This window comes from Protopterus annectens, chromosome 6.part1, assembly GCF_019279795.1.
Source record: "Protopterus annectens isolate FY-2018-M chromosome 6.part1, PAN1.0, whole genome shotgun sequence".
Classification (NCBI taxonomy): domain Eukaryota; kingdom Metazoa; phylum Chordata; order Ceratodontiformes; family Protopteridae; genus Protopterus; species Protopterus annectens.
In genome coordinates this window covers 239,164,554-239,236,642 of record NC_056738.1, presented here as the reverse complement: position 1 = coordinate 239,236,642, position 72,089 = coordinate 239,164,554, and positions in this window count along the sequence as shown.

Genomic DNA, 72,089 nt, shown 5'->3' with positions numbered 1-72,089 from the left:
GCACATTACCCTTTCCAAACACTGATGATGTCAGCACCCTATAAGTACAGCCGGAGAAGAGAAACCTCCCAGTAATTTGAATAACATGCTCTACTAATGCGTCTCTCTCAAGTGTCATAACATAGTTAGATAGGGGTTTGAATCTTGCAAATGTGTGTGTTTGGATGAGGGGAGTTTGTGTGTGTGCAATTCTGTGTAAAAGAAATGTGCTTTTTGGCAATTAGGAGAACACACTACATGATGCACATTACCCTTTCCAAACACTGATGATGTCAGCACCCTATAAGTACAGCCGGAGAAGGGAAGCCTCCCAGTAGTTCGAATAGTGCGCTCTGCTAATGCGTTTCTCTCAAGTGTCATAACATAGTTAGGTAGGAGTTTGAATCCTGCAAATGGCAAGTGTGTGGGGGAGTAGTAGGGTGTGTGTAATTGCAAGTGTAAGAAAACAGTTCCTTTTGGCAACTACTACAATACACCAGATGCTGCATATTCCCCCAGTAAACACAGGTGATGTCACCACACTATAAGTACAGCCAAACAGGGCAAATCGCCCAGTAATGCAAATAGTGCGCTCCGCTACTGGGTCTCTTACTACTGTTAGAGCACAGTTAGGTATGTTTTGGAAACCCACAACTGCCACGTGTGTTTGTGTCACACAAAATGCCCATGTGTGGGTTGTTGTTCATAACAATGCATGACATTGCTTAAACCAGTAATGGCAATGCACACATGATGTATGTGTGTGCCACATACACATATATACCTGTGACCTTTAATAGTCCCCATGTCTGACACGTGCCTCAAGTGAATAAATGTTATTTGCACTGCATAACATTATGACTGTGTCTTACTGTGCAGCGGCTGCATGCGGTATGTGTATATACAGTGTGAGTTGTATATGGTATCATCCTAACAGCGGGGGATACACATCTGGTCTGGGCCATATAGTCTACATGTACTCGATGAACAGGTGCTGCATGTTCCCACCTGTTGTGGGAGTGGTAACATGTTGTTCCCTGCAATTCAGTGACTACATGCTAGGAACCTTTCAACTAGTGTGTTGTAACTACAGTAATGCTCACACACAATGTTCGGCTGGATGCAGTCCAGCCATAAAAAGACATATGTAGAGACCGTCATATTCCCTGTGTTGTCAGGGAGGACAGGTGGGTTTCCTGTGTATGGGAGGGTTGTGTGTGCCAGGCTATGAACCAGAAGGCAGTCCAACACACTATTAGCTGCACATGGATAGGCCCTGATGTGTTGTGCTGTGCCAACAACCTGGAGGTGTGTGTATCTCTGGTGCCTTGAGATACCTCCCCCCTGTTCATGTGTGGTGCATGTGTAGGGGACGACAGGCATGGTATTTGGTACAACTGGCAGTGATGGGTTGCACCTGTGAGCCGTGAATCAGGAATCTGTTACTGCACGGATATTGCAGTTCATCGTGCTGAGGACAGTGTCCAGTGCATGCATCTTGCAGTGTACACTGATGGTGTTGTGCAGCATTACTGCTAGTGTCCTATCCCATGTGATACCCATGGAGGTGGCTATGTAATCTGAGCCCTGCATCAAAAGGCACTATGTGTGTATCAAGAAGCTTTGCCAATATACAATGGCCCATAGGTGACACGTGCAAGCTGCCCCTCGCAAATCATTGTGGCTTCCCTAGCATGTAAGCACATGCTGACAGGCATTGGATACCCTATGAATGACATTGGAGATTGAGCAAAATGTAGACATAGAACACCCTTCCTACATATTGTGGTAGCATACCTGGTGAGGGTATGATGGCAACCAAGGTCAGGCTCATACCAGCCCGTGTCACATGCTGAGAGAGCCCTTCTATGTTCCCTATCATGTAGTCCAGGGAAGTACATCACAGGTCATCCATAGTGGCATGGACAATGACTAAGTCATATGTGTCCATGCCTCTGATTGACCTGTATGCATGTGTTATGTGGTGGACCATAGTGCCCCACGGGCATATCACAGTGACCTTCACCATGTACAGCCTGTTGAGCGGGACTCCACTGCACCAGCCAAGAGAGGTACCTGACACATCTGTAGCAGGTGTGTTGTGTAGCCCTGCAGGCTGTGAGTGTTTGGCACACAGGATGTGTGTGCCATGTGTGGCATGTGCTCTGTTCCGACTTAATGTATGCCTGTGTGCCAGCTGTGGAGGTGTGTGATGCTCAGGCAGGATGCTATTCTGAGGCTCCAAGTATGCCCCAGTGTGTTCATGTGTTTGGATTGCTGTCAGTGCAGGTCTATGTCAGACTGGTATTGTAGTCACTGTAGTATGTCATGCCACCTGACAGGGTATGCCAGTACTGGGTTCAGAGTGCTCAGTCCCCAGATTGGCTATGTGGTTGCATCTCACACATGTGTTGTACGTTCCTGGCCAGGGGAGAGGGTTGACTCCATACATGTGGCAGCTGTGACATTGCCGCATGACTCACATATTCCACAACTGGACCATAGAGGTGATTCACAAGTTACCTTTGCACATGCTACCATAGTAGTGTGATTGCCACGGTGATTACCAACACATAGAGCCAATGTGGAACAAAATACTGAAGGTGAGTATGTGTGGGTGTACTGCTTCTGATTTCATAGTGCTGGCATTTATGTCTGCACATGTGGGCAAATGCCAGGTAAGTTATATGCAATGTGTCACAGGCAACGTACATGCAAACAGGACAGACAGTGACGTTCTGTCAAGTGAGACATTGACATACGTATAGTAAGCTATGCAGATGTCACTAGGAATCCACAGAAGCTCTGTAAATCTGCATTGCAGGTGGAATCAGTGTTCCAGGGAACCTCAAGCAAACATGCATGCAAACAAAGCTACAGTAAGCAGGGCTGGAAGTAGTCCATTGTACACCAAAGAAGGGGTACCACTTCCAGTAGGTAACAGTGCAAATATGCAGGCACTATAAACATGTACCCAGGAATGCACAGCTCAGATGTTCATGGTAAAACTGAAAATATTTAAAATTTAATTTAATTTAAATTAAATTGGTACCGCATACATATCAACATGCGCAAACATCCACATTGCATAGTCGTTGTGGGCAACATGCCACCATTAGTGTACATGTCCATCATTGTTTATCACTACTTGCATTACCTTCTCCCCTGTGCTACCTATGTATGTGGTTATCTGTTGACATCCTTACCACCAGTATGCAAAAATGGGCAGCTGTTACACTATGGTACTTACTATGGGTGTAGATAACAATTCAGGACAGTCATACAGTTACTGCATCAGGCATGCTGGGATATACACACAATCATATCAGCACACTGTACTGTTACCAACATGATACTATTAATACACTTCTATGTAGTCACCCTGTGCATCAGCAACATGTTAACCTGTTCCTGCACTGATGTTAGAGATTGCAGGAGGTGGCACAGTTTCATCATATGCACAGGGTGTGAACTAGGTATGCCTGAGTCTGCCACTGATACCACCAATTGACATGTATGTGTATGTGTGTTGGTGAGGGACAGCAGTACAGGGTGGGGCACTGTTGATGCAGTGTGTGCGTGTATGTGGTAGCCCCAGGTGTTAACATTTCGCATGTGTGTATGCATGCACACAGTTCCACCTCATGGCTGCCATATACTGGAGTTTGTGGACAGCCACAGACTGCACCTGCCAGGTCATACAGATCAGTGTCTGTGGCCACGGACACGGTACCTGTGCCTGGCAGGGGTGCTACGGACCGTATCCGGTACTAAGCCAGACTGGGTACTGTCATCAGAAGTGGGTGTTCGTTGACTGGATACAGGTCCCTGTTGGGACTGTCCAGAGCCACGTGCACATGGTCTCCTGGGGCAGTCTGATGACAGCACAGACCCAGCATTGCTTGGGCTGCTGCTGGCACTATGGGGGTGGCCGCGGGCCTGTTGTCATCTGTGTCGACTGCCAGCTGCTGCTGTTGCTGGCATATGACCACGTCGATGCCGCAACCATCCACCATTGCCCTGGCTCATGGACATATAGTTGTGGAACTGCTGTAATATGTCCCCACAATGTCTGTCTATGACATCGGTGAAATTACGGATAGCATCCGCAATGTCACGCATACTGTCAGTCATTAATGTGCGACATGCTCTCAGCTCCCTCAGACCCTGTCTGGTGTACCTTTCCATACGTGACTGTGCCTGCATGACAGCCCGAAACATAGCTGAGGTTGACAGACCTCTTTGGGCACATCTGCCAGAGGCAGTATGCCCACGGATGCTCCCACGAGAACCCATGGGCAACTGTCTGTGTGGTACCATCTCAGGACCCTGCCCATGGCTGCTGTGTGGGGAAGCATGTGCCACAGACACCACATTACCCTGGTCAATGCCCACTGTATCCTGTCCATCACCTAGGGACATTGGTGACATAGGATGTACTGGCAGGATGACTGTGCGCAATGATGGGATCGACAGCTGTGTACTGTCAATTGGCTGACCAATGATGAACCCTGACACACCTTCCTGTGCCATTACACAGATATCATCATTATCAGTACCTGTGGCACCAGATTCAGGTTCACTGCTGCAGGACACCAGAGCAGCACCAGAACCTGTGGGAGGAAGACAGGAAACACAGTTTACAATGTCTACACAATGTTACCAGTGATGCACACATGCACACATGCACACATGCACACGTGGACACATGCACACATGCACACATGCACACGTGCACATATGCACACATGCACACATGCATACAAGAACACATGCACACGTGCACACATGCACACGTGCACACATGCACACATGCACACATGCACACGTGGACACATGCACACATGCACACATGCACACCCTGCAGTACACACACAGAGCACTACTGAGTTAGACTATTATTACTAGCACTATTAAGACTATTACAGGTATTGTTAATACACACTCACCAGCATGGATGGGCTGCCTTGCTGTAACACCGGAGGGACCTGCAGAAATGAGTGGATTAATATCAGTGGGCACAACTGTGCCAGTGATACTACGTATGATACAGTTCAGTAGTACAACAGTTGCCTTTCACATGTCAGCTGCTGATATTGGCAATATCACACCTGCACAATTACATACTATGTTGACAGCTACGTACCAAGGACACACCTTATACATGCATAAACTAACAGTGTACAGAACAGTCAAGTGTACATATGGCATATTACCTGCATGCTCCATGTCGTGTTGCTGTGTGGCTCCAGCCTCCATCATAATGCAGGTGTGTTGCTGTTGATGTTCCTGGGCTGGAGCCACAACACTTAGGAGTAGCCCCTCCAGTATGGTGAGGGGGGTGTGTGGCCACCCCACCTCCTGTGGTGACCTGTTGCCTGTGGATATCCGACACACGCTGATGGACATTTCTGATTAAATCACTGCAGTGATGTCGTACCTGCTCATATGTCCTATTATGCGTGCCAATGTCATTTACCCTACGGACAAGGTCTTTCCACAGTGCAGCCCTCTCCTGCTGATTCTGGCTGGTGCGGGAAAACAGTATGTCATAATCCCACACCAGGCTCTGGTGTATCTCTTCATCTTCTGCAGCAGAGTAGGCAGGATTTCGCTGACGTGCCATGTCCCTGAAAGAGAACACAAACAGGATATCAGCAAACTATGACAGAAAAATATGGCACACATACTATACATGATACTCAACTGTAGTGATATACTACTACTCCCATATGTAGCACGTGTGTGTCTCTTGGTGGATACACATGTACATGGCCAGATATCAGTGCTCAGCTGACACCTGTGCAACAATACCTGCTACATTCCATATAACATAGTACCAAGCCCCATCAGTCAGCACACTGAGACAGGTCCAATGCACCACCTCACTCTGGGGGTTCGTAACAAGGTACTGTATGTGGAACGTCATCCACTAGAGTGATCTGGACACAAACTAATTGGCCTGGATATACATATCCCACCACCACCACCACCAGCACAGTAGACTACTTTGAAATATATGTGAATAGACGGATTTTCACTTGTTAGGACTGAGATGGTATCCATGCAGCCCACTGGGCCAGTGGAAGCCACAACCCACAATGCTGACCCCTTTGCAAATGCTTCCCATGGACTTCCCCAAGAATACATGGAACATGCATAAACAATTCTAACCCAGACCCTATGCACAAAGGTTAAACATCCTGTCTGGTGGACCCCAGCCATAGACAAATTGTATAACGATAGAAGGAGGCTACTGCAAGACAGAGCAAAATCACATAAAGGGAAGGCATCTGTGGTCAGCACTAGTAAAAACCTAAGTTCTCTCATGACAACATCCAAGGCCAACTCTGAGAGAAAAATGGCCAAGGACATTAAAGATAACTACAAGGCCTTCTTCAGTTTTGTTAGAAACATGGACCAAAAGCCTCAGATATGGTCAGAGTTAGTACACAACTACATTAAATTCACTGAACCCACAGATATTGGCAACATTCTGGCAGACAGGTTCAGTGCAAATATCCCCCTCCCTCTCCCCCAAAAGAAGGCATACTTATCCCAGCTGAATGTAACCCCCCTGTCATCTCAGATGTCCAGGTGAGAGCCGCCCTCAGCAAAGCAGAACACAGAGCATCAATGGGACCTGATGGTATCCCCGGATGTGTGCTACGTGAACTCCAAGAGGAGCTACAACCGCATATAAAAATTATATTTAACCTTAGCCTTACTACGGGATATGTACCTGAACACTGGCGTACAGCAACAGCGGTCCCACTCCACAAAAGAGGCACCTCTACAGACCCTGGGAACTACCGCCCCATAAGCTTAACCAGCCTGGTCTGCAAAGCTATGGAAAGATTCATTATGGAACTCATATACAGTGACATTGGGGACCTACAGACACTTGATCCCACCCAGTTTGGCTTTGTGAAGGGCTGATCCTGCCTTTTGAACCTGGTTGACTTTTTCAAAACAGTTGCTACAGCCATTGATGAGAGCAAAGCAGTCCATACAGCCTACCTGGACTTGCCTAAGGCCTTCAACACAATACCCCACTCAGGCATCATAGACAAGCTCATCAGCTTAAATGTTAATACATATGTCACATGATGGGTTGCAAACTGGTTAAACAACAGAATCCATAAAGTCAAACTTGCGGGAGCCATGTCAGACTCAAAGCCAGTCACAAGTGGTATCCCACACGGCTCTGTCCTAGGACCCCTCTTGTTTGGCCTTTACTTCTCAGATGTGAAAGCAAACATGGGCGGGTTGTGGATGACAAAGTTCCCAGATGACTGCAAACTAGGCGCCATAGTCGATACACCAGCTGACACACACATCCTACAGACAGGCCTCACTGAAACGGACAACTGGTGCCAGAATCATGGCCTAACACTGAATGGCATGAAATGTATAGTTATCCCCTTTGGGAAAAACAACGTACACACAACTTATCACATAGACATACATATAGATGCAGACCAATAACACATATGGAGGGTTCACAGTATGTAGACTATTAAATTGATACTTTACATTACCTGTGTTTGTCACAGCTGATTGCGTTACCATTTGTATAGGCTCCTGCTGCTGCTAGTCCAGCTTGATACTGTCACTGATGACAGCTTCAACTTAGTTTTTCTTAAGTGTAGTTTTTGTTTGTGTTTTTTTTTTCTTTTTTTCTTTCTCTCTCTCTCTCTCTCTCTCTCTCCCTCTCTCTGCCTCCAGATGGTGCAATGAAAGTATTGCATGCATGGACTGGGAGTACAGGATGCTTTTGTAGGTATCTGCATATGTCCATGTGATGGCCTCTGCACCAATTGTTAGCCAGTATTTGCTGATTGCATGCAGCCAGTTGTGTACTGATTGCAGTTCTCACTGTGATTTCAGGACAGTGCTATAAAAAGGTATGTGAGATAGGCATTGCCCTTTTAGATTGTAAGGGCGGGGACAATGCTGGTATGCTGTGGACACTGTTCTGTGAGTTTAAAGGTTAGTATCTCTCTCATATTTCAGGCTGTGCTGTAGATTAACATTTCTCCATTCATCTCTCCTGTTTCCTGTACTAAGTGTGTATGTAAACTGACACCTACAACTACTACTATTACTGTTAATATGGGTGTGTGTACTTTCCTGTGGGACTTGTGGTGTAACTGGTATATAGCAGTGGCTCATGCAATTTGTTGCTCTGGCTTCAATATCTGTCCTTTACATTCACTCCTTGTATGCCTGCTAGGTGTCTTGACTGTAGTGTGCTGCTGTGGCTTTCCTATTTTCCATGTACATTCACACCTTGGAATGCTTGCTATATCTGATAGGGTGTTACTGCATGCAGTGTGGTCTGGCCATGGTGTGGGCCTTGAAATCTATTAGGGTATTTGATTATGCTGCTGAGCAGGCCTCGGAGACTCTCAGGTGCATCTTTTATCTGCCTCATGGAATGGTACATATCAGTGGCCTCGGAGACTCTCAGGTGTATCTTTTATCTGCCTCATGGAATGGTACATATCAGTGGGGTGCACCCATTCAATTGTCTGGTATTCTGCAGTTGTGACTGTGGGTTATCTTGAGTGTATGTATCACTACACTATTTCTGGTGTGCAAGTGGTGCATACTTTCAGTACTTCATAGTCACCATTGCATGTGTTGTAGCACCTTTCTGCCTACTGTTTGTACATTTCACAAGGGGTCTGTGGGGCATCCTTGTAACTCAGTCACTGTTGCTATGTCTAGGCTATTAACTATTCAAATATGGCAGTGTCGTACCTGTCAAGTGTACAGATATTTGCAGGATGTCCACATTTTTGCATCATATTTTAGTCCATATCTCATAAAACAGCTTTTTCTGGCAATTAACTCAGGGCTCAAGTCAGACTATGGTGACACACATTTCAGTTACAGACTTTGTACCCTTCCAAAACTCCAAACTAATGCAAAACCTGTTACTCTCTCAACTGTCTAGGTTTGTATGGGCAGTATTTGAAATGTGTCCCTGTTTGTGGGCCTTGGCTCCACATTTCTTATTACTTAGTCCAGATGTCTTGCTGTATGAGGTTGTGAGGTAGTGGCAGTGATTATCCTGCTGTATATGTGTGGCTTGCAAGGTGCTACAGTGACATTATTACCTAGTAGCTACCAACTAGCTTGGCTGTTTCTGTTCACACACTACTATTGTAGAAACCCACTACATTTGACAGTAAATATTCATGACATGCTTTGTGTACTACACATCCTATATTTCCTTTACATTAATTCCTACTATTGCATGATATATTTATTGTAGCTCAATGTTCTTGTATAGCAGTCATGGCTTAGTGGTAAGTCATGCAGCCTACTGTTTCCTGGGTTCGGGACTGACAGTGGGATTTTATTTTGCTTTTGAGCAGTCTACAGGCCTTGTCAGAGTGACTAAGGCACTTTTAAGCAATTGTAAGCAGGTTAGCGCTGGTTTGCGCAGAGCTCATGCATGCGCACTGGCGTTTAGCTTCGCGCACACACGCGTAACTAAGCGCACACCAGCACACGCCCGCTTACAACTGCTTAAAAGTGCTTACTCTTGCGCAGACCCGCGCTATTTTCTTTGAAAGAAATGAAAATAGGGAGACAGGAAAGTGGTGAAAAAGGGGTCACTAAGAGGGTAGGACAGTAGGAAAACAAGCTCGGGATTTGCAGGAAGGGTGTAGGAAAGGCCCATAGCTGTCCATTTCTTTATCAGCAACAGCTGTGCATACACGTGTAATTTCATGTGAAATTTGGAACCTTCCACCCCTGAGAGAGGGGTGAGGACAACAAAATGTGTTGTATAGCCAATTGCAATTACCAGTTAACATGTCCAGCGGACATGTCTGCGAAATGGGCAGCTATGTATGGGGCGTAATTGTTTTGCGGGAACAGAATGCCCTTTTTTTTTTTTCAGGTGAGGACACCACGGAATTTTTACAAATTGTTTCGGAATCTCAATTAGAACCACATTGGTTAATGTGCACCCTTGATGTTAAAACATTATACACAAGTATTCCACACTGGGCTGGATTAACTGCAATAGAATTTTGGTTGAAGAAAACTAATATCTATAGCCCTGGTTTTAACACCTTATTAATATGTATGGCAGAACACATTCTTACAAAAAATGTTTTTTATTTTCAACATGAATGCTACTGGCAAATATAAGGCACAGCAATGGGGGCTTCATTTGCCCCCATTTATGCTGACCTTTATATGGGATATGTGGAGGAGCATATCATCTATAATGAACTTCATAATTTGTATTTGCCTGAAATTGACATTTGGAGAAGGTACCTGGATGACTGTTGGTTAGTTTGGAAAGGAGGTAGCCAATATTTGGATGGGTTTATAGAACATCTTAATGGAAATATATGGGGTGCTGAATTCACAGTCAGCTATCACCAAAATGAAATTCATTTTCTTGATGTGCTCTTACAGTGTCAGTCCGATAACACACTATGGACCACTATATATCGTAAATTTCCACAATATAACACCTTGCTACATGCCAACAGTCTCCATCCTAAACATACTATCAATAACATTCCCAAATCTCAGTTTTTACGCCTAAAGAGGATTTGCTGTTCTCATCAGGACCTGACACAATATCATCAGGATTTAGCTAATAGATTCCTATCTAGGGGATATGCTAAACAAAACGTTAGTTCTGCCATGCAGTGGTCTAGAAATCAATCCAGGGACACATTATTACAATATCAACCACATCATAAGCAGAATAATAATGACATTTTGAGGTTTGTTACAACATATGGCAGGAATACAGTGCACCTTATTGATATTGTGGACAAACACTGGAACATTTTGAAAACTAATACACAATTGGAGGACTACCTTGGGGACAGGTGTTCATTCTCATATAGAAAAGGTAAGACTTTGGGGTCTCACTTTTCTTACTACAAAAAAACTACATTTCAGGATGTCATTTACCAACAAAAAACTCTTATGGGGGAAAAATTGGTTGGATCATACCCTTGTGGACACTGCACATTTTGCAAGTACATTTTTAAAACCAAAACCTTCACCAGTAGGAATACTGGACAACTCTATAATACACACTGTTTTGGTAATTGCAGTACAGACTGGGTTGTTTACCTTGCGACTTGTACTTGTCAAGCCTTTTATGTAGGCCAAACATCTAGACAATTTAGAGTTAGAATGTCTGAGCATCTGGGAGACATTAGGAATGCCCGAGCCACCAATGCACTAAATAGACATACACTGACTCACCTAAATGCTAAATTTTCGTTTACAGTTATTGACAATATCACAGGTAACAGATCTTTTAAAACTATATACTCAATATGAAGGAAAGGAAATGGATCGTAAAACTTGGGGGTCTTTTTCCCCCTGGACTTAATGATAAATTGTAACCTTTCTTCCTTTTTTTTTATTTTTGTCTAATGCACTTGCGTGTCATATCATTTACTAATGGATGTGTATATTTCATGCTTCATATTATAGCAATTATTCAGGTGTTGGCATGTTTATAATATTATTTTGTTTTCATTCTTAAACAGGAAATGATGTCAAAGTTTATTGATTGGAACAGGTATTTATTGCAAGGTCTTTTCCTGCTACCTGAGATTATACTACTGATGAAAGCTACTTGCTGAAACTGGTCTAGTTCCAATAAATGTTATGCTTCATTCATCCTAGGTGCAGGCTCCTTTTTTGATTCCTACATGTTTGTCTGCCTTGTACCTGCCATACTTGCTAGCTGTTCCTTCTTTGATTATGCAAAACCCCCAAGATTTGTAATAATTTAAAAAACTTGTTTCTTCTTTTCTTTTTGGACTTTGAGAGTTTGCTAGATATATAAAAGTGATGGGATGTTACAGATGAATGCAGGTGTACATCTGCAACATTCCATCATAGTATATGAAACCTGTTTTGAAGTTGATGGCATGTTAGCTATTAATGTATGTTAGATTTTTTTTAAGTCCTTTAGCTAATGGCAAATTTTTAATAGACAACAATGCAGTGATATTCATTGGCTGTCTCTGAAATGTGACTTTTGATGACTAACATAGAAGGGTTAATGCAGGCAACTTTAAATGCCATAATGAAGAATATCAATTTTGTGAGACAGAAGTGATAAACTTTAAACAAGAGAATCATATTTCAAATGAATCCTTTTGGTGTCTTTTGGAAATAAGTATGTAGATTTAAACACCAGTACTGTCCACCTGCTTAGTTTTGGATATCATAAGTAATATCAACATTTATACTAATGCCATAGTTAATTTAATTGAAAATACATTTCATCTCTTTACTCACTGTTACAAGAATAACTAGTGTACATTGTTTGAATTCAGATAGTTGCAAAAACAAATTATTCCATCATCTAATGCTTAACACTTGCTAGGGTACTACAAGTTTTTCTACACTTTGCCTGTTGCGTGGCTTAGTTACTCTCCCTCTAATATATACTGTATATATATATATAACCAGTATATATATATATATGTATATATATATATATATATATATATATATATATATATATATATATATATATAAATAAATATATATATATATATATATATATATATATATATATATATATATACATATATATATATATATATATATATATATATATATATATATATATATACATACACACACACATATATATAAACACACATATGTGAAGTCAATTAATACTAGTTAAACATTAGCAGTGAGGAACAAACATACTAATTTGTAAAGTGGTTTACCAAGACAAGATTCCATTTTCTTGTCTTTTGTTAGTTTTGTACCAGTACTAGGAAATTTTGGATTTTCTTGTAATTTTTACTAATTATTTGTTTCTGTGACCTTTTTACTTCTTGGTTTTGGATGCTAGTTGGGATATTTTGCAGACCCTTAATGGTAATAGACATCAGCTGGGTGTAAAGACCCTGTGTTTCTGAAGTATAGTCAAACAATCTACTTATACTGTGCTGATGAGGCCATAAGAAGGCCAAAATGTGCATGTCAACAGCTAGTGGGGTTTGACTTTATTATCCTGAATGTATCCACAAAGATGGAGAAAGTAAACATTCATGGACTAAACAAGGCAGAAGAATAAACTGTTGAAGCAAGAAACAGGATGGACAGGAATATAACTCCACAGAAAATCATTTATTCTTAAATGCTTTCATTCATGTAAATAGAATGAACTTCTTCAGACAATATAAAACTCAATACACACAATTTAAATACCATTCATTTGCACATATTACTAAAAGGTATCAAACTTACAAATAAATTATTTTCTGTGGAGTTATTTTCCTGTCCATCCTGTTTCTTGCTTCAACAGTTTGTTCTTCTGCCTTGTTTAGTTGTGTGCTTTTTTGGGGATGGATAATAAATACAGCTTTGAATCAGTCTTTATTTATCCAAACTTTCCTTGTTAATTCAACTAGAGAGAATCATTTGGGAAATTTAATACTCCTAATTCAGCAGTTAACCATTCATAAGGATGATTTGGCCAGAAGGCTGGACACCATGAACATAAGAGAAGGTAGCAACATCGTGAATAATGGGGTATGTAACAATTCAAGTGACCAAGGTGCAGGTTCTGGACTTGGCTATACATTTATATCCTCAGCACCTATTTTGTCTAACAACAATGAATGCTTAAATAGTTTCTCTCCTCAAAATAGTGCCACCATGCTTGGAGACAACATGAGCAACATGAGTGAATCAAGAGGGCTGAATGCAAATGGTCCAGACAGTTGTACTATTCCACTACGTAGAGACTGTCTAGCTGAACCAGTTTCATTTGGCACCCACAATTTTCGCACTACTCAAACATTGTCCCATTATCTCACACTGCTAACAATTATGTAGAACACAAAAACATCTTAAACAACTTAAAAAACTTTGATGGAAAGCTCATAAAATATAAGAAATTGCAAATGGAGATGAGCTACTTTAAAGACTGTATTAGGACACAATACATCCCAAAGGGGCTGCAAATATGGAAGTATCTGAATGAGCTTGAGGAGAATTCCGGCTTTCATCGTGAACTCCTGCAGCTATTTATCATATAAGGATGTGAGTGTCTAGAATTATTAATCAAACACTACAACCAGCAAGTGGACATGTTAAGCCAGAGTAAGAAAGACTAGAAAGTGAAATTACTTTTGACTGTGATTTTTTGCGGTATAAGTTTGAATATTGATGCATATTTTCCAGCATAGATCAAACTATTGTTAAATTGAAGAACACAAAAATAAAGAAAATGGAAAGGGATAGATGCGACTACAAAAGTGGTTGTGCCTACCCTGCTTCTCCACCTATAAAAAGGAGAAGTAACACAACTATGGACATCATTAATGATGAGATTAATAATTCTACCTCTCAAATACATGAGACTAACATACATATCGAGGAGTGAACATTTGCAATAGTGAAAAGAGAACAATGTGCAACAAACATGCAGCAACGACCAACTGAATAATTAGGGTTTTCATCAGGAACAGAGGAATGGCCAATCGAACTTTCAGGGTGGGCCCCGGTGGAACCAATTTACCAGGAAACAGAATCATCACCGCAGGTAACATAGGCAACTGATACACCAAGAGGCTCTAATCAAAATTTTAAGTGTAATATTTTAACCAACACAGACCGAGATTTCAAAATTTATAATTATTCTACACTGAACATAGAAATTGGACTTATTGATGTTTTGGCAAAGGGTCTACAATTTGTTCTGACAACCAGAGCAGATGTATCAAGAACTTTACTGGATCTCAAACTTTTTACATGTAAGTTGAACTTGAACATGCTTTTTGGGCAGAATAGTCAAGTGAATAGCGACTTTAGAATTGCTAGTTTGTTTAATCCTCCACAAGACATGACCCTAATTTTGTTCGAAAGGATGTGTGAACTTGGGTCTATATTAGAACACCGAAGTCTTAAAACTTTGAATGTTCTAATGTCGACCCCTAGTCAGCAAATGCTTACAATATTGCACATGCAGAACAGCAAATTTTTTCTCAGGGAAAAGAATTTGCTGTTCTGAAACACACACACACAACACACGCACACCAAAAAACCAGCAATCCACACACATGCACTTAAAACCCAACATCTATCCCTACACTAAACTGTACATACACTACTATCTATCCACTTACCTTAACCCAAACCCTAACCCTAAGGTTCATCACTATCGCACACTCACCTCACCCGTGCCCTAACTCAATTACCCCCCCAACCCTAACTTCTGTCACAATCGCTCACTTACCCGACCCGCACCCTAACCCTAACTCACCTAACCTGCGCCTTAACCCTCACATCCACACAATCGCACACTTAGCTGAACCCGACCTGTAACTTTCCATCACAGTGCTGAAAATAGTTAAGTAACAGAAACGGCCAACCAAATTCTTTCCCTAGGAAAAAATAAGAACTTATGGGATCCCCCCCCCCCCATAGTTGATGGCAGAAAATCTATTACCTATGCATGTGCTAAGGTCATTGACACTAAATTAAAGACATTTTTGCAGTCCTAACCCCAAATCTGTCATGACTCTTGGGGTGTTTTAGAAGATCTTAATAAATTACAGTTTCAGCTGGACTTTAATTTCCTGACTATAGATGACAAAGACCTATACACAACTATACCCCAGGATATTGGGGTAACTTGGGCCATCAACATTCTTATGTTAAAAGGTGCTGATGCTAATGACATCAATTTGATTGAAAGGTAGTTGGACATTGTGCTAACTAATAATTAAATTTGTTTTGATAATGAATATTATTTGCAAAAAAGTGGTGTTGCCATGGGGTCACCTTGTGGAGGCAGTTTAGCCAACACAGTTATGGCCTTTTGGGAAAGGGAACTTTTATTTAAAAAAAAAACAGCCATTTAGGTACCTGGATGATATTTTTGTGATTTTTATAGGAGACATAGAAGCAGCCAAACTGTTTATAGATAGTTTGAATAATACCACAGACTTTCTGCAATTTACATATCAGTTTGGCATGTAGTCCATCTCTTTTCTCGACGTCTCATTAACCAAAAGTAGAGAGGAAAACAGGCATTTGGCTAAAAGTTATAAAAGCCAACATACTTGAATGCCTTCCTTCATTATAGTAGCTCTCACCCATTTCACCAAAAGAAGCTGTGGGAACATGACAACTAGTAAGGGTGGCTAGAATCATCTCACTAAATAACAAATTTAGCACTGAACGTTCTACCCTTAAAAATATGTTTTTGAGACATGGTTATCCCCTTTGGCTTATTAATGAACTAGTGGTTGAAGTAACAAACAAAAGGATATCAGGGTATTTTAAACCCATTTTAAATGGGGAACCTTCTGGTAATATTCCAACACTATTTTTAAGTGATGTACCTGCAGAGAGTGGTAACAACAGATTTTAGGGTGAGTTTTATTATCCTCCTCTCTTGTGATGCTGGGAACGTAAAGGAAATTTTAATGAAAAATTGGACATTGTTAAGACAGGACAATTTTTATTAGGTACAAAATTGATGATGAATGTCCTAGGATCATTTTTAGAAAAAGCAGTAATATAAAATGTCTACTTGAAAAGAAACCTGTGACCTTAAACATTACCAGAGGAATGTATAAATGCAGCTGCTGTCCTTATTGTAAACACACAGATGTAACAACTGTTTTTGAAATTTTAGGTGAAAAGTTTAAAATGAAGGGGAAATTCAACTGCAATTCTAGAGGTGTGATATATATGACTAGATGTCAACTTTGCCCTAGATTTGACATAGGAAAAACTTAAAGAATGTTTAAATAACGTGTATAAACACTGATATGATATTACTAAGGCTAATATAAATAATGCACTAGCTAAGTATATATTGGAAAACAAAGAACACTTCTTTAAATACCTTGTAATAGAACAGGTTACAAAAATATTAGAGGTGGCCCTTGGGAATTAAGGATAGAAGAGAGGAAGCTTTTTTGACAGTTAAAATGAAATGTTTGTGTCTGGGCTAAAAGAACATGTCTCTCTGGGCTGTGTTTTAAAATTAAAATCTTTAGAGAGATAGCCAAGCAAAATGCTTGGGGTTTAATTTAATGGTAATTTTACATATTAATAATTCAATTTGACATTTTTGATAAAATATTTATGATATTTTTATAGATTTTTTAGAAGCACATATATAATTGTAATGAGAAGTGTACCTTTAAAAATTTTGCAGGGTTTTTAAGTGTTTGCTACCTTTTAGTGACATGAGCAAATTAATGGTATTTAAATTGTGTGTATTGAATTTTATATTGTCTGAAGACATTCATTCCATTTACATGAATGACAACGCTTACAAATACATTATTTTCTGTGGAGTTATTTTCCTGTCCATCCTGTTTCTTGCTTCAAAAATTCATGGACATTCAGAAGTCATATAGCTGAAATGCTTGAAGTCCTTAAGGGTCATTTGCATATATCCCATGAGCCTCTATTACAGGAGGTTTAAGGTATCACAGACTGAAAACACTAGCTTGGCCAGGTTTTTTTGTAATTTTTACTAAATGATTCTCAAAACAGGAAATCACTGATAAATATCTGTACAGAAGGGTCTAAATCACAAAAGACTGCTTAGGTGCTTATATACCTTTGAAAATCTAAACGAATTAAACAGGAGTGATACTCCAAAATGTTGGTAGAAATCACAAAGTTGAAATCCCTGCAACCATACCTCTCAACCTCTTACAGCAAGAAATCTGGAGAAAGCCATAAATAATGGGGGACAAAGGCCCAAAAATAGGGACAGTTTTTAAATATTGCTGTTACAAACTTAGAAAGTTGGTAGAATAACAGGTTTTGCATTAGCATGAATTTTCTGAAGGGTAGAAACTCAAATGTTTGTCATTATTTTCTGACTTCAACACTCAATGATTTGCCAGAAAACCACAATTTTATAAGAGACTGATCAAAAATACAAGACAAAAATCTGGACATTCTGTGAAAATCATAACAGAAACACAAAGCTGACGCCCAGGAGAGGAAAGTCCAAAGAAAGAAGAAATACGTTGCTCAGCAAAAAAGCAGTTTAGTTGGTAAATAACCATATGATGAATAAACAGTCCCAAGTAGCCACAGTTTAATCCAGAAGAAAACTGAAACGCAAAATCCCTTTAACGCAAGATTTATTAGATTACACAAAACTAGCGTTTTCACTGGAGCCACAGCTACAGCTTCTTCAGAAGTACAATGTGTAAAAAATGCAGTAACCTCTTTATAAAAATACGTAATGTGCGCGGGCTTTACGCTACAGAGTCTTGCGTTAAAGGGATTTTGCGTTTCAGTTTTCTTCTGGATTAAACTGTGGCTACTTGGGACTGTTTATTCATCATATGGTTATTTACCAACTAAACTGCTTTTTTGCTGAGCAACGTATTTCTTCTTTCTTTGGACTTTCCTCTCCTGGGCGTCAGCTTTGTGTTTCTGTTACGAGTTTATTTTGTCTGTTATTCTGTGAAAATCAGTACAGTTGAGAGGTACACTTATGACATGGATTTTTACTGGAATAACCAAACAGATAATGCCATTGTTTCTCCAAATAGAACTGATGAAATACTGGTAAGCACAGTGCATTTACATGAGATTCTCTACCATATCCCGAAGATCCTTAAGGTAAGGATCACAATGTCTGATTCTTTAGGTGACCTGCATTAACTTAAGCTTCTTGAGACCACCATGGCTGTATTCACAGAACCTCTTTATATTTGTAGGCTGGAAGTTTAAGGCATTTCATTTCAAAGAGCCATGAATTACATACCACTTTAGCTGAATAAAATCTTGTGATCAGACTTGAATATCTAAACCTTGCTGCTTTTTACTTTATTTATTTAATTTTTGTGAACATGGTAAATGACCTGGTCCTTGGACACTTTGCAGCCACAACCCAGATTATAAAGGCAGAGACAATGATAACAGTGATATATAACAATCATTACAGTTATGCAAATATCATGAAATCAGAGACAACAGCAACATTTTAATTATTTAAAGCATTTAGGAATCTAACTATCCAGTCAGTGTAAATATAACTACATTGTTTAGTAAAGGAAAAAAGGAAGTTAACAACTTAGAAAACAGCATTTACAATTTACAAGACAGAAATTACAATACAGTAAGGCATGAGATCTAATTAATGCTGAATAGAATAGATCAAATAGTAATTGTAATACTGAGCTTTCTGCACAGTGTCTGAAGAATAGTATAAGACACAATTGGATGTCAATTGAGACCAAATGGTGTATGCAGAGGGAAAGAATGTTAGCATTACTTGAATAGACGCGTAACCTGTATCACAGAAACATTTGCAATTATTTTCTTTTCAGTGGTGCTCTTTGAAAGACATCTTGAATAAATAAGATGGATAGTATTTTTTATCTCTTCTGGAAGACTGTTGCAGGTTGCCAGTGCTTCTCCAGAAGACTTTTTCTTGAACAATATGTAACATGGCCTATGTAACTAAATGCAGTCATTGTTCCTGAGGGAGTACATTCAGCTTGTTGAGGAGGGGGGAACTGTACGTGTTATGAAGGAGCTTAAACATGGAAAACATGCTCTTTTGACAATTGGAAACCAATCACTTTTCTGCAGTGTGAATCAATAATGCTTTCTTGTGATGGCTAGATTATTAGTCTAAGCAATTTATTTTCAGCTATTTGAAGTTGGGTAGAATTATAGGAAGAACAGAATGTGCTAATTGGTAGACCATTTTCTAATCTAGAAAGAAAGACACATTGCTAAAGCACATCAGGCTTCTAAGAAATGTAAGTTGGAAATTTTTTTATGAGGTCTTCAGTTGAGATGAAACTCCGTTAATTTTGGATTCTGTGTGGTCCTTAAAGGAGAAACTTTGATCAAAGGTGATTCCTAAATATGTTCAGGGCCTAGCTGATGATTTCCAAAGGGATAAGCAATAGTTCAGGTATTGATTATCAATAGCAATAAATGAAACAAAACTCACAGCTATTGTTTGCTTATAAGCTATTTATAGAAAGTCCATAAGCATACTCAGCAAAGAATATGAAAAAAAACAACTTAATTCCTAAGCAAATATAGAGAATTTAGAAACATGTTATTGAAGCAGGGACAAATAGAAAAGGAGCATTTTAATTACATTTCAACCATTTAACCAATATTATGACAAGAACTAAGCAAAGTATTACTTTCTAGTTACAGCCCATACAAATCCCTGACTGGAACAGATTATTTAAATCGTGGAAGAAATGCAAAGTGTACAATGAAAACATTTTATGGAAGGGCATTATGCCCCACTCTAATTCCAGAGTCCTAACCTCCTTCATGAGGGTCTATATTAAAAGACCGAAGAGGTGTTTCAGCGAACACCTCTTGGTCAACACGTAATGAGCAAATGCACTAAAGCGCAAATGCTCAAAACAGCAGTTTCTTTCCCTGGGAAAGAAACAGCTAGCACAAACACACACACTTTAAAACATAACAATGTGGGGGTGCTTTTCCCCCCACACCCCCAATGTGGGGGGCTGTGCCCCCCACACCTCCCTAACTAAATATACCAACTCTGAGATCACACTACAGTGAGGAAAAAGGTGAACACATGGAGATAGCCAAGTGATTTCTTTCCCAGGGAAACAAATCACTGTTTTGAGTGTTCATGGTTTAGTGCGTTCGCTCATGTATCGACCAAGAGGTGTTCGCTGAAACACCTCTTCGGTCTTTTAATATAGACCCCTTCATGATACATAGTACCTGGCATTTGCTTGCAGTTATGATTATGGCAAACCACATTCAGAAGAACAACTATTCATTTTTGATTTGCATGTTAATATCAATATCATGTTTCTGTAAAGAAAAGATGAACTCATAAACTGAAGTTACTGCAGTATGTCTGTATCTGGATATGGAGTAATGCATTATTCTTTTACCACCCTTGAGCTGGATGCAGTAATCCTCTTTGCTGGATCATTTGCACTCATTTGATCAGTTATGCATTTGAAGTGGACTATGATAAGGTTTTTAAGTTGAGAAAATTGTTACCTCCTCAAAACCTAAGTTGTATATGATGGCTAATACTGTTTATGCCTGCATACATTCATGATAATACTTGCGACATCTGGTCACAGAAAGTTGACATTTTCTTCTAAAGGAGACTCTAGTCTATTTATTTATTTCATTATCAACATGATTAGTAACAACAAACTCAAGAAACTCTTAGATTCAACCACATGGTGAGCTGCAGCAAATGGAGAATCAGAAAAATTTAATAATCTTAGATCTGAGCCAGTAGCTTTGCTCAAACGCATGATGAAACTGTAAGAAACATAACCGAAATCCATAAAACTGAGGGATTGCAAGTATAAGCGAGGAGAAGCCTAAGACTGTTATAGGAAGTAAACCTTCATCAGCAGATAAATAAGACATGTTGGCATGACAGAGTCATATTTCAAAGTATCCCCCAACTCTGAAAAAAACTTCTACTACATCTCAAGCAGAGTAGCACCTTTGTCATCTTAAAGGTAAGCCTAGATAATTGGATGGGCAGTCTAAAATGATTTCCTGGTCTAACTTGTCTTACCCTCCTTGAGGCTAGAGGGAGCTTCTGAATAGGGCTTTTTAGCTATGCTTGACATGGTCTACAAAATAGTTGCCTAGTACTTATAGTCTAATCTTCTGTGATGTAAACCAATCTCAGAGCTACTTTATCAGTAGGAGGGATGCTGGGAGTGCAGGTGATAAGAATAAAAATCACATAAAATGTGTAACAACAGATGTCAGAATATGCTGTCTTTCTGTTTGCAGGAGATTGATTTTTCAATGTGCTGGCTCTTGCATTATTGATTCTTACTCATCTCTTAGGGACCATCTGTCTCTAGTAATTAAATAATCATTAAATTATGCCATTTCTTCAGGCAATGACAATCTTCTATAACAAATCTACATGACAAAGATGGTGCCTCTATGGAAGTATCAGTCTTTAGATCTTTGCCCTAGTGGCTCTGTAGCAGTAATGTTTGACAAAGTGTGCAAAGTAAACTTGTATCCCTGGTGCAAGGTCAGTGTGTAACCCAATTTAGTAATAATGCTTTACTATTTGATAAAAAGTGTGATTTTTATGACAGGCCATGGAGTAGACACTATTTCTTTTTATTTCACTTAAAAAGTTTTATGAAAGGAATAGATTAGGAAAGGAGTGTTGGTGGTAGTACTCTTAACATTCCCTTGTCTCCAAACTCACCATGCTGTCATAATATTACTGTCTACCCTAATGCATTGCTCTTCCCACCCCTCTCACCTTCTCCTACTACTTTCTGCATGAATACAGATATAGAGATATATATATATAGATATAAAGGGTTCCTATCATATGATCGAAGGTTTAAAACTTCAAATCACTAAAGGTCGACCTTTAATGATCGAAGTTTTAAAACCTCGAATCATATAACAGAGATCACCATAGAGTGCAGAAAGGGAAGATTTCCCTTTACTGCATTGTAGTGCGATCTCGTAGTTGGTATATTTAAGTAGCAGGGGGTGTGGGGGGCACAGCATAGAGCGTTTTTTTTTTGTTTGGGGCTTAAAATGTTTTTTTTTTTTGACATTCAAAGTATTAAAAGTTCGATCATTAGAGTTCGAAATTTAGTGATTCGAACTTTTCATACTTCGATATTATGATATAGACCCGATATAGATATAGATATAGATAGACAAACAGCTCTTTAACCACCCATTAAATGTACATTGCTCCACTTTCCTTACTATATCATTCTATGACTTACCCTAAAAAGACTCCATGGTCAACCCACCTCCCTGAAAATGGGTTTATTTTACATGATAAATGGTTGAGGCCATGAGATCAGCTGTTTAAAAAGTCAATCAAATTGTTCTGGGAATGCTGTATAGTGCGGAATGGCGAATGTACCCCTTTCCTCACTGTAGTTCAATCTAAGAGTTGGTATATATGATTAGCAGGGGTGTGGGGTGCAGGAGGATTTGCCCCCTTGCTAAAATGCTGTTTGTGCTACTTTGTTGATGATTGACTTTTTAAACAGTTCCAACTTGACCATTTGAAATTTGATTTTTTAATAGGCTGATCATGTAAAATGGATTCCCCCACAAATAATCTCCTCAAACTTGCTGCAGTTTAACTTATAGCTCTGTTCTGAAGTGAATTTGTTAAAATAGCCTTCTGATAAAAATATACAGAGCTCAAAATTATTCATATAAATGAAGACAGAATCTAGGTAGAGCTGTAATTCACACATCCAACATGCAAATGGTTAAATTGTCATTCAGGACTCCTTCCACACACCCAAAGTGTTAGGTAGCTCGTGCTGAACCTGGATAAAAGACAAGTTTGGGTGTGAAGCCCTTCAGAACTTTCCTACCAACAGAAAGAGGGAGGCTGAGCCCTAAAAGGACAATGCTAGGAACAACAACAACAACAACAACAACAACAACAAAAATAAATAAATAAATTAATTAATTAATTAATTAATAAATAAATGAATAAATGTCCCCTCCCTGGCATAAAAAAAACATAAAACAAGGCTATGGAGGGAAGGAGCTGAGCAACTACTGCAGCAGTGATCATATGAACTTCTATTGTTGTAGTAAATTTAACTTACACAGCTGTAGTATGTTCATCATATTGATCACTGCTCCAGTAGCCTTAGCTATATGGGTAAATTACCCTTGCTAACTACATTTGGGAGATGGAAGGAAGAGTCTAGCACTCCCTAGAGAATGATCCTTGCAAAACCTGATCTGGACTTAAAGAAGTTAAGCTTATATTGCTTTGAAAAAATAAGAACAGAGTACCAAGTAGCAGCTTCTACAATACTTCTTGAATCCAGACCTTTCTAAAAATCCATAGATAAAATCAAATCCCTGGTAAAGTGGGCCTTGACCCTGCCTTGATTGTTTTTTTTATGTTGAGTATAACAAAAGATAATAGCCTTACACAACCATTTGTAAATGTTACACACATACATACATGCATACATACAAATGTTTCAAGCACGGGCATTAAAGCCCTTCTAGCTTGCCAATATACAAAAACACTTGTTCCCATAATAAATGTCCAGGCTGTTTTTAAAATATCTAAACTAGTACTTGCTTTAATGTAATTTGGTAGTCTGTTCCAAGCATCAGCTACTCTGTCAGAGAACCAATTAGTACATTTCTCATTCCTATAGAATCTCCTACATATATTGTCTGATGATTCTCTAGTACTTTTTGATAACCCCAAACATTCCCAGAGGTAGTTGTCCCTAAATGCCTTATATACCTGAATAAGATCTCCTCTTAAATATCTGTAAGAGACACTGTACAAGTTCAGATATTTTAGTATTTCATAATAACTTCGATTTTCACATCCATGGATGCCCTTAGTATATTTCCGCTGTAATCTTTCCAGTTTATTCATGCTTGTTTTCCTATAGGGTTTCCATATTGTTATTCCATACTCAAGTTTGAGTCTAATGTAGCTAACAAATAGTGACTTCATTATGTTTGATTTTCTAGACTTTATAAATCTTTTTATGCAACCTATAGTTCTATAACTATCATTAGCCAATTGGTCGATATGATTAGAAAAACTCATACCCCCGGATTCACGAATCCTCCGTGTAAGACTTAATAAGTCTTACTCAGAGGCTGCAGTTGAGCGGTATGACATCAGTGTGCCACAAATATGCATGAGGGCATGCTGACTCAACCGTAAGTCTTACACGGACCGTGTAAGAAAGCAGGGGGCGTGTCCGACTGCCGAGCAGTCTAAATGTCCACGCCCCTGCAAGTGTTTTAAAAGTAAAAAAAGCAAATACACAAGAGTGAGTCTGCTCAAATGTCCCTGCACCCAACACCACACTCCCTGATATTGTAAACGCCTATCACAGTTCTAAAACGCAAAACATTAAATTAATTTTTTTAAATTCCCAAAATAGCTGCCCGTATTTGCACGTGTGTGCATGGGTGTGCCCATTGCTTAGCTAGAGTTAGCAATTCTGACATGGAAGAGCATAAGAAAGAACGTTGATGCAAATCACACCAAATAGCAATAGCGTAATGGTAGAGCGTTCGCACAAAGAAGTGGCATTCATGGTTCGAGTCCTACCACTCCACTTCGTATTTATTTTTTAAATCAGTATATGAAATAATACCTGACAAATATGTTTAAACATTACTAAAAAGCAGTGAAATGGCCAATGTATCACTGAACAAAATAAATATTTTAAAGGATCCTGATATAAAATTGCCTGCAGTTAAGCAGCGCTTCACCCAGCGCAATAGAGTTGCCTATAGTTTAATAGCGCTTCACCCAGTGCAATAGAGTTGCCCATAGTTTAATAGTGCTTTACCCAGCACAATAGAGTTGCCCATAGTTTAATAGCGCTTTACCCAGTGCAATGTGTTTGCGAGGACGTGCGCGCCATGCCAACCAGGGCACTGTAGGGCACCAAGGAGCAACGTAGAGCAAAGTTGCTTAAATGCAGCCACACCCCCTAACCTGTCTGGATAGTATGAAAATAAAATGAATGACAAGGTTCGAACCCAGGACTCTGTGCATCAGAAGCAAAGTACAGAACCACTAAGCCATGACAACATAGGGGAAACAGCCACTATTAACATTCATATACTTACGAATGGTAGTTTAACCATTACTAAGCAGGTCTGCAGTCAGCCGAGAATTTTACAAAATGGCCAATCACAAAAAAGTGTGGGAAATTCGGCATATTTAAGCCCCACAGGTGGGAATACACACCATAACTGATTGTAGCTCACATCTGCAGTTAGAATGTCTGGTGTCAGAGAGGGAACATGCTTCCGAGCACAACGTTGGGGCATCAAGGAGTCCAAATACATGGTTTGGCTCCTTGTCCACCATCACGAGTCAAGACTCCTGCAGGGCCAGTTCCAAGGGATGGAGTACAAGGCAGAGGCGTGGATCTGGTTAGCTCGTGACCTCACCAGTGCCACAGGTGTTCCTCGGACTGGTGAGCAGGTCCATCACCACCATGCAGACCTGAAGAGACGAAAGCAGGACTGCCTGAACCAATGGATACAGGAGGCCCGTGGGATGCCCCACAACTGAGTATGTAGCCATGGAATGCAGTATGTAAAAATTGATAATGGATTATGTATAATGGATAGGTATGTCTCAATATCTCTTCATTTACTTTACAGCTGCAGGTGACCGTGCTATGAATCAGCAAGCCTATGCTGATAGGCTGTTAAGGCTGCACCACCAGGCAGGTTAGTGATTATTCTGCATGTATTGTTATGTAAAATATGGAGAGAGTATGAAAGAAAGTGTTGTAGTCCAATAATACAGCCATAAAATTGCCTGAATAAGTCCTCTGCATGTACTGTCAGATAAAAACGTCAGAGAGGCAGAAAATGAGTGTAGTAACCCATTAAGAAAGGTAACATATGTCTGGAATAATATCTCTGCAGGCACTGTCATATAAAATAAGTGAGTGAGCCTGAAAAAAGAGTGTTCTAACCTATTAATAAAGGTATACTATGTCTTGAACATGTCTGCCATATACACCGTTAAAACAAATAAAGGAGTGAGCCTGCAGAAAAGTCTGTAATGTCATTAATAAAGGTCTAAAACCCAGAGTGTGTCTGTGTCACAGAGTCCGAAATCCTGTTGTACCCTTGCATTATACAAACAGTACTGTTTGAAAAGGTGCTGGCAACCCAGAGTTGTGCAGTCCCATATAAAGTGGGTGATGGAAATGCTAGTAGCTGTCAAATATATCTACAGTCCACAACAGTCAGTTACTGGCAGGCATGAATAAGTAAAACTGATACACATGTAGCATGTTATTTTTTCCCCAAAAATGTGAGTGTGTGTCAAGAAATGCAGGGTTCTGTACAAATCGAAGTAAAAATGTCATGTGAAAACATCCCAGATATGTAGATAAATAAATATAAATGCAATCAAGAAATATGTAGCAGTAACATCTGCATCCTGGACAGTTAGTATGTCAGATATAGGTCAGGCATATATTGAACTAGCCAAACCCATTACACAACCTAGTGTATGGTGGCAAGTGTAATAATACAGGTAGGGGATATACACTTGCAGTCACTAAGAATGTAGTGTAGACTAAAAGGTCATTATAAGATGTTAACTGAGGTTTTTTCTACACCCTACTGTATGTGCATAAACCATGCAATTCCACACCTCAGTGGGTATGTGTAATCTTAAATATTTGTTGGGACATATGTCCTATTGTTCTATAAATATTTGCATTCATGTTAATGCATGTGCCCTGTTATACACCACAGTCATGGTGGCCTGTTGCTACCAAACATCCCTGCATGCTGTTGGAATAACCACTGTGGTTCAATATATGCACGTGTTATGCTTGCTGTTCAACTGTTGTACCTTGGTGTTTTGGGTTAATGGGAATATTATTGCATGCTGTTACAACTAATCTGTAATGCTGTTTTGCTTATGTTGTAATTAAACACACCTAATCACAGAATGTATGGGAAGGCCAGTCCCAGCAGACCCACCTGTCCCTCCTCAGCCAGTGAGTGCACCTGGCACCAGCAGGTCTGGTGCCCAGCCCGGGCTCCCCTCCTCCGTTGGTCCTGTGCCACCTTCGGGTGGAAGCACTGCAGGGGATGGGGCTCGTCCCCCCCATGCAAGCGTGGGCGGAGAAGGGCCACCTGTCACCCTTCGAAGGGTCCAGGCTGTGGTGCATAGGGAGATCCAGCGTTCAGTCGCTGATCCCCTACGCCAGCTGGAGGCGAGAGTGGTACATCTCATGGGTGAGCCTGCCCATCCTACACAGCCCCCAGCACAGCCACCCTCGGGGCTGTGAAGGTTCAGTGGTGACTGCCCATGGTTGGGGATCTCAGTTCCACTGTTACCATCTGTGGGCTCATGGGCTTGCGATTTCCAAACATCCGACCCATCAATTGTATTCACCCACCCCATGTGTCATACGCCGCCCCTGTATGCATCTTGTCTGTCTTGTCTGTTTACCTTTCTAACCTACCTCCCTGGACATATCTACTTCCTCTACCTCACTTCCCACTCTCACCTGAAATAAAAAGGGCAATCTGTACCCACAAAAAAATTACGCCCCATACATAGCTGCCCATTTCGCGCACATGTCCATCGGACAAACATGTAAGCTGATAATTAGGATTGGCAGTACAACATACTTTGTTGTCCTCACCCCTCTCCCAGGGGTGGAAGGTTTCAAATTTCACTCCAAATTCATTGCATATGCACAACTGTTGCTGTTAAAGAAATGGGCAGCTATGGACCTTCCCTACACCCGTCCTGCACATCCCGAACTTGTTTACCTACTGTGTGTCCCTCTTTGTGCCCCCTTTTTCTCCACTTTCCTATCTCCCCATTTTCTTTTCTTTAAAAGAAATTAGCAGGGGGGGGGGTTAGTGGGAGTAAACACTTTTAAGCAGTAGTAAGCTGGATTAAGCGAGTGTGCGCATGAGTATGCTTAGCTAAGTGTCGCTAAGCATCGCGCAAACCCACGCAAACGCACTTACAACTGCTTAAAAGTGCCTTAGTCACTCTATGGCAGGGCTCTTGTTCTGTTGAGCAGTAAAAGAAAAAAAACTCTGCTAGTCTCGAACCCCAGACCATTGACTGCACGAATTACCACTAAGGCACAGCAGATATACAAATAACTTGGTTCTGAAATAAATATATCATGCATTACAATGAGGGAATGTAAATGGAAATTAGGAATGGTATAACACAAATCCTTTTCCGTGGGTCTTTACCAGCAGTGGTTGTGGAATTACATGACATGACTGTGAAAGGAGAACCAGCCATCCTAGCAGGGAATAATGTTACAGTCGCACCTTACAAACACCACACAGTATCAGACCAGGATTAATACTGGCCACATGAATACAGTGCAATAACCACATTTGTATGGCAGTTAATTGCGTAAGTGAGAAAAAGTACATACTCCCATGTATCCTGTGTTAGCATTTGGAGGGGTGCGTACATGTTTACACTGAGATGTGTGTACTGGAAGCAGCAACATTCAGGTTTGAGTACAACATGCATATAACTGGCTACAACCCTAGCATCAGATAAGAGACATATGCAAACCTTCAGACTGACACAACGGTGTCCAGAGCAAACAAGCATGGGCCCCACCTTGGAAATCTGAATGGGGCTACGATTACCTAACCTAGCATTTTATAGCAGTGGGCTGCAATCAAAGTGAGTAATGCAATCATCAAACAGCAGGCTGCATGCAATTACTGAATGGTGGACAGCAATTGGTGCAGAGGCTGTCACATGCACAAGTGCAGATACCTAGAAAAGCAGGCTGTACCTGCAGTCCACACATGCAATTATATCATTGCAGGTGCTGTGAGATAGAGAGTGAGAGAGAGAGAGACATGGACACAGACACAGACACAGACTGAGACAGAGACAGAGACAGAACAGAACAGAGTGAGAAACAGAGACAGAAAGTTGAATAGAGAGCGAAAACCAAAAAAAAAAAAACACCAATAAAAAAAAAATACAAAACCGTAACACACAGAGCAGGGAAATACTAAGGTAAGGTATGCAACTCACATGTATGTGTTGGCATGTTGTAGATGTTCCTGAAGAGTACTCTACACACTGCAAATCATCCATGTGTGGCAGCAGTATGTATCTATCTGTATCTGAACATGTGCATAAGGCAAGGGACATACTGCAACTGTTAGTGAAGGGTGGACAGATATCTGTCAGTGAAGGTTGATATGTGCATATATCCATGTGGGTCATAGTGTGTGGCTTAGAAAACAGCATGCAGTGTGCAGGAACGGTCGTAGGTCAACTGGTGCCCTAGACAAAAGGGCTCCACGGCACCCCCTACCACACTTCCTGGTGCCCCCATCCTTATCTTACTACACTACATAAATAGTGGAAAAGCACCCCTGCTAGAGCGACGCCCTAGGCGGCCGCCCGGTTGGCCTATGCCTAAGGCCAGCTATGGTAGTGTTGATATATGTCATGTGGTGGTTAAATGCTGTGGGACACATTTGTCAGATCTGCTGTGTTACAGCCAGTGAGGCCTGCTAATGCTACAAGGGCTGAGGACACCCATATGCATTCTGCAGAACACTGTGCAATTTAATCACATACCTGTACATCTCACAACTGTCGCATAAGTGATATCCCCACCATGAAAGATGGACTGTACATGTGCCTATATGTACATCCATGTGTACAGCAATGGATGTGTACATGTATGTATATAGATATGCATGTATATAATATATATATATATATATATATATATATATATATATATATACACACACATATATATATATATATATATATATATATATATATATATATATATATATATATATATATACATATATATATAGATTGAGAGAGGGAGACAGAGAGACATGGGTTCATATGTACCACAACAGGTGTGTGGTGACCAAGGCATGGACTGTAGACAAGTGTTGATACTGCAGTGCCATTCCACCTTCCCAAAACAGTGTACCCATTAACTACCACATAGGTAGAGATTTACCTAACAGTGACGGTGTGATAAGGGAACATGGGACACAGGTGGACGGTAGCCTTCGCTTTGATGAAGACAGTGCCACACTACACCTGTAATCTGTCTGTGTGGTATGTGTCATGACAACAGGTGTGTCAGCTAGGAAGTATAGGGTAGAGTTCCCCTCTAGTCATCACAATGCCCTGTGTGGTATGTACTTCACATGACAACTACACCAGGTGAACAGGCCACAGACAGAACTCCCAGAGGATAATACTTGCTGCTAACAGATGCCCTATGCAGACTTGACTCACAAAACCACAAGTACACTGTATTGCATACTGGCCACACAGAGGTGACCTCTGCCGGACATACAGAGGTATGTCACACCAATAGCTGGGTGACAACCACCATGGCAACATATCCCAATCCCTCCGGGATACATGCTCTAGGGCCCTAAACCCTGTCAGCTCACTAAACAGCACATGCTGGAGGGATAGGTTCCCATCTCAGAGATATGCCATACACCAGAATAGACCACATAGCAATAGCAAACAAGGCTCCTCCTTAGCAGTTGTTATAAATACCCCTGATGATTGTGTGGGAGATTGGTAATACACCCCAGGAAATACCTCTGTGGTTCAGGTTGGCAGGGGCAAGTGAAATCAAAGTACATGTGTGTCAAAGGCCAGAGTAGCATATGGCTAGGCTGCCATAGGCCCTAGGGCCAATAGTATATTACCTACCTATGACACTATGCACTCACGCATGTACTTAATGCAATAGCTGCTATGTGAGGTTGCATAAGTGTAACGTTGAATATGTGCAAGGTCTGTAAAGGTGTGATAGCTTAGCGTGATGTTGTATCTGACATAGTAGTGCCTATCCTAGCTGTGAGGACAGCAACTGATGTGTAATGTACTGTTAGGCAGACATAGTAGTATGGCAGATGATGTGACGTAGTTCTCCATTGACGAATGTGGTGTCCCATTGTAGGCTAAAGCAATGCATGTATACTTAGTGAGTGGTACTGCTGGTGAATCCATCACCAATATGAACTGTAGTACTACCTGAAGCTGTAGGCCTAAACAGCACAGTATGGTGTGTGTTCACATTGCTTGGAAACACTGTCATGTGTGTTTCCTGTAGTCTCCACAGAGGACAGAATGCAGACATAAGGGTGTGTAAGTAGTGGCACACAGTACTGTATGGTACACAGGTAATGCTCATCTGTGTTGGCATGCAGTGGTGCGTTGTGTGTTTGCCTGATGTGTGTGTGATTATGCCTATACAATGGCTGCAATCATATGTGTGTTACAGGGAAAATGTGTGTATCCAGCAACATATATAGTCTGTTACAGCAGTATGCCACCTATAGTAACAACTGGACCCATCTGTTAGGCAGGGCTATGGCATCAATGACTAGGGTGGTTGATTGGTACTACTGTACCTGTACTATACATCCATTGCAATGGATGACATCTCTGTTTGTGCATCGGTGTGATATACACCCCTGTCTTGAGGTTGTGCAATGTGTCACAAACAGTGTGTCTGGTACTGTTGTATAATGGCGTGATATATAGAGTCTGCCAGGCAGTGTTAGTTAGTTTTGGCCTGAGAACCAATAAGTGGTATTGAATGTGTGCAACCTCTGATAGACAATAGGATGGTATATATGGCAGTAAAGTGATATCTGTGGGTAAAGGTGTAAAGTGTGACACAGGACACTCTCAGACATATTGTTCATATCTTTTTCATCCAGATGGCCCACCACCGCAACCCAGCATATAAAGCAGATGAGGAAGAGGTGATACTTGACAGCCTATTGCAGCGGTACACAATGCTCTTCTCTAGAAGCAGCCAGCACCAGCAGGAGCGGACTGCACTGTGGCAGGAACTTGTTAGTCAGGTAAATGACATAGGCATGCATAACTGGACATATGAGCAGGTACACCATCACTGCAGTGATGTAATTAGACAAGTCTGGTGTCGTGCGTCTGATATCCAAAGACAGCAGCTTGCCACAGAGGTGGGGTGGCCATTCACCCCCCCCCCCTTCACCAGAGCGGAGGAGCTTCTCCTAAGCGTGGTGGCTCCTGGACAACAGCTACATCAACCACTGATGTGTTGTAATGGAGGCCGGAGCCACCAAGCACATCCACCTGGAGCAAGCAGGTAACATGCCCAGTCTGTAGACTACAGTTAACTGTATTTTTAGATTATGTGTACGTGAGATGTGTACTGTGTGTTTAGCAGTTCTGCTGCCTAGTGTTGTGCAATGCAGATAGTTTGAATAATATCCCTACACCTGTGACTGTTGACTGTTGTTGTGCTACAGTTTAGCATACCCACTGTAGCAATGCCACAGTTGTGGCCACTGACGAACCCTCTCATATTCTCGTAGGTCCCTATGGTGTGACGGCAGGGCAGCTGATCCACGCTGGTGAGTGTGTTATACCTGCAATGTTGGTAATGAAATATGCATGTCATAGGTGAGGTGTAGGCCATGTACACGTAACACACCTATGCATAATGCATGCCGTGCATGTTTGCTGTGAGACGTTGCACAGCTCAGTAATGTCAGTAGCTGCCTCAATGACATGCAATACACAGAGCATGACAAACCCTGTACTGCACATTGGATAGGCATAGTTGCAACACCTGTACACAACATAACACATTTATCACATGCAGTACACAAAGTCATGCTACATATGGCATAACCACACACCCACTGTAAGGTCACACTTCAGTATCCCACGTCATCCACACACACATGATGTACCTCAGGGGTAGAGGCCTATCATGGGGCTGTGCAACAGTCTTCAACACATAACAAAGTCATGTGAGGCAATGCTCCCTACCGGGAACCTCATACACCCATGTACAAAGTGGCTGTGTAAGAGTGAATGTATCCACGGCACTGCATTTCAGGTACAGCATGCTAGGTGGTGGTCTGTCACACAGTAGTAGCTGTGAGTGACCACAAGATGCATGATGATGATGATGGCACATGGTACTACACCCCATCAGGTTATAATGACCACAGTACTATACATAGCAGTCTTTGCTGTGCACCTCATTGGTCTGTGTGTGCAAACATATGCACCTATACACACCACACATAGAATGTTGTGTGTGTGCTTAGATATGCTAGTATACACATTCTGCACATCAGTCACCATCTGTAGAAAGAGTCACATATATGCCCTGGAATGCTATTGGGTGTATAGGTCACATGACACACATTGGGTATGTGTGGTGTTTAATGTTGCAGTCGTGTAGCATGCCATGTCATGGCTGGCACTGACATATCTGCAATATGTCCCACACTCACCATAACAACTGTACAATGTCCATGTCGAGCATTGGAATTCCTTCATGTCTACATGCACCACTCATCCCATGTCTGTACATTGCATGCATTTGCTACACCTGTGACCACTATTATGTGCTATGGACACAGACACTGTCATCAGACATGGCAATCTATGTGTCACACGGATAACACATGCAGTCATGGTATGTACACCATTGAGTGATGGTGCACATGACATTGCAGATAATACTTGCACAACAATGTTGTGTCCATGTACACACTCTGTTCCAGGGTGTACCCAATCACTGAACAACTACACACATGCATCAAAGCCATGTATAATGTCATTAGATAGGGCTGTCTACACTTGCACTGCATGGTCTTGAGCCACTCATATTCTGCATGCTGACACGTGTGTGGCGACTGTTTGCCTTGTGAAACTGTCACCCATCATTACCCACTATTGTGTACGTGTTGGAGTGCTGGTGTGTGTGTGTGTGTGTGTTTGTGCTGTGGTGAGCAGTGTATTTATGTGCATGTGTGCATGTGTGCATGTGTGCATGTGTTCATGTGTTCATGTGTGCATGTGTGCATGTGTTCAAGTGTGCATGTGTTCATGTGTGCATGTGTGCATGTGCGCATGTGTGCTAACATCACATACAGATTGTAAAGTGTGTTTTCTGTCTTCCTTCCACAGGTGCTGAGTTAGGGGTGGCTGAATGCAGCAGGGAACTTGATGTCACCACCACTAATAGTGGAGATGAGACATGTATTGTGGCACAGGAAGGTCTGACAGGGTCTGTCGTTGGTCCACCAATCAACACTACACAGCAGTCAACCCCATCTATGCACACACTCATACTGGCAATACATCCCTCGTCACCAATGGCCTTAGCTGAAGAACAGCATACAGTCAGCATTGACCAGGAGAGTGTGGTACCTATGGCACGTGCATCCTCTCACAGCAGCCATAGCCGGATTACTGGAATGGTACCACATAGGCGGATGTCCAGGGGTTCTCAGGGGAGCACCGCTGGTCATATTGCCCCTGGCATGTGTCTGTGATGTTGATGAAGAGCTGTTCAAAGTCTATGTGGGACATGTGTAGCTCTGTTCCATGATGTATGTCCTGGGTGGCTGCCTTGCAGATGGTGTAGTATGCTTGGGAACCATGATCTGCACATGAACATACCACAGTTGGTAGGGCTGTGTGTTTGTCGGTTTCCAATAGCTCTGTTTATCAAGTCTGCCATGATGCACACCATGGCCTTGCAGATCAGACTTTATAGGCTTAGTGGACTATACTTCCCATGGTGTGTTGTGCACCCACACACGTGGGGAGTGCCTTATGTTGCTGTAACACATTTGACGGTTCCAGGTCCTGTGGAGTGGGTGAGGCTCAACAGACTGTTCAGGTGCAGGGTCTGTTTGTGCTGTAGTGCATGCATGACACATATTGGGAAACAATGTAATCCAATTGCTGCCATGTTTTTGGCTTTTGGGGGAGCTGTTCAGCCATTCTACATGTGATATCTCCTGGTATGATGTCAGGGACTATCATCTGTGGGAGGTGGGTATGTATACATGGTCCTGTCTGATAGGATGTTGGCAATATCAGTAAGGTACAGTTGTCCCTGACTCAGCACATATATGCGTGTACATTACTATTTATTACATAGCTGAAGGACATGTCATGATTCTCAGTCTGGACTCCTTCTCAGCTACTCTTTACAAAACACCAACAAACCTGAGCACTAATCCCGGTTATACTCTTTTACACACTTAACACCCTACTGATCCTTTGTGCTCAGGCTACAGAGTATGTCATCATAATACACTGGCAGGACCAGGGGTTGGTTTAATGTGTACTCTCCAGTCCAGCAAGTGTATATTGTGGTTATGACACAATGTCACATCTGCCTCATGTACACAGACAACCCTCTCCTCCTCACATCACACTCACATATATGTGGGAGATGTAACAATATTGACATACAGGATGCTGGGCTCTCTCGACCCATGACTGGCATAGTCTATCAGGTGGTGAGGGTGACCACACACACCACATATCAGTCTCACATACACTGATAGTGACAGCACACAAACCACATTATCACACATACACATATTCAGAGGCTCTACATACACTCTGCCTAAGCAGCAGAGACCTCCACAGCAGATACACATACAACTGCTACCCCACTACAATGCCCCCATGTCACACAGTTCACAATGGCAGTGTGCCACACAGTCACTGCCCTTTGGGCTAAACAACACACCTGATACACTTGTTATAGGTGACACTTAATGTCAAACACACTGTTGTCCCACTTACCAGGCCATACAAGGGAATAGTCACTTTGAGCTGTTTCTCAGGTGCCAGGATCCACCACATAACACATGCACTCAGGTCACTCCAAAGCAAGTCCAGGACTGGCTCCATCATTATCCAAGCTGGTGCGTACAACCTCAGACGTTCCTCCCTGAACCACATAGAGCAGCCTATCTATCCCTGGCGGAGTGTTCCCAGCACAAGAATCTGGTAGTCTATTGGCCGTTTTGGGCCAATTTCTAGCGCTTTCAAGTCCCCCTGTATAAAACCCGCTTTGGCATGGCTTTGCGTGATTTTGCACATAGCACAGCATTGGGCAGCTCTGCTTAATTGGGTTTAAACCATTCTCGGCTCCACAAAGTCTGCTCTTTACTTTTTCCCTTAGAACTGATCTAGTTCTCATAATAAACACCCTATTCCTACTCTAAAGCCTGGCACTTGCTCACTAAAGCAATTATATAAGTCAGCACTAAAAAATTAAAAGGACTACACCCTCACAAACTCCCCTTGAGTACCTTGTTCCCCATTGGCCCTTTTTTTCAATTATAAAGGAATTCCCAATACTATTCTAGCATGTCCAAAGGTCAGTTGTCAATCTCCTCTCCGGTCCAGCTGGTGAATCTGGGAATCTTGAGGCAATGTTACAACTGCCTCATGTACACAGACAACCCTCTCTTCCTCCCAACAAATTCCAAAACATGGGACAGATGCAACCATATAGCCAAACTGGAGGCTAAGCTCTCTCAACTCAGTACTAACATAACCAGTCAGGAGGAGAAAGAAACCACACTCACTACAATTCCAGTCTCACATAGACCTACCACAACAGCAAACCAAACACATAAACACACAAAAACATACTCGGAGGCTCTAAAGAAAAATGTGCCTAAGCAGCAGAGACCTCCAAAGCAGACACCCAAGCAACCGCTACCCCAAAACAAAACACATGCAAGACATAGATCACAAAGCCAGTGTGCCGAACAGTCACAGCCCTTAAGGCTAAACAACACACCTGATACACTTGTAATAGGTGACTCTATCATCAGGCAAACTGATGTCCCACACACCAGGCTGAACAAGGAGAAGGTCACGGTGAGCTGCCTGTTGGGTGCTAGGATCCGCCACATAACACAAGCACTCAGGTCACTCCAAGGCAAGTACAAATATGACTCAGTCATTGTCCATGCTGGTGTGAATGACCTGAGACGTACCTCCCTGGACTACATGAAAAGAGACATAGACGAGCTCTCTGAGCATGCAGCCCAGGCCAGTATGACCCTGACCTTGAGTAGCATCTTACCCTCACCAAGAATGATACCACAATATGAAGACAAGATGATCAGTTTCAACAATTGGCTTAAGTATTGATGTCATTCAAAGGGGATCCAATGCCTGTCAGCCTGGGATGACATGCTCGACAAGCCACGATGCTTCGCTAGGGACGGCTTGCACCTGTCACCCCTGGGCTTTCAGATATTGGCAAAGGCTCTTGCCACCCCCATAGTGCCTTTTTTAGGCAAGGCTCAAAAGACAAACCCACCTCCATAGGTATCACAAGGGATAAGAAACTAAGAGTAATGCTACTCAATACCAGAAGTCTAAACCTCAAGATGCATGCACTCGAAACTCTCCTTAGCATGGAGAACATTGATATCTGTGCAGTAACAGAGACCTGGTTCAAGGCTCCTGAGAGCACCCCAGCAATACTAGGTTATACCTCATACCATGCTTTTTGGCCCCAAAACTTGGACCAAACCACAAAAGTAGGGGGAGTATCAATATTCATCAAAGATACCCACACCTCCAGGTTGGTGGCACAGCACGAAGCATCAGAGACTATCCATGTGCAACTAACAGTGGGTAAAACTGCCTTCCAGTTTATAGCCCACTACAGACCACCCTCCCAAACCCAGGAACCCCACTCGGCCTTCCTGAGAACACTGGAAAATATGAAGGTCTCTCCAAACACCATTATATTGGGGGACTTCAACTACCCAAACATAGACTGGGAACATTACTCTAGCTCCAACACCCTAGCCCAAAGGTTCCTAGAATTTATAAACTCAAATGCTATGGAACAACTTGTTACCACTCCCACAAGAGGGGTAAACATACGGGACCTGATCATCACCAACATGGGGGCTCTATGCTCCAGACCAGAAGTGTATCCCTCACTGGTAAGATCAGACCATAAACTAATCTCACTGGATATTCACATCCCGACCCCACCCCCTGCCCAGAAAACCACAGTGAAAAACTTCTCTAAAGCAAATTTCACACTCCTCAAAACCGAGGTGGAATCCTTCAAAGCCCCCGGGCCTGTGAAAAATACGGCCCAGACCACAGAATCCTTTATAAATGCATTCTATGAGCACCTTCAGGAATGCATGGATCATGCAATCCCAAATAAAACCAAGACCCAATCCTCCAAAGACAAGCATCCTGTCTGGTGGACCCCAGCCATAAACTAACTATACAATAGAAGGAGGAAGCTACTACATGATAGAGCAAAATTCCAAAAAGGGAAGGCATCTCTGATCAGTATTAGCAAAAAACTATGGGCACTCATAAAATCGTCTAAGACCAGCTTCGGGAGAAAAATTGCACAGGACACTAAGGATAATCACAAGGCTTTCTTTAGTTATGTTAGAAACCTGGGTGGGAATTCCCAGATATGTTCAGAATTAGTCCAAAATGACAAAAAATACACCAAACCTACAGACATTGCCAACATCCTAGCTGACAGGTTCAGCACAAACGTCTCCCCCCCACTCCCCACCAAAAGGGCAAATATCTATACCAGCAGAGTGCTGCCCCCCTGACATCTCAGATGCTCAGGTAAGAGCCGCCATCTCCAAAGCAAAAAACACAGCATCAATGGGACCAGACGGTGTCCTGGGCTGCATCGTACATGAACTCCAAGAAGAGCTATGCCCAAACATAAAACTACTGTTCAATCTCAGTCTTACTACAGGATATGTACCCAAAGAGTGGCGTACAGAAACAGTGGTCCCTCTCCACAAAGGTGGTGCCTCAACGGATCCTGGAAACTATTGCCCCATAAACCTGACTAGCTTGATCTGCAAAGCTATGGAAAGGATCATCATGGACCTCATAAATAAAGATATTGGGGACCTACAGACACTGGATCCTACCTAGTTCGGCTTTGTTAAGGGCAGATCCTGCCTCTTAAACATGGTTGATTTCTTTGAAACAGTCACCAAGGCCATTGATGAGGGGAAGGTGGTCCACACAGCCTACCTGGACCTCGCAAAAGCCTTTGATACAATACCCCACTCGGCCTCTATAGATAAGCTCACCAGCTTAAATATAAACCCCTATGTCACTAGATGGGTTGCAAACTAGCTCAAGGACAGAACCCACATGGTTAGAATTGCTGGAGCCATGTCAGACTCCAAACCAGTTACAAGTGGCATCCCACAAGACTCAGTCCTGGGACCTCTCTTGTTCGGTATATATTTCTTGGAGGTACAGGCCAACACGGAAGGACTGTGGCTGACCAAGTTCGCAGATGACTGCAAACTAGGTGCCATAATCGACTCTCCAGCCGACACAAGCATCCTACAAAAGGGCCTCATAGAAACAGACAACTGGTGCCAGGGCCATGGCCTCAAGCTAAACACCAAAAAGTGTATAGTCATCCCCTTTGGCAAAAACAAAGTGCCCACAAATTACCACATAGGTGGTAATCCATTAAGTACAGAAGAAGTAATTAGGGACCTGAGGACCCAAGTTGATAGCAATCTCTCATTTGAAAACCACGTGGCCAAAGTGGTTAGAAAAACATTTATATAGCCCACCTAATCATGAAGGGATTCACATCTAGATCAGGGGATGTCATCGTGCCTCTTTACTCATCCCTCATCAGGCCCATAATTGAGTACAATGCCCCTTTTGGGATGTACCTTACCAGACACCTGCAGCAACTGGAAAGACCCCAAAAGTACCTCACCAAGAGGATCAAAGGGCTCAAACAGATGCCATATGCTGCCTGGTTAAAGAAACTCCAGCTCTACTCAGTGGCATACTGCCTGCTCAGAGGCGATCTGTGCCTGACGTATAAAGCCATGTCCAACCCGGAATTAATGGACATGCTGCACCTCAGAAAATCCAAATCCCATCGAGCTATGCGCTCGAGAGACTTGAACCTCAGCAATGAAATAAATAGGACATGCTGGAGGGACAGATTCATAACCCAGAGGCTCCCTTCACTCTGGAATAAAACCCCAGTCCAGGTTAGGCAGATTCCCTCATTGACTCTCTTCAAGAGGAATCTTGATGAGTGGATGGGAGATCGTTGGTTTACCCCAGGTATCACTTCTGTGTCACTGTTAGACAGAGGCACAGTATACTAACCTAGAAAAGGGCATAGCAAAATTCATTTAAAATGGGTGGCGAAAGCCAAACACACTCTGGCTAGGCTTATAAATGCCCTAGGGCAGATAGCCTAGTATGAACATATGAACCTATGAAACATAGAGGAACTCTGTCAGGGGTAGCTCGTGCTATAGGACTGCAGGACTGCAGCCCACCCACCTAGAAAACAAAAAGAAAAACAAAAGAAAAAGTAAAGAAAAATCAAAGAAAAAAAGTAAAGAAAACAACATTTAAACTGTGAATCCCGGAAGTCCACGCATGCACACATGCACTAGGTACTCAGAACAGAACTCCAGACTGCCTTGTCACCAGTCTGGATAAGGATAAAGGCATCTCTGCCCCACAAATGCCCAGACGTCTATGTGATGGCGACCACACAGAACAGAAGATCTCCGGACTGCTTCTTCTGCAGGCTGGACCAATCAGGGGAGAGGTGAGTTAGTTCTGAGCTGTCACAGGGCTGGAGGATTGGATTTACAGAATGCAGCAGGCTGGACCAATCAGGTGAGAGGTGAGAGTTCTCGCAGGGCTGGAAGATTTTTCCGTTAGCAGGACTTTGACAGTTGGAAGCTCCGTTAGCTTGGATTTACTAGCAGGGCTGGAGGATTCCATGTTTGGGTGAGTTGGAGTTAGATTCCGTTTGCAGGATTCTACCATTCAGGTGAGTTGGAAGCTCTGCTGGAGGATTGGTTGCCAAGAAGACTTTCTCTTAACTGTTTCCTTTGTGTATCAAAGATTCCATCTCAGACTAAAAGATTTCGATCTCAACCTTTTCTTCCACTTGATTACACCTGCATATTTTATATTGGTGCATGGTCTTTGTGCATTTACATCTTTAGTGTGACTGTTCTAGTGCTGCAGTTTCCTTGCAATTGTTATAATGAAAAGTTTCTCAAAAAAGAGAAGATAAGGAGGCAAGCAGACCATAGAAGGCAAATATTTGTAAAGGCTAAAGATTAGCACGAGTGCACTTGACCGAAGACGCGCACGTACACACACACACACACACACACACACACACACACACACACACACACACACACACACACACATTGTTTAAGCTTTTATCGTGCAATTTTTATGACAAACTTTGCTGTTATGCATATCTGTGTATCTCTGGGTCTTAAAAACCTTAGCACTGTTTATTATTAATCAGGGTAGATTGGTCAGAAAGTGGAACATTTTCACATTTCTTCAGTCATAACTTTTTGTCTGTAAGATCTTTTACAGTATTTATGGATAGCCTTAGTTTAGTTATTTATTAATGGAAGTACCATCAAAAACATCTTTTAACTGTCTGAGAAATACCATTCAATTCATGAAGGGCAGAGGCAAATCTCTTGGGAAAAAATCATAGTTGTTTGCCTGAAGTATATAGCAGCAGAGGAAGATGCTTATGTAATAAGCCTTGGAAGTATGCTGCTGCAAGCACATTTCATGAAGCATACACAAAATTGGAGATTTTATCAGTGAACTAGCATGGTTTAAATAGTAGATGTGTTAAGAAATAAACAGATGAACTTATTTTTGCTTACACAGTTTCTGTTATTGCAAATGTAGGTGGTCATTTATAAAATAAGAAAAATTTGCTGTTGCCTTTTTATTGATTATTTTACTTGGGAAAATGCCAACATGCATGTATGAGAAAAACAATCAGTGTGCAAACACCAATGGCAATTTTGGAAGAAAACGTGGAGGGTTTACAACTATAAATAACTAATGATCAGAGTTATAGATTACTTTTATTTCAGAAATGCATGTAGATCCTCTTATTTTGTCAGCTGCTCAAGTTAACAGTCTTTTTTTATTAAAAAAGTGTCCCTTCTTTAACAGATTCCCAGATGTATTGTGTGGCTATTTTATATTTTGCATCACGTCGTTGGTCCATTTTTCATAAAATTGTGGTTTTCTGGCAAATTAGTGGCAAATCATTAAAGATTAAAGTTAGAAGATAATGACAGACATTTGAGTTTCAGATTTAATACCCTTCAGAAAATTCATACTAATGCAAGACCTACTGCTATTCTATTATCTTTCTAAGTTTATAAGAGAAATATTTTAAAATTATCCTTATTTTTGGGCCTTTGTCCCCCTTCTATGTATGGCTTTGTCGATATTTCTTGCTCTGAGCTTGACAGCTATGATCAGAGCCATCACTGTCAGCCAGAAAGATTTCAAATTGTGACATATTTGTTACACCCCAATCCCCCATGTAGTGACTCGATGTGTCCAAGCAAGATAAGGAGCAGTTATGCAATGTAAGTGTGCAGGGTATTCCCCCATCCAAGGTAGACACAAGTACAAAAGTGGCTTTTCATCTGTCCTTGGTTTTGCAAAATGTTCTGGCTTTCTGTCATATTTTTATACTGTTGATTTATTCTTCTTATTATTCAGAAAATGCATGCTGTTGCACTGCCCTGTTGCTCTGTGTTTAAGTTGCAGTGCTTTAATGACCATCAGATAAGCTTGCCTGAGATTGTAAGATGCAAATAAGCCTTAATAAGCATACTGTTAAAGAATTACCAACATTGAAAGCCTTTTTGTTGTTGCCATGCAGAGAATATTTACATAACTTGATAACGTATAAGCCTTAGGTATTGAAATGCATATGACAGTATTTGTAATAAAGGACAGGATTACAGTATTTTCAGAAGCTCATTACATTTGTTATAGACTTGCAGTCATCTTTGCAGGCTTTACCCATAAACTAAACAAAATGGCAATCTATCTTTTATGGTCCATAACAGTACATGCAGTAATCATTTAAGCAATTTATCTTGAGCTTATTTCTTGTTTGCTGTTCATTTTTTTAATTTGATCATGTTTTCCCATGAAACAAGTAGATAGTTGTCAGTCAGCAGGTCTTTTTTGGATAAGAAACTTTTTTCCAAGTGGGGTATTACAGAGATTGCTACTTTCAGTATGTTACTTGGTACTTTTATAAAGCTGAATATAAATTATAATTAGAACTGCAGTGACAAGGAGAAGTGGTTTGAGATAAGTGCTGCTTGTTTTTTTATACTTGATTTTGACTGGCATTCCAGTAATATATTTAAAAAGTAATTTATGTTTTCATGCCTCACAACCTTTTTGTTTCCATCTAGATATTAAGTAAGCTGTCATGTAGCCAATGCAATGAAATATTTTTTTCTTTTACACTTGATTTTGTCTTAATTGGACTCTAGTAATGATGGTTTGGCACTCAGGGCAGAGTATTTAATTAAAGTTCCAGTTGTTGTGGTTTTGAGCATAGCCCCGCCCTTTCTAGTTGGTCACACCCCTTCCCAATTAGCCCCACCCATTCAGCTGTCTCCTGCAGCCCCCCTTTGATTTGAAGTCACCAGCCACCACTGAACTCTGTGATCATGTAGCCCAGCCCAATATTACCCTGACCTTGTCTAGCATCTTACACTCACCATATATGATGTCACAGTATACCAACACACTGATCACGTTTTACAGTTGGCTAACATATTGGTGTTATTCAAAGGGGATACAGTGTCTGTCACCCTGGGGTGACATGCTCGACATGCCATGTAGCTTCCCTATGGACATCTTGCACCTGTCACCCATGGACTTTTGAATACTGGCTAGGGCACTTGCTGCCACCATAGTGCCTTATTTAAGCGGGAATCTCCTCAGTATGGAGGATAGCAATATCTGTGCACTAACAGACACATGGTTCAGGCTCCCACATGCACACCAGCACTACCAGGTTGTACTTCGTACTATGTTTTCTGACCACATAACTTGGAATGGCCAACACAAATAGGGGGTCTATCCATATACATCAAAGATACACATACCTCCGGGTTGGTAGCACTGCACAAAGCATCACAGACCATACATATGCACCTAACATTGCGCAAATCGGCCTTTTGGTTTGTTGCCTGCTACAGACCACACTCCCCAACTCAGCAACCCCACTCAGCTTTCCTGGGAACATTGGACAATATGAAGGTCTCCCCAAACACCATTATATTGGGTGACGTCAAATACCCACACATTGACTGTGGATAGTACTCAGGCCACAACACCCTCGACTAACAGTTGCTACTATTTCTACACTCATATGCTATGGCACAACCAGTCACCACACCCATACGAGGGGACAACATATCGGACATGATCATCACTGACATGGGGACTCTATGTTCCACACCTGCGATATACCCCTCATTGCTAAGGGCAGAACATACTTTATCTCACTGGACATCCATATCCCATCCCCACACCCTTCCTGGGTAATGTTGGTGAACTTCCCATAGGAAAACATCACACTCCTCCAAACCACAGTGGTATCCTTCGGAGACCCTGGGTCAGTGGTAAGTATGGCTCAGACTGCTGTATCCTTTACATACACATTCTATGGACACCTAGTGGACTGCATGGACCGTTACATCCAAACTAACAACTGGACTCATTCCTGCAATGGCAGTGGACCTGTGTGGTAGACCCCAGCCATTTATATGCTTTACAACAAATAGAGGAGGCTACTACATGATAGAGCACAATCCCAGACAGGGAAGGCATCTGTGATCTGTACTAGCAGACAGCTACAATCACTTGGGTAATTATGTCAAGCATGCTTCTAATGGACAATTGCACCAGACACATCAGACACTCACAAGGCCTTCTTCAGTCGATTCAGGTACCTGGCTGGACACTCACTGATATGCTGTGTGTTACTGCATACTGACTAAACATACCCTGAACCCACTGACATTGCCATTATCCTGGCAAACAGGTTCAGTGCAGATATGTCCCCCACATCCTTCCTAAGGTGGTACTGTCCATACCAACACAGTGTAACCTCCCAGACATCATGAGTAAACAGGTGAGTGCTGCCCTCTCCATAGCGGACAACACAGCATTAATGGGACCAGATGGTGTCCCAGCCTGTGTCGTACACAGCCTTCATGACAGACATAACACTCACATTACATCACTGTTCAACATAAGAATTACTGCAGCATATGTACCCAAGGAATGGCGTACAGCGATAGTGGTCCCGCTCCACTGAATATGGCCACAACAGACCACAGGCAATATCGGCCTAAAAGGCTAATTAGCCTGTTCTGCAAAGCTATGGGGTGTATTGTAATGGGACTCATGCACATAGACATGGGAAGCCTACAGACACTGGGTCCTACACATTACAGCATTGTTGTGGGCAGATCTTGCCTGTTGGACCTGTTCATATTCTTTCAACAGTTACCAGGTCCATCAGTGTTGGGACAGTTGTCCACACAGCCTGCCTGGACCTTGCACAACCCTTCAACACAATACCTCACTCAGCCATTATGTATAGGCTCCCTCAGCATCAATATCGACACATATCTGACACGATGGATTGCTACCTGGATCAGGGATAGCACCCACATGCTCAGTGTTGCAGGTGCCATGTCTGACTATACACCAATTACACATGGCATCCCACAAGTGTCAGTCCTGGGACTTCTCTTGTTCAGTATATATATTAGTGTGATGTACATGCTATCACAGGAGGGTTATGGCTGCCCATGTTTGCAGATGACTGCAAACTAGATGCCATAATCAGCTCTCCTGCTGGCACATGCATACTCATACAGGGTCTCACAGAGATAGGTTGAATGGTGCCTGAGCCATGGCCCATGGCTACATGCCATTAGTTGCATAGTCATCTCCTTTGAGGATGACAAAAGGCCCACACATTACCACGCAGGTTGTAATCCATTACATACAGTAGTGGTTGTTATGGTTTTGGGGGTACAACTTGTTTGTACTCTCGCCTTTGACAATCCTATTACCATAGTGGTTAGACAGTACATCTACATAGCCCACCATATCACACATGGTTTCACATGTTGATCACGTGTGGTCATTGTGCCCCTATACTCTTCACGACCATGCTTGGTTGCTATGCCACATTTGGGATGTACCTTACCTGACACCTGCAGCAACTGTAATGGCCACAAATGTTACTCATAGAGCAGATGTAGGGACTCACACAGATGCCCTGCACAGTTCTGATACAGTAACTCCAGCTATACTCAGTCACTTACCACCTACACGGATGTGTTGTGTGCCTGTAGTTGCAGGCAATATCTGACCCAGACTTACTGGACATGCTCCACCTCAGGATATCTGACTCCCTTGGAGCTACACACTCCAGGGACATATACCTCAGCACTGATGTTAAAAGGACATGCTATGGGGACAGATTATTACCAGAAAGCCTCCACTCACTCCGGAGTGTAGTCCCGGTTTTGCATAGGCAGAGCCACCCACTGACCTGAGGTGACATCTTGACATGTGGATGGGTGATCACATGTTTACCCATGGGATATCTTCTGGGTCCCTGCTAGACAGAGGCACAATACACTCAACATGAATGGGCTATCTTGTGTGACCTACTATTCAGAGGCACAGTGTTCTGATTAGACTGGGTTGCAGAAGCCAAACACACTCTGGCTATGCTTGTACATGCCCTAGGGCAGATAGCCTAGTATCAACCTTTGAACCTATGATAATTTTCATGATGCACAATGTTTATTGCTGATACTGTTTGCAGGTTTTTTATCATCTTTGCTTTCACACTTTCTATTAACTGCTTAGGTATCTGCAGAACATATTTGCTTATGGCAGGGTTCCACTATATTATTTACGTGTCTGTTGTAATATCAGTGTGTGCACAGGGCATATTGCTGGGTAGTGAGAGGTTCCTGGGTTAACACATGCAACTGCCTGCTATATGTGGCCCAATGCTGTACTCCAACATGGCCTAAGTGTGTGAACATGCCCATTTCAGACTGTCCGTGTTCTGTTGCCTGACATTTGTATCATATATTCAAGTGTGTGAGCATCCCCAGTGTGACCTTTCAGTATGTTGCTGTCTGAGGTCCACTACATCTGTTGATGTATGTCTACATGTCCAATATTAACATTTGTACAGTGTGTGCTGAAAGTCAGGTTCTATTCTTACTGCAGGACTCACCTTTGTGTCATAACTCTACAGGGATTATGCTGTGGCTGCAGGGTTTCCATGAAATACTTTGCATAGACTTTTCGACATTTCTTCATACAGGCTAACCACTGCAATACTGTCATGGTTTAGTGGTTCAGTACTATGACTATAGTGCACCGTATCCTGGGTTCGAGGCCCATCGCCACTTATATTTTCATACTGAGCAGACCAGACTGTTTAGGGGCCAGTAGAGCAAATGTGAGCATATTGGCTTTTGTTCAGCTATACCCTACCTAGACCCAGCTTGTCCAACATTGCTCAATATTAACCATCATTGCTGGACATTGGCCAATATTACTCTACATTGACGACATTTGTAGTAGTTGGTGTGTGCAATTTTGTTTACATATACTTCATGATGGTAAATGCTGTTTAGCACTGCTTTATATTGCTTAACTCATGGTAATCATGCCTCAGGTGTTGATGCAGGGCTGCCTATGTCGGCTGCACATACTACATTCCCTATACATGTTTGAAAGCAGGTAGTGTCAACATAGGCATCCCTTTTACTATATGTGCGGGTCAGAGAGAGGTATCATTTCCAGAGTTCCTACTGAGCCAGTGTATGTGCTATGCGTTGCCTCTTTGCCAAAGCCAAAGCATACTGGGCACACCTCCTTCTGCCTACTGGGGCAGGCTCAGCTTGTTCTTCCTTTGAGTCGTGCTTTGCCTGTGATGGTCTTGGCAATGGTGGGGGGCTGTTTGGCCCAGGCCTATGCTGGTCCTGCTGCAGCTGTTTTCGCAGGATCATATTATGTAGCATAGCACATACCATGACAATTTGGGTACATGTAGTTGGTGAGTACTGCAAGGCTCCACCAGATGTGTCCAGGCACTGGAACCGTGACTTGAGCAGCCCAAACACATGCTCGATTACATTTCGTGTTTGTGCGTGTGCCTCATTATGGCGTTCCTGTTCAGGTGTGTGTGCATTTCTGATGGGTGTCATCAGCCACGGCTCCAGTGCATAGCCAGCATCCCCAACTAGGTGACCATGTGGGATGTCCCCATTGGCAAATGTCTGGTACAGCTGCGTCAGATGCCAGATATGGGAGTCATGGTAGCTTCCAAGGCAGCCAGCACACACATTCAGCATTATGCCCTGGGCATCACACACGACCTGGCAGTTGATGGAGGGGAAGCCCTTGTGGTTGAAGTAGACCCTATCCCGCTCACCGGCTGGTGGTTTGATGCATATGTGCGTGCAGTCTATTGCACCCACTATCTCAGGGTATTCCGCTATTTGCTGGAAGAGACGCATATTGCTAGCCATTACCTCACGGGATTTGGGGAAATATACATGATCACCGACATCTGCTGACATGGCATCCAGGAACTGGAGCAGTACCCTGGATGCTGATGCCTGTGATATCCCCATCATATCACCAGTTGGTCTCTGGAAGGTACCTGTTGCTAATATTCTTAGGCCAACACTTACCTTAGATTCCACTGGGATGGGTTCCCCTCTGTTGGTTCTGTGTGTGAGGCGTGGCCTGCATAGCTCAACAATTTGCTGCAAGAGGTCTCTGTCCACTCTATAGTGCTCCACTATCTCCAGCTCATGTAGCCCCTGGTGGGTAACCCTGGGCCTGTACACTCTTCTCCGTCTCCTCACTGTGGGTTGTGCAGCAGCATTTGCATTATCACCACCCTTGGCATGTTGCATATGTCACCTTCTAACAGCAATGGCAGCCCCTAACATTTTTTGTCGCAGTGAAGCTTTTTTAGTTTTCACTTCTATTAGCTTACTGCAGTGTTGCAGTATCTCTCAAGAGAAACATAATGGACTGTTGTTTGCAGAGATTTAAGTGCTGGGCTGGGCTGGGCTAGTGTTCTGCCTGGGTAATTGCCTGTTCTGATTGTTTTCACCTGCTAGCTCTGCTAGTACTCCCTGGTAACTTCCACTATTTGGTGTGCTTCCTTTTTCCTTTCTGTTTCCTCAGGGGGGGCGCACACAAGCGCAAACACGCACACAGCAGCTAACACGCATGCACACATGATTACATGGACTAAAACTCGCTTATTCTTGTTAAAATGCGTGCACACCAGCGCAAACACGCTTACAACTGTTTACACAGCCTTACATATGCTTACTCAAGCCTACACGCGTGCACACTGTCTTACTCGGGTTTACTGGCGCACGCATGCATGCTCAGCAAGAAACTTTGGTGTTATCCACGGCATACACCTTTGATTTCTTGACTTTACCTGGCCTACCTGTTAACACACCTCTTTCACTATTATGTGAATGTAAGCCTACACATGACACTCTGCTCCAATGAGCTTCACTCCTTTCATGCATACCCCCTGGTGATGTCACCTATCTTCTACTCTGTTACTCCCCTTATCCTACTCCTACACTCCACTGACTGTGCTCTTTGCTATGTAAACTTGCGATTCACTATCCTAACTCTCATTTGCATAGGATTGCCTGCTAATGCTTAGTTACATCTCTTAGACTGAGCTTCCCCCCTTAGCAACCTCTACTTGGTGGCCATGTTGTCTTCAGCCTGCCATTCCCTTGCATTGTAAATTCTTTTTAGCTATAAAATCCACATTTGTGGATCTTAATTATTAATTTTCTGCTATTTATGGTGCAGCGTGTTTGCGCGGAGCTGCGCTACGGTAAAACCCCGGAGATAGGGATAAAAAAGAAGTTATTTTATTTTTAATTTGCATCCCTTCCCATTGCCAATGGCCGTATTTTTGGCCATTGGCATGCTTCCTCCTGTACATGCCTGCTTTATTTCCAGCTGACACGACTCCGTTTTGCTATTTGCAGAACCATACTCAGTTATCAACTGAGTACATTTCTGCAAGTAACACTACTCCTACTCAGACAGGTTTTGATTTTCTGGATTGCAAATTTACCTCATTTGCATAGCTTTCACCTGCAATTGAGGTAATTTGCATATCCCAGCCCTGTCTGTGTAAGACTAGTTTAGAGATCTCAGTTGCACGCCCCTACCGGCTGTTCCTGGATCGCTCAGTGGACATGTTGGCTGCATGGAGTCTAACTCTACTCTAAGTCTCCGTGCAAGCCTTCATGAATCCAGCCAATAGCTGAATCTACCCATATACCCAGATCCTTAAATGAGCCTATAGTTTCAATCAATGTGTTTTGTAACTAAATATTCACTTTTCAGTTTGTGTCTGCCACATCTCATATGCTTAGTTTTTGATGTATTTATCAACATATTATTCTCCTGTTCCCAAATGGTCAATTTAGTCAAATTATTTTGCAGACATGCCTTATCTGCAACACTTGTAATCAGTTTACCCAATTTCAGGTCGTCAGCATATAGACTGTAGAACACCTCAGATGAAAAAGTAAGGTCTGAAAGATACAATCTAAACAAGCCCTGTGGGACACTTTGACTGTAACCAAGGATTTCACCTGTCCAGTTGGTGTGTGATACTTGCCATGTTATATTTGTAAGCCATGCAGCTATCCATCTTATCAGCAGTACATCAATACCTAGTTGTACTAATTTATTGATCAGTTTTTTCTGCATGACCCTGTCAAATGCTGAAGTTAAATCTATATAAATCACATCACAGCACAATTTTTCATTCATAGCTGTTATTATATTGTTATAGAACATTATGTTACAGGTGGTAATAGATCTATTTTCAGCATATGCATGCTGATATATGGTTTCAAGTCCCAACCTATCCAGTTCTGACAATAACTTATCCAGTATATGTTTTGATACAGGTTGTATCTTCATCCTACCTTCACAAGAAATGTCCAATTGATCTGAAGATCTGAAAAAATTAGCTCTGTCAAGATAGTACCTGAGTGTCTCTGGACATCCAAGGTATGGAGTATCCTTTTTCCGTTATTTTTAAGTTCAGAAAAGAAAAACTGGGAGATCGATAGTATCACCAACATAATTATAACTGACTTTGAGGAGTACTATACCTTAGTGTTAAGCTATAGGAGCAGTACTAGGCAAGAAATTACAGGGGGTATGAGACAAAGGAATGGCACAAAAATGTTACTGTCACCTTTTTAGAGCACTTACTAGTGCTTGCCTCTCAATTTGAGCAAGGAAACACATGACAACCCTGGTATAAATTTGTCTTTCCAGATATCAAGACTAACCTTAAAGGTAGCACAGAAGAAATACTCCTTTGCAGTAACCCCTTAAGATGATGTTTTGTTAGTTTTGGGGATTAACCAATTCAATTAAATGTTTATAATACTGAATGCAGTACTCTTCTTTTGAACATGTACACTACAACATGAATTAAAAAAAACTGCCATATCACTGTGACACCTCTAATGTGAGTCATCCTTTCTGTTTTTCCTTTTTGCAGCACTCCTGCTGTTAAATTTCTTCTGAGCAGGAGATCAATGTGGTTGTCCACATTGTCTGAATATTTCAGCATAGAAATGTCATATCTTTTTCCTGTTTCCTTAACAAAAAGGGCAAAAAAACTTTAATTTGCCATGTGCACCAACTGTCTTATTGCCTCCTTTGAAAATTACGTCTTTTCATTACATCTTCCTTTATTCCTTATATAGCAGCCTGTTGCTGCCACCACATACTCACACCCTACCTAGTTACCTTTACTTCATCACACTCCTTCCCTTTCCTTCCCTTTGCCGCACTACATATCTTGTTAAGAAGCTGATAAAGCTTGTAAGGTTTTCTATGGCTTTTGACATGATCAGGCATCAAATTCTCCTAAAAAAGCTCAGAAACATAAATCCAAACATGTTTTGCCTCTTATAAAAGAATTCAAGAAAATACAGTTTAAGGTGCATTTATTCTTTCCTGCCAGGCTCAAAATATTCTTTCCAGATGAAATTAGACACTTTGAAGATCCAGACTCTGTACTGTCATTAAAAAAAGGTCTAGACCAAACTGAAGATATGGACTGGAAGAATAGTACTTTGAAGAGACGAGCAGAAATAAAGACCTGGGAATCCAATGAGAAGAAAATGAAACTAAAGGGCAAATGACTCTAAGCTTTAGTATAACATTGATGTTAACTTTTTTAATGACAAAATTATTTTTTATGACAAATTTACCAATTCTTTTATTGCAAATATAGGTGAAACGAAGGAAACAAGGATTCACTTTTTATAAGGTAAATAAATGTCACTTTTTCTTTTCCTATGTGTATTGCTAAGCTAATATAGTATATTTTATTTTCCATATTAAATACATGCCTTAGCTTAATAAGTATTAAGAAATTAACTCTTTAACTGATAAGTGAAGTTTGGCAGCAAACTAAGTTTTCCCAAAACATCTTCATAGGGGCATTAGGTTAATATTAAGGAGAGTTAAGTGGGTTGGGGAGGTGAAAGGGTTAAGTGGAGGCAGAGATAGTTGGGAGGAAATGAGATAATGATGGGGAGGGGCTTAAGAATTTTAGTCTAGTGTAGTTGGGTTAAGCAATCACATTTTGGTATGAACTTGCTATACTGCAGTTCATGTCCTAATGACCGGTGTTTTCTTTGGCAGGTAGGCATTGGTTTGGTGGTGGGCATGAGGAGGTGAGTACCTTGGTTTGGTGGTGGGCATGATGTGGTAAGTACCTAGGGTATAGTGTATGGTCAAATAATGTGTTTTTTATTTTTTATTTTTTGAGTCATTTTGTTTGGCTTTGTTGGTGGTCGTGGTTTCATTGTGGTGGTGGTGGTTGGGTGGTGGTGCAGTTCATGGAGTTTTGGAGGGGGTGAGCTGCATTTCTGCTTTGTCTGGGTTCATTCTGCTGTCCGAGGTGGCCTTTGATTTTGGTGCTCACTCGGTGGTGGTGGGCTCATCTGGGGGGACTCAAGGTGCTCGGGCCACTTGGTGGCTTTTGCTGCAGTGCATGGTGGCACAGGCATTTGATGGTAAGTGTTGATTGGTGTCTTGATGTGGGATGCTCTCTCGTGTAGTGGGGGTTGTGTCATTGGCCGTGTCCTGGATGAGCTGCATCCAAGGAGGCCTCGTACTTTGTATGGAATGAAAGAAAAAGGAGAGATGTTTGCTAGAATCCATGTGTGTGCGGGGTGCTGTGGATGTAGTCCTGGTTTGGGATGGAGTTTGGGTGGTGCCGTTTTGTTTGGTTGCTTGTTTGCTAAAAAAAAAAAAAAAAAAAAAAAAAATATTCTTGTTCGATGGTGGTGTAGTGGTGAATGGAGGAGTTTTGCCGTTGCTTTATTTCTTGAAAGTGTGTCTGTTTCCCAGGTCGAGATTTTCCCTGCTAGGAACAGTTGTCAGTTGTGCATGAGTCCATGGCGGTAATGGCCATAGGGGGCTTTGTGATTCCCGGGTTGAGATTTTCCTCATGAAGAACAGTTGTCAGTCGCGCATGCATACGTGGTGATAATGGTTGTGGGGGGCTTGGTTAATCTTGGTTTCACCCTGACCCACTATTGAAATCAGTAGCCGCAGCAAAGGAAAGAGAAAACAAAAAAAAAATAAAACATTTTACATAATGAGGGGCATGGGGCTTAAGTTACTCTCGAGAAAGAATAACATTTGCTCTGACTATATTAATTCTTGTAGACAAGATTTGTTCAGCTGCTGAAAACATTAAGACAAATCAGTCTCATAATAATCAATGTGACGTAATAATTCAGTCTGGTAACATAAACACCTTTCTTCATCATTATAAAACGTTTTTTAAAAAAAAATGTTTTTTGTGGGTCCGTACAGTTTAAGAATCAACAGCCTGTGATTCATTGCAGAACATGTCAACAGTACATAAGGAGAACTTTGAACTAATCAAAGTTGTGTTTTACTGATTTCTGCAGTGTTTCACAGTAAAAGGTCTCTAACAAGGTGGAATGGACGATTCGGTAGTAGAGGGGAGAGAAAGTGGGATGGTTTGACTAGATGGCACTGATCTCGCCTTCCCATTCCTGGAGTCAATGGCAGATTGCAAGACACGCACCATTTGCTTGCAGCGAGAACACAGAAAAAGGAAAAGGGGAAGAAGGAGAGGTAAGAAGTTCTCGCTCTAGCTTTTTGTTTCGTATGAAAAAATGGATAAATGAATAAAGTGTGCATCCATTGCTGTATATTGTGGTTCCTGGTTTGATTAATAAAAAGTAAAAAGATAGAAAGGGCCTGCTTTGTACGGCTTTTTTTTTTCTTTTTTTTTTTTCGGTTGCTTTTGCTGGGGATTATGAGGCCTGATTGATAGCCACTGGCTTGGATGCTGTTTCGGAGGGATTTGTGGCATGGCGTACGTGTGTCAAATGGGAAAAGACTGGTTTGCTGGGTTGTGTGTTGGGCATGTTGCAGAGGTGGGACTGTCTTCCTCTTGGGTTGTTGGACATTGTGGTCCTTGGGATTTTGATAATTTGCAACTACATGATGGTGGTTTTGTGTGGAGCTTTGGCTGTGGTACTCTGATTTTCTACCTCCTTGGGCCTTTCAGGAGGTGTCGCTCTTGCCTACAGCTGGGTTGAGAGTTTCCTTCTTACTGCGGCCATTGGCAGTGGGCTGCCATGATTTGTTTCCTGTTTGTTTATTTAATTATTTGGGTGATTGGTTGTTCAGCTCATTGGTGGTGGTGGTTTGTTGCCATCGAGGGCAGGATCCTCTGGTGGGGTCAGTTTGCCGTTCGCATCTTGGGGTGTTTTCCTCAATGGAGGCTGTGTGTGTTTGTTCTCTTTTGCTGGCTCTGGGGAGGTCTGAGTGATGAGGTTTGCCATGTTTACTTTGCTGGTTTGGGCATATGCAGCTTCAGAACTGACATGGTTGTAGTCTGTTCACCTTTGGGCAATGGAGAATGAGACAGTGTGTATGGGAGTGGTCGGATGGGAAAATCAGTAGTTTCTGAGCTCAGGGCAGTGGAAATGCGTTGTTCTGGCCGTTTGGCAATGGCAGCTAAATATTTTGTGCTATCATTTATAGCCCCCCCCCCCCCATTATTTAGGTTTTGTCAGATTTCTTGTAGTAAGAGGCTGAGAGAAGTTGGACCCTACTTAAGTCTATTTAAATATAAATATCAAAAACAGGAGTGTGCAGGCAAGGACAGGGATTTTGAGGGAAGACTTTCAGGCCCCTCCCCACTTTACTTATAGCTTTAATCAGATTCCTAATTACCATTTAGAAAACAAACACCACAATATTTGAAACTACATTTGTCACTGCTGTAAAGGTGGCTCAGGGGAGGTGATGGCAGTGTAGGATCTCTTTCTGCGAAATTTACGGTGGCCTACTAGCAAATCATTGCAGTTTTATGTCAAAGAATGACAATCATTTGAGTTGCAGGCTTCATACCATTCTGAATAGCTAGGCTAAGCAAACCGATACTATCAACCTTTTAAGTTTGTAAGAAGACTATTTAAATAATACCTAATTGCATTTTGTAAACTGCTAGTAAGCTATTAGGTTGTTGCATTTTGACCATTTGTTTGACATTATGTTGGTTAGAGTGCCTCATTTGGAGATGGAAGGTTAAGAGCTAGGCGGATGGTTTTACAATATAAGTTAGCTTGGCTTATACAGTGCGCTAAGTAATGTGGTATGGAATCTCAAGGTTAACCTGGTTAGGGATATTGATAGGTCCCTTCAGGCATGGGTTTTAGTTGTAACATACTCAGTTGGTAGTTCAATTTATAGTGGGTGTTTGATAGGTTCATTGGAAGTACAGCTTCAGTTATGGCTGCTTTGTCATAAATGTTTGTGGTGGTGGTACACTCCTTCCCGAGTTGGCAGGAGGTTGTTTCAAAGATGTCTTGAAATGTGCATTATGTGTTTGAGATGAGTTACATGTCTTTTCATTCTTGCAGTTGGGGGGTTTTGGAATGCTGCTGCTATAATTTAGAATAGGTGGGTATAAGGTAGAGCCTTCTCTTTACATATTAGAGGATTTACACTTGTCCTTTACTTTGTAGATGGTGGTGTGCTGAGGACCAGTGGTGGCGATACACAAGGATTTCTCAGATGATGGAAGCAGTGACGAGCGAAGAGGTTACACATGGGGAGCACAAGGTGACAACAGTTACTGACTGAAATTGCTGAAGGACAGAAGACATCATGCAGTGGCTTGGAAAGGGGATCTGAAGGTAACGTTTTGATAGGACAGATGTTTTGCCACCAGAATGGGGCACAAAGTGAGTCCAAGTAATCACCTTAAGGTATATTAGAGCTCTGTGTTTGCATTGGTATAGGGGGAAAGTGAGGAAGAGGTAGGTGGGAGGGGCCAAAGGGTAAACAGTCGGGGATGGTTTGTGGGGAGTGTGGGAATGAGTAGAGTCAAGACATTCGTAGGAGCACAGGACATATTAGGTTAAAGCCCTATGGCTCTTGTCAATTTTGTGAGTAGAGTTTTAAGAAGCATGGTAGGTAGGCGGTTGGTGGGGTAGTTTTAAAACTGGGTGTGTTGTTACAGGAGTCAGAAGGTTTAAAGGAAGCTTGGTTGTAGGATAAGGTGGTGGTAGGACAGTTCTTAATTGCCTACTAGTGGTATAGGAAATATAAGGAAAGAGCTCTCCAGGGGAAAGGCCAGGGCCAAACAGGGGTTAAGAATGATTCGGTAATGAGTGAATTGGGGGTGTTTATGGCTGGGTATGTAGTGTATTTCATTGCTGAGCATAGGCGGGTTTTCGGGAACTAGGTCAAAGGGTGCTGTTTTTTTGCCAGCTAAGGTAGGACATTAAAGTTGAAGTTAGACTGTTCCCTACTGTAATGGAGTTGTTGCACGTATTGAAATGGGTAGTGGGTGGGCTAAGGTGATATGCTAAGGTTAACAGGGTTTTGGGTGTGAGACTTGCTACTAGTTTGACTGGGCATCATCTTGAGTTCAAGGGGTTATAGTTTGTGGTTTTGTTGTGGTTATAGGCTTTCAATACATTCAGGTTGAGCCATGATTTCAGCCTTGAAGGCAGCGGCCTTAAAGGGTATGTGTTCTCTTGGTGTAGATGTTCCGGTGTTACAATGGGGTCATGGTCATCCTACTTTATTTAGTCCATTAGGGTGTGCTTCAGTGATGGCATGGCAAAGGAGTTTATGACAGGATTCTAAGATGCTTTACAGATGATGGATACACCAAATGATGCTTGGCTTGACCCTTCCCTTTATGGGAAGCTGATTGAACAATTTTGGGTAGAAGGGAGGGGGAACAGCCTGGTCAGGCTGGTTGGCGGGATAAGAGAGATAGGCTTGCCCTCTTCTGTTCCCCCTATGATGTCTGGATGTTCATTTCAAGAATCTGGGGAAAGGAAATGAGTAGTTGGGGGAAGCTTGCTGAATAGATAAGCAAGCTGAGGTAAGGATGGTATGGTATGATATTTGGTGGAAGGTGATTCAATGGATGGCGCATGAAGTGAGTTGGGACACTGCTTCATAAGTAAAGTAAGAGAGCAGAGGTATGGACCCTGCTTGTTGGGCAGGGTGAGTAGGTACGCTGCCCTGATTAACAATGAAGTGAGATGGGACGCTGCTTCATAAGTAAAGTAGGTGAGTAGAGGCATGGACGCTGCTTACTGGGGCAGGGTGAGTAGGTACGCTGCCCTGATTAACATTACAAGGATGCTATGCTGTATTTAGAATCAATTATACCATGAATAGTTGTAATTAATAAAGTTGGTGATCAAAGCTATGTTATGGAAATTTAATAAAGGTCGTCAAATGTCATTTGATGTGATGTGTGTTATTGAACAGGACCAGGACAATAAGCTTTCCTTACATCTATATCCTGGTTTCCTTTCTTCATATATGTGCCACATAAATCCTAAAGTGATAGCTCTTGATAACATAGCATAATTTGTAAAACCTGTATTTCTCTCTTAAATCTATATAATACATTTTATAATAGTGTAGCACCATACACAATATAGAATTCATTTCTTCAATTCAACTTTTTTGCTAAGATATTATATTATTCAAATTACATTCCATTCTATTAATTGAAATAGGGGGGATGATCTTGTTTATATCTGTTGATGTCAGCTCTCTGCTTGGTTGACTGTTTCTGGATATGTGGGCAATATATATGTATATGTTTATGACAATGGTTGTGGTAATGATCTGTACTGATTTGTGTGGATGGGCTTTTTGAGCAGCAAGTAAGAAGCTCAAATACATGGCAATATTAGAAGCTCATGCTCTGAAAGTTAATTGAAAGTCTGATGTATAGTAAAGCAGGTGCTAATATGAAAGCAATAACATGTTTTCCACAAGTCAAACAAAATTAGTTATTTTGATAAGCTGTGAGTTTATGTCTCTTAAAAAGACTGTAGTGGGTATTTTGCCAAGTATATGTTATTCCTCAGTACAAATATAATTCTGGAACATATTATTAGTTATTTTAAACATCACAGTTACTATTTTGCTATTTTATATCTCATAGTATGCTATAGTGAATATGATATCTTATTTATAGAAGAGACATTTTGAAAGGTAACTGTATATGCAAGTCCTCACAAAGATTTTTTTAGATAAGTTTATTTGTTCTTTGAAATACCATATGTGTCTGCCAAAATATACAAGCATGTACAGTCTTGTAGTCAGAATTGAGTTTAAATAGCTAATTAGTTAACTAGTTAGTCACATATCAATAATATATAACAGCATATTACTAACATAGCATGATTGCCATAAACAATGTTATATGTATTGTCTTTTACCTTTGTTAATCTCCTTATTTTTTATTAATGACATTTGTTAACTGGGTTTGTCCATCTGGGCTTGTGGCCCATTTTCAGTGGAGACCCGAGGAGAAAAGCTCCAGTAGTATATTTTAAACAAGTAAAATTTTAAACAATATTGATATAAGAGCAGTTATAGCAAAAAGAGTCACATATCTTGGGTTACATGCATAATGGTAAAGTTGCATTAAAAAGAAGCTAAGTATTTATTTATTTTATTTTACATTTGTTGACTGGGCTAGTCTAGCTGGATATATGTCCATTTTCAGTAGAGGCCCGGGGAGAAAAGCTCCAAGACAGATACAATTTATTTTATTTTTTATTTATTTTACATTTGTTGACTGGGCTAATCCAATTGGATACGTGTCCATTTTCAGTGGAGGCCCGAGGAGAAAAGCTCCAGTAAAAAAACATATTGAAAACATATTAAAAACATATTAAAAACATCCTCGAAAAAAAAAAAGCACAGAGTCATATCTTACAACTATTAGAAAATAACATTTAATATAGAATGATGCATCATCAGATTAACAAAAATTTACAATTTACATATTTTGATTTGTAAAAATTTACAAATACCAATACATAATTTACAAGAAAGTACCATTAAAAAGTGAGTTAAAGAATCAAACATGGAAAGTAGTACTCAGGAATGATAATGTTAGAAATTAAGTAAAAAAGGTTAGTTTACAGAGAGTTACATAAAGAGGTTTATAGTTCAGAATATACTGTTTTAAGTGAAACAGGAAAATTAGTGAATAATAGTTAGTCAGGGTTGGTACAAGAGCATAACCAGTGGTTAGAGAGGAAATGTTTTAGGTTAGTTTTAAATAGTGGGAGAGAGGTTAGGGTTGTAAGGTCTTGTGGTAATTGATTCCATATTTTACCAACTGAATTAGAAAATATGGAGTCGCCTGCTGAGTTATATGATAAAGAAGTGTAAATCAACATTTTGTTAGAGGAACGTAAATTCCTCAGGTTGTTATATGACCTTATGAAGGTAGAAAGAATTGAGGTGTTATTGGGTTGGTATAGGGCTTTGTGGGCAATTATAAGTTGGTCGAATTGTAATTGGTGAGGTAATTCAAGCCAGCCTAGTTGTTTTAGGTTCTGGTAGTGATGAGTCCTGTAAGGAGAGTTTGTAGCAAATCTGGCAATATTGTTGTATGATCTAGCTAGTTTGTTAAGGTTATTTTTAGAAAGATTGGTATATATGGGAGAAGCATATAATAGGGTAGAGATTAGGTGAGTTCTAGATATTGTGGTCCTGGCTTCAGGTGTTAGGAAAGGTTTAATTCTATAGAGGGATCTGAGTTTTCTGTTAATAGTCTTTATTGTGGTATTTATGTGACTGTCAAACTTTAGTTGATTGTCAATTGTAATACCTAGGAGTTTGGTGGTGGGGTCTGGAGAAATAATGGTACCATTACTGGATGTGAGTGTGAAATGAAGAGGGGGAGACAAGTAAGAGGGTGTAAAGAGCAAAAGTTTGTTTTTTTGGGGTTAAGGAGAAGACAGTGGTTAGAGAACCATTGTTCTATAGTGGTGAAAGCTTTTTGTGTGAGAGAATGAAGTTCAGTTTGGGATGTGCCAGAACAGATTATGGTAGAGTCATCTGCATATTGAATGCAGGTAGAGAGTGGAGTAGAAAGACGAAGGTCATTTATGAAAATGGAAAACAATAGTGGTCCTAAAATGGAGCCGTGAGGGACACCTAGGGAGGTGGGAAGGAGGTCTGAAAGATGGTTTTGCCAGAGAACTGCTTGTTTTCGGTTTTCCAGGTAAGATGTAAACCAGTTCATAGCAGGAGTGTTGAGAGAGAGGAACTTCAGAAGGTGGAGGAGAAGCTGATGATTGACCATGTCAAAGGCTCTGGATAGGTCTACAAAGAATGCTGAGGAAGGAATAATTTTATTGCGATTTTTGTTGATACTGTTAGTAAAGGATAACAAGGCTGTGGTGGTACTATGGAATGACCGAAAACCATGTTGACAGTTAGCTAGAAGATTATGGTGGAGTAGGTGGTTTAGTAATTGTTTGTGGATGCATTTCTCCATTATTTTAGCGAGTGGAGAGAGTAGAGCTATGGGGCGATAGTTGGCGAAATCAGTGGAGTCTCCACCTTTGTGAAGAGGAATAATGTGTGAGATTTTCCAGATAGATGGGATAGTGCCTTATTTTATGGTTCTATTAATCAATATGGAGATGGGATAGGCAATAGCTTTGGCTCCTATTTGAAGGTATTCTGCTGGTAATTTATCAGCTGAGGGGGTAGTCGGTTTTAATCTTTGAAGTAAGGAGGAGATATAGGAGTTGGGTATAGGTTCGAGATGGAAAGGGGGGAATGGAGCTAGGATTGGGCAATTTGGAAGTATCAGGTTTTTGTTGATTTGCTAGATTTAGTATAGCAGTAATAAAGAAATTATTAAAGGCATTTGCTGTTTGGGTTGGAGAGTCAGGGTTGGAGCCTAGTGGATTAGGTGTGGCTACTTTGCCTGGTGATAGTAGTGTGTTAATAGTAGTCCAGAACATTTGTGGTTGTTGAAGGGATGATTGTTGTAGTTGAATATAAAAGTTTTTTTTATCTTGTAGGATAGCTTTTTTTGTTATGTTTCTTTGTTGTCTAAAAATTTGGTGATCAGTATTATTCCTTGTGGTACACCATTTTGCCCAAGATTTGTTTCTATTAAGGATTAATTTCTTAGTATGATTTGAGAGCCATTTGGCTGGTTTACTTTTCATTCTTATGGAGCGCATTGGGGCATGATGGTCTAATATAGCCAGGAAAGTGGTATTGAAGTAATTAACTGCTTCATTTATAGGGAGAGACTTAAGAGGTGACCAGTTGCATTGCGTAAGTTCAGTTTGAAACTGTTCGTGGTCAAAATGTTTTTTTGGTACGGACTGTTCTGACTGAAATAGGGATAGCTAAACTTGTTTTATGTCTGATAATATATATTAGAGAGTGATCACTAAGGTCGTCTGGGAGGGTTCCTGTTGTATATTTTTGTTCTGGGCTATTTGTTAGTATCCAGTCCAGGATACATTCTTTATTATTAAGTTTATTTGTTCTAGTTGGAGAGTTTATAGCTTGTGAGAAGCCAAACAGGTTAATCAGGGTGGATGGATTAGTGTGGCTACATAAATTCCAGTCAATATTAAAGTCTCCTAGAAGTATTGTTTCCTGAGGGAGATTTGAAGAAAACCAGTTTAGTAAGTTTTCTAGTATTGTAATATTTTTACCTGGGGAATGTAGGTACAGATGATGTTAACTAATTTATTAGAGTTAAGCTGCAGTTTAGACATAATTATTTCTACATTATTATCTGAGGGTAGGTTATGATTTATTTTGGTAATTTGTAGTCCTGCTTTAAAGAAAATTGCTACCCCTCCACCTTTTTTATTAGTGCGGTCTTGTCTAAAGATATTATAGCCTGGGGGGAAAATTTCGTTATCTTTTATTGTGGGTTTTAGCCAAGTTTCTGTTAAGCAGAGGATGTCAAACTGCTGAACATCTAGAAGGGCATGAATTTGTGGTATTTTGTTGCAAATACTACGTACGTTTAGATGGGCTATTGAGAGTGATTTGGAAGGTTTGGTTGCTGGTAAAGGGATTGTTTTGTTTTGGTTGCAGTTAGTGGGGGTGGGGAAGGGTTTGTACCAGGGTTGGGGTGAATGCCTCCATCTATTAAGCAGTGGGGTAGTATAAAGTTATAGTATTGGAGAGGATTACAGTGGTAGTCAAGTAATTTTCTATTGCTTAGAATTGAGTATTTAATATGAATTAGACGATGATATTTAGCTTGATAGTAATTGGGCTTGTAGAGGGCATTGAGAAAGTTTGTAGATAAAGCTGGATAAAGTGTTATTGTTTGTTTGGCAGGGATGGTAAGAGTAGAGAAGATGGGATATACGTAGGAGGTTAGGAGGTAAGTAGTGCTAAGAGCAGCTAGGAGTAAGAGTTCTAGTAAAGATTGGTGTTGGTCAGGCATGGCAGAGGAGTGTATAGTAGGTATTAGAGGGGAAGGACTGAGAGCAGGGTTTGACTTATGGAAGGTTAGGCCGGTGTTAATGGGTGGAGATATATTCCTGGGAGGAGTGGTGATAGAAATGTAGGGGTGTGGCTAGTAGTATTAGTATGATTGGTTGATGGAAAAGGGTGTGTGTTTATGAGGGTATAAGTTAAGAGACACTGGGGGCATGTGGGAATTGGGGGGAGGGTAGGGGAGCGGAGTGAGCCCGAAGGGCAAACGGAGTGGGAAGACACAAGCGAGTGGATTACTAAGGAAGACAATCTATAGAGTGGAGGAAAACAGCAGGTAGGTCAGAGAGTGAGAGAAGTATAATGGCATATTAGGCTAATCTGAGGAGATATACTAAGTTGGGGTACAGGAGTGTGGTAGGAGTATTGTATAGTAAGGTCAGGGAGGGAAGGTTGAAAAAGAATAGGTCAGTGAAAGAGACTCTGTTTAAAAGACAAAGTAAGTAAGGGCTGAGGGAGGTTAGAAAAAAGTGTATGAGGTGTAATTAGGCTAGAGGGAAGGTTCCACCTTGTGGCCAGTTGTTTAACTGCAAAGACTGGTTCCTAAGCAAGGGGCTGATAGCAAGAGGGAGAGAGAAAAGATACCATAAGAATAGCAATGGGAATGGTTGAGCAAGATATAAAGTAAGATTCAGCACTAGTAAGGAAGTGGAGATTGGGGGTTATTGGCTGCTGGCTATCCTGGGTAGGAAGCTTACCTAACGTAGCAGAGTCTTTTAATTTAGAACAAACATACAGAAACAGGACATACTTTCACTGTCTTATTGAGTTGGTTTCTCAGGGAGCTGAAGGGAGTGATCTTAGTTGGTGAACTTTCTGGTCTTTCAGGAGGGTTGTAGGTGGGTAGTTAGGTTCTTGAATGTACCAATTAACCAAGCTAATGAAGGGTAGGAGGAGAGAGAAGATAGTAAGGCTAACAGTGATAATGTTAAAAAAGCAAATTAAAATATATCGCATACACTTAAAAGTATTTGCTAAAAGCATCTACAATGTATTCATGTTAAAATATATTCATGTTAAAATACATCTAGTCAATAAAATGAAATACACAGATAAATTCAATGAGGTCTAACAACAGTTCTTATGACATGCTGAAAGCTTGAATATAAGAGCAGTGGGAATAGTTTTCCATACTTTAGTTATTAAATGAGGCTATCAGCAAGCCCTGCACAAAAAGCGGATGTTAAATCCTAAAGTACTGACTTAAACTATTATGTAATAGGGTAAATATAAGAGATATGTGGTTTTGAAAATCAGGTAGTCGTTTGTATATGGCTAATCAGTTCAAGACTGACCTGTGTTCTGTGTTAAAGTGAGATTAGCATAGGCCTCGTTTATTCAGTGTGGGTAAAATCAGAACCAACAACTACGAGCTATTATGGGAATGCATTACTATATTAACTTCTAAGATAAAACAACTACTTCTCCAATTGTCGTTTGACTCTCTTTGGTAATGTGTACAACGAGAGACAGAAACATGTGCAAATCGACAAAGTTACAGTAAATGATCTCTGCGGTAGCCTAAACTATCAGAAATTAGTAGCGCAAGTTCAGCATTGCCAAGGTATTAACCATTAGAGAAAGTACAGTAAATTGAATGATTACATACCACTTTTGTTAACTTTTAACCCAAAAAAGAAGGTATGGCAAATGAAAGCAAACCTAATTCATTGCCATATACATGCCGAGGTAAAAGCCTCCGGGGCACGTGCAGAGAATAAATATGACAGCTTTACACAGCTGTTAACTTTTAACTCAAAAAAGAAGGTATGGCAAATGAAAGCAAACCTAATTCATTGCCATATACATGCCGAGGTAAAAGCCTCCGGGGCAAGTGCAGAGAATAAATACGACAGCTTTACACAGCTAATAGGAACATAACCAGGGAGAGGTACAGCTACAAATAATACTATCTTGCGACTAGCTAAGAGAGATAAGCCTCAAGCAGCCATTAATTAGGGCTATAAACAGTAAGCGTTCAGCTGCCAACAATGTGTTCCTAGTTCGAGCGTACAGTTATAAGCTTCCTAGGGACTATAGCTAGATAAATGTGATAGCAGGAAAGGTTTGCGGCTGAGTATAAAAAGCTTTACACAGCAAGCATTATAGACTTCAGATAGGACTCTACTTATTAAACAAGTAAACTTTCTCAATGTCATTCTATGACGCACACAAATTACATGCCCACGTGTAGACGCTAAACAGGATCGAGTAATTATCGGCACAATTCTCAGTCCATCAGTGAGAAAAATCATGCATAAGATACATAGTATTTGTCGGTTAGACAATAGTGCCTAAAAAGCAGATATTCACAAACAGTATTGTTATTACAAGCAGAAAATGCTGATTCTCAATACAAGTCAAGCATCCAAACCAGTTCACTCAGTTTAAGTTAGGACATTTCTGTTCAAGTAGGGAGACATTACAGGCAGTATTTTTAATAAAAGTAGTAAATGCTTACTCTCAGCTTAGGTCAATCATCCGAGACAGAACGCACAGCAGCCAGGTAGAGAGCGGGGAAAGAAAGATGGCATCCGTGAGTAGTGGGGTACATTTATAGGTTAATAGGTGACTTTGGGGGAGGGTGAGAGGGGAGTAACACAGATTGCAGGGCTTAGGCAGTAATACACGAGACAGAGAGCGTTAGGTTGGGAGACAGAGGGAATGATTAGTGATGGAGGCGGAGCATAGAGGTAGGAGTTAGATGAGGTAGGTGGATGGGGAGGAAAGTGGGAAGAAGGAGTGGAAAGGTAAGGGATTTTAAAGTTGTAGAGCCTTATGGGAGTGAGGGAGATAACAGGACATGGGAGAGCTATAGTATAGCCTTAGAACTATAAAGTTAGGAGAGCTATGGGAAAAAAGGACCTACAGTAAGACACAATCGAGTGGATTACTAAGGAAGACAATCTATAGAGTGGAGGAAAACAGCAGGTAGGTCAGAGAGTGAGAGAAGTATAATGGTATATTAGGCTAATCTGAGGAGATATACTACGTTGGGGTACAGGAGTGTGGTAGGGGTATTGTATAGCAAGGTCAGGGAGGGAAGGTTGAAAAAGAATAGGTCAGTGAAAGAGACTCTGTTTAAAAGACAAAGTAAGTAAGGGCTGAGGGAGGTTAGAAAACAGTGTATGAGGTGTAATTAGGCTAGTGGGAAGGCGCCACCTTGTGGCCAGTTGTTTAACTGCAAAGACTGGTTCCTAAGCAAGGGGCTGATAGCAGGAGGGAGAGGGAAAAGATACTATAAGAATAACAATAGGAATGGTTGAGCAAGATATAAAGTAAGATTCAGCACTAGTAAGGAAGTGGAGATTGGGGGTTATTGGCTGCTGGCTATCCTGGGTAGGAAGCTTACCTAACGTAGGAGAGTCTTTTAATTTAGAACAAACATACAGAAACAAAAAAACAAGAAGTAGACATAGAAGATATTTTATGCATTTAACAGTAAATATCATAAAACTATATACAAAGTTTAGAGCAAGATGATATACATATTCTAGTGGCTAAAAAATAGTATCCAGGTTCTTACTAGATGCTTTCCATTGCACTACAGAAGATTAATTTAGTGGAGAGAGAACAGCTAGAAAAGATATTAGTAGCATTAATGATAGATTAGTCAGAGTTGGTACAAGGGCACAGCCAGTGTGTTTTGAGGAACGTTTTAAGTTTTTTGTCTGAAGAGTGGTAAGGAAGGAAGGGAGGTAAGTTCAATAGGTAGAAGGTTCCAGTTTTTCCCAGTTGTGTTTGAGAATAGAGAGTTCCCTGCCATGTTGTGAGACTTGCTGATGTTAACTAGGAGTTTATTTGATGAACGCAAGGCATTAAGATTTTTGTAGGGGGTTATGAGGTCTGAGAGTATTGGAGTATTGTTTGGCTGGTAAAGGATCTCATGGGCAATTGTAAGTTGGTTGAGTTGAAGATGGTTTTGAAGCTCAAGCCATCTGAGTTGTTTGAGATTCTGACAGTGATGAGTTCTGAAGGGTTTACCAGTGGCAAATCTGGCAATATTATGATAAGAGGTAGCAAGTTTGAGAAGATTATTTTTGGATAGGTTAGTGTATATTGGTGAGGCATAGAGTAGAGTAGAGATTAGATGGGAGTGGGCAATGGTAGTTCTTGCTATTGGAGTAAGGAAGGGTTTGACTCTGTACAGGCAGCCCATTTTTCTGTTAACTGATTTTATAGTGTTGTTAATGTGGGTGTCAAAGTTAAGGTTATTGTCTATTGTAATACCAATGAGTTTGGTGGTAAAGTCTGGGTGTATGAGGGTACCATTGTTAGAAATGACTGAGATATATATTGGCGTGGACCTACAAGTAGGAATAAAGAGCAGGAGCTTTGTTTTTTTGGGATTCAATAGGAGGCAGCACTTTAAGAATCATTCTCAACTATGCTAAACACTTTCTGGGTTTGGCATTGCAGTTCAAAAGCAGATTTAGCTGTGCAGATTAATGCAGAGTCATCTGCATATTATGTACAAGTTGCATTGGGAATAGCCAAGTAGAGATCATTAATAAAAATTGAAAATAAGAGAGGACCTAGAATGGAGCCCTGGGGGACGCCCAGTATGACTGGCAGGTGGGATGACAGATTATTTTCCCAGCGCACTGCTTGTTGCCTATTGCTCAGGTAGGAAGTAAACCACTTTACAGATTGAGTATTCAGGGGAAAGTGATTTGAGAATATTGATAAGCAATGTGTGGTTTACCATATCAAAAGCCTTTGAAAGATCAATAAATAGTGCTGAAGAAAGTACATTGTTATTGCGGTTTCGATTAATGGTGTCTGTAAAGGATAGGAGGGCAGTGGTGGTGCTATGGAATGGCCTAAAGCCATGTTGGCCCTTAGCTAGTAAGTTGTGTTGAGTTAGATGGCCTATTAGCTGATGATGAATGCATTTTTCCATTATTTTTGCTAAGGGGGACAGAAGGGCTATGGGTTTATAGTTAGAATATTCATTGGAGTTGCCACCTTTGGGTAGGGGGAAAATGTGTGAGACTTTCCAGCTGGTAGGGATATATCCTTCTTTAATGGTTCTGTTTATCAGGATGGATACAGGATAAGCTACTGCTTTGGCTGCTTTTTGCAGATATTCAGCTGGGATTTGATCAGCGAAAGGGGTACAAGGCTTCTGTTTTGCTAGGAGTTTGAAAATAAAGTTAGTAGATATAGGTTGTAATTGGAAGGTAGGAAGAGTACTAGTTATGGGGCTAGGAATGCTAAAGATATCAGGAGATAGCTGACTGGCTAGAGTTTGGATGGCATCTGTGAAGAAGGAGTTAAAGTCATTAGCAGTTTGGATGGGAGTCTCATGGTTAGCTGCTACTGGTGTTGGTGTACTGGAGTGTCCTGGGTATAAGAGTCTATTGATACGTGCCCAGAATTTTTGAGGGTTATTTTGGTGTGTTTGCTGTATTTTGTAGTAAAATTTTTTTTTGTCTAAGAGTATGGCTTTTTTGTTGCATTTCTTATTTGTCTAAATGTCTATTGAGCAGATGAGCTTTTGGTAGTTCGCCACCTAGTCCAGGCTTTATTTCTAAGTAGGATTTTTTGCCTGGTATCTTTGGTGAGCCATGGGGCTGGTTTTGACCTAATTCTTATATTACATGTAGGTGCATATTGGTCTAGGATAGTTAAGATTTTAGAGTTAAAGTATTGGACAGCCTCTTCTAATGGGAGGGTTTTTAGACAAGTCCAATTACAAGCACTACATTCGCTCAGTAATAGTTCTTGGTTAAAATGCTTGTTGGAACGTAAAGTCCTATATGATGTTGGGTGGGAGATATCTATTTTTTGCCTAATTATATAGGTTAAGCAATGGTCACTTACATCATGAGGGAAGATACCTACTTTGTATGTTTGGTGGTGATTATTAATGAGAATCCAATCTAAGGTGCTCTCTTTTTGGTTTGGTTTGTTAATTCTAGTTGGAGAGGTGATGGTCTGAGAGAAGCCATGAAGGTTAATATAAGAAGTAGGATGCTCATTATTGATGCACTTCCAATCTATATTGACATCACCTAGGATTAAAGTTTCTTGTGGGAAGGTTGCTGTGACCCAGCTAAGAATATTCTCTAAGGTGCTAATATTATTTCCAGGAGGTAGATAAATGCATAATATATTTATGGATTTATTAGAATTAAGCTGAATCTTGAAAATAAGGATTTCTGCATTATTGTCCTTAGGTGGGGTATAAGGTGAGGTAGTAACTTGTAGCCCTTCTTTGAAAATAATTGCTACTACTTTTTTTTCTTAGAACTAAAAGAAATTATTGCGTTTATTATAATACTTTATAGGCTCTTATAAATAGAACCAAATGACTACAAGATCTGATATACTTTACAGCGTATAATTTTATTGAACACAAATAAGTGTTTATAATCTGTTGATTATGTATATACTAACTCCCTTTAATTTTGTTAAATAAGTTAGACCTTTCATATAACATAACTTCAGAAGTAATAGAGTGATGCTGGATACTTTTTTATGAGCAGGTGGTAGTGTTTGAATAGGATTGCTATTCAAACCAAGAGTTTTAAACTCCATGGGAGGATGGGAAAGAACAGTGCATATATAGTAGTTTACAAATTAATTGTTTTGGTGTCTGCTATTTTTGATAGGACATTTACAATTAGTAATCTCAATTATCTTATATCTATGAGTAAACAGTTCACTATATATAGTAATAGTTTGTCAGTACCATATTATTTACAAATGTATGAGGGTATTATATGTAATACTGATTTATTTTTTCCTACTTTGGTAGTATGGCCAACTTGAAATGCATATCAATTAATATCAATGGATTAAATAATGGTTGGAAAAGGGGAAGATTATACAATTTTTTTAAATATTTCATTCCAAACTTATCTTTTTACAGGAAACAAATTTAGCCAAAGAAGATTTGGATAGACTTAATACTAAACACTATTCTGTATTGACTAACTGTCGTTATAAACAAAGGAGAAGAGAGGCAGCTATTGTATGTAAAAAAGTATTTGCCTTTAGCTAAAATCCTGAATACATTTAGTAATGAAAAGGGCATGTTTTGTTCAGTGATTTTAGGGATTCAAAAGAAACTATACACTTTTATTAATGTCTACTGGATACCTGGATTGGGAATACAAACAGTTAAACAACAGCTGGGAGAAATAATATGAATATCCAAGGGAAACATTATTTTTGCAGGTGACTTTAATTGTCTTTGTCTGACAAGGACACCAATCCTAGCTGTAAAAGGAAGAAACTTGCCTCAGTCAAGACTTTGATGGCGTTCACGGACCTATATAATAGAGCGATATAAATCAGTTTTCAGTATCAGACTCACTCTTCTTTATACATTTCTCACACATGCATGGGATACAATCATGAATAGATAGACTGCAGGATTCAATAAATTCTGTGTATGCTCTGTGTAGAATGTAAAAGAAAAAATGGCACTGTGGACACCACCGCTTAAAACTTTATTAAAGTTTTAAGCCATGGTGTCCAGTGCTCCAATTTTTCTTTCACATTTTACTGTTTGGTGGTATTCCAGCCTTTATCTGACTGCCTGACTTCATTTGTTTAGGCTCTATATAGAGCCTCCATGGAGTGTATTCATGTACATGGCCACAAATTGCTCTCAGCATTGCACATTGCATATTAATGATGCATAGCACACCTAAGTGAGGTTCTATGGGGTGTCCCAGAAGTGTTGGCTGTGAAACCTAGTAGAACAACACAGATAATAAATCTGTGTAGAAAAGACCACTGGTGATCCACTCCCATACTTCTCATCCTCTTAGAACAAGTAATCTGTACAACGCCATTAAATGAAGTAGGACAAAGGACAAAAAATAGGGATGTATTGTCCTTATAAACTTAGAAAGTTGACAGAATAAAAGTTTATGCATTAGTATGCATTTTCTGAATATTATGAAGTTCGAAATGAAAACGTCTGTCATTATTTAGTGACTTCTATCCTGGATGATTATTAAAAAAACACAAATTTTATGAGGAACACAGCAAAAATATCAGCCAAAACCCTGGAAAACTGCAAGAACTAGTTATATCTGTATACTTTGGTTTTTATCCTATTTTTTTATGTTTGCCATGTTTGCACAGTGTGCTGTGGCATTCAGCTATGCTTACAGCATTTGTGCAATGGGATTACCCATGTATCAGACATAACCCAGACAAAAACAGAAACAAGATGCTTTCAATTGCTATTGCTGAGCCATGCTGGACATTGTGCAAAGCCAGTAAGCAGGGCTGTGCTATGCTCATACCATCAGCTTAACAATGAATACTAAAATATGTAACCTCATGTACCTAATCTTGTGGCTACATGTGTTGAGTGTTGGATTGAAGTACAGATGGTTCTGAGTTCTAGTCCAGGGTATGTAAACTTTATTTATACTACTGTGACATTGCAACTTATACAAATAAAGTGGTACTCCAATGAAATACCCATGGAATTGCATTGGTTGAAAGTTATTTGCTGATACATTCAAAAAAGCTGCATGCTGCTGAGCATCGCATAAAATAATCCACTTGTTTTATTATGCTTGCATGATGGTAAATTGTGTGCAGCTTTTTCAAATGTATCAAAATGCAGACAGTACACACTCTCAGTAAGCGCAATTGGTAGGAAAACATGATATTTAAAGGTGAATTGGCGGGAATTGCACATTAGACATTGAGCTTAACCTTGTGTAGATATGTCAGGTGTTAGAGAGGGTGTGTGATTCCCAGCACAGCCCTAGAGTGTCCAGGAGTCCAAGGACTTTATTGGGCTCCTAGTTAAGGATCATGGGCCCTGTCATGCAGGAAAACTATACTGGCTCTCAATATAAATCTGAAGAATGGTCTAGTATGGCAAGAGCTCTTTCTAGTGTGGCTAATATCCCACACACAGGAA